Below are 72,089 nucleotides of genomic sequence, written 5' to 3' on the forward strand. Positions count from 1 at the left end.
GTATACCTATGAGAACAAAGATTTAAACATGTTTTTATATATATGGATTAACCTAAGATAAAGACTCTTATGTTTTTTCGGATTTTTTTTTTTTTCATTTATGTGATTTACTCCATTTTTAGCCATTTTTTGAAATTGTTTTTATGATTGTGAAAGCAAAACAAAGCAAAAATTTATTTGATTGTTGTGCCATAAAAGGAATATAAATACTTTTGAAATACCAAAGAGATATTAAGCATTGAACATGACGTGATGATTTATTTGATTGCGTTAAATGTTTAATGAAAGATTCTGCTTTATTTTGTATTCGTAAAAAAATTAAATTCTAGAAAACATAAGTTTTTATTTTAGTTTAATCCATATACATTAAAACATGTTTAAATCTTTATTCCTATAGGTATACATGGTTTAAAATGAAAAGTATAAAGAAAAAAAATATCAAAAAGAATACAAAGTTTAATCTAAATATCAAAGCATTAATACAAAATTAGTAGGAATCCTTATGTGATACCTATTAGGAAAATGATTTTTCTACATCTCATTACCCTACATTAATCCTACACCAAGACACATAGGGTGTGAGACCCATGCATGTGGGTCCCATATATGTTTTTATGCTTGTGAAAGCAAAACAAGGCAAAAATTTATTTGATTGTTGTGCATAAAAAGAATATAAATACTTTTGAAACACCGAAGAGATATTAAGCATTGAAATGATGTGAGAATTTATTTGATTGCGTTAAATGTTTAATGAAAGATTTTGTTTTATTTGTATTCGTAAAAAAATATTTTGTTTAATTTGTTCAGTATTTTTTTAAATGTTTATAATTAATTGGGTTTTATTTGTATTTAAATATAATAAGTATCACACTAACAATATCATAGATTCCTATTAATTTTTTATTAATACTTTGGTAATTAGATTAAACCATGTTTTCTTCTTTCTATTTTTTTTTTCTTTATACTTCTTTTTCATTATAAACTATTCATATGGGCACAAAGATTTTAACATGTTTTAATTTATATGGATTAAACTAAAATTAAGTGTCTTATTTTTTTAGTTCATTTGAATGTTTTAAGGAATATTTTTGTTTTCGTTTGTATGATTTACTCGATTTTCAGCCATTTTATTTAATTTGCTATGTATTTTTTTTAGAATGTTCAGAATTATATGGGTTTTATTTGTATCGAAATGTAATATGTATCACACCAATAATGGTAGTCAACTTGACTACGTGGATTTTAAATTTATATGTTTTACCACTCGCAATAGTACGAATCAATTGTACTATAGTAAGGGTTATCGAACCACAGATATATAAGGTTGTTTTGTGTAACGAGATACTTATAGAGCGTATTTAACTTCACTTTGAAAAAGAAAACAAAAGTAAATGTTGTAGAATTGAAGCTACAACAAGTAAAGTGAATAAATAAAAGCGGAAAATGAAAACAAACTTAAAGGAAACTTAAGGTATTGATCTTATCCAATCATCAACTAATGAAATGCTTAAAGTCTATATAGATCTTCGTAACATGCATGATATGAGCGCGTAATGGGCGTCAACCATTACGACGACCTCGACATGAAATTACTTTAGTTAAGACATAATGTAAAGCACCTAGTTTTACATTAAACAACTCCACGTAAAGATTTAAACTACAATTGAAAAACGTTTACACTACCAAAGGTGTGAAGTGATTAATGCTCCCTAGCTTACTACTCTATAAAACATCCTAATAAGCATAAATAATACGTGAAAACCCTAATTAGGCCACAATAAATATCTAATTTCACACCAATCTATTCCATGTAAAGATTAAACTATAATGGAAAGACGTTTTACACTACAAAAGATATGAAATGACCGGTATTCCCTAGCATACCCTATAAGGTGACTCTAATAGGTAAACACATATCATGTCAAATAGAACCATTACAAAAGACATAGTTCTTGTTTCCAAGAACGTTGGTTTTACTCAAGAATCCAAGAAAACTTATAGACAAGCAAATCTCTTTTTCATAAATAATTAGATTGGAATATTGATAACAAAACCTTTTAGCATGAGTTTTGATATCTTCTAGCCTTACACAATTATCAAACATATCAAGAAAATCCTAAGAACATCAAGAACACTTCATGGTTTTTGGAAAAGATTTTGATCAAACCCTAAGAACTAATTTAGCTAGACATAATTGAATCTAATCTAAGCATGAAATCTATGGAAAACAGTAAATAAACAATAAGAAAATGAATCAAAAACAACTATATTAAAATTATAAAATTTGGGCTCTGAAAATCGATCGATCGCATCTGGATCGATCGAAGTTGAGTCGACTGAAAGTTGATCGATCGAATTATTGGTTGTACAATAATTGTTCGATCAAAATGCCTTGGACGATTTTTCATATTTTCAGGATTAGCCTCGAACTCTGGAAATGACCAAATTACCCTTGATGTATTTTCAGGTCTAATTCAAGTGTTTTTAACAAGATTTCAACTAAGACCTGAAAATAAGACATAACACAAAACTACAACAAAATGTTATATATACAACACAAACTAGGTTTAACAAATGCAAATTAAGGGGTCTTGAATTGAATAATTCAAGACTTATCAAATAATATTAGAGACTCCTGCTAATTTATTATTAATGCTTTAATAATCATAATCTACAGGTTTTCTTCTTGCTTTTTTTTTTTTTTTTTTTTTTTTTTTTCCATTTTAAACTACTGATATGGGAACAAAGATTTTAATATGTTTTAATTTATATGGATTAAAATAAAATTAAAGGGTCTTATTTTTTAATATATTTGAATTTTTTATAGGTCTTTTTTTTTTTTTGGTACAATTTTTTTTTTTGAAGTGTTTTTTCTGCTTTTAAAAGCAAAATAAGGCAAAAAATTATTTGATTAAGCATTGAATGTAATGTGAGAGGATTTATTTGATTCATTAAATGTTGAGAAAAAAATTTTGTTTTATTTTGTAGGATTTGGCTTAGGTGCTGTAAAAAAAAAAAATTACAACACCATTTTGACCATTGAAAAAACTACAGCACCTTGTAATATTTGGAATTTAGATTTTCTTTTTACTATTTTTTTTTATACTTCTTTTTGTTATAAACTACACCTATGTGAATAAATATTTTAAAAAGTTTTGCTTTTTTTGGGTTAAAATAAAATTAAGGGTCTTATCCTTTATTGTCTTTTTATTGAAAGATGTGTAATAATAATTTTTTTTTTTTACAAGCATTTTTTAACCTATAATAAAAAAACTAAATGTGTTTAAATTCTAAAACTAAATGAGCTAGTTATGATGATTGGGCTCATATTAAGATTTTTCTCAAGTTTCTCAAACTTTTTTATGAAGTCACAATGCGACTTTCGGGATCTTTGTGTGTGATATGTAATTTGCATATTGAAAAAGTTTCTGCCATTCAACTGCATTTATAAGAATATTGTGACAGTGATGATTATATATTAAGTTCTATGACGGGGAAAATGATGTCGAAGTATAATAAGTATTGGAGAATCTTGATAAGGTAAATGTGTTGTTGTTTGTTGCTGTTATACTTGATCCACAAACCAAGTTGGGGTCATTGGAATATTAGTTCAATGATGTTCTTTGTGTTGAGCAATGCAATGATATGATGATAAAATTGAAGAACTACCTTAAGAAATTATATGATCATTTCAACACTGGAGAGAGTTCATCTCAAGGTGAACATAGTGGTGCATTTTCTTAAGGTTCCTCAATGGCAGAAGAAACTAAGAAACGTCCATATCACTCGATGAATAGGTACTTAAAGTACCTATCTTCTAAAAGTGATGTTCAACACAAATCGAAGTTAGATCGGTATTTGATGGAGGATGTTGAAAAATCGAATATGAACTTCGATATTTTAAATTGGTGGAAGGTGAACTCAACCAAATTCCCAGTACTTGCTCAAATAGCACGTATTGTGTTGGCCATTCCCCTTACTACAGTTGCTTCAGAGTCGGCATTTAGCACTGGAGGGCGTGTGTTGAATCATTTTCGAAGTTCATTGGCCCCAACAACAGTTGAAGCATTGGTGTATGCACAAAACTGGTTAAGATCAAAACCCATAAATGGTTATGACACAGAGATGGTTGATGATCCTGAAAGTTATAAGCTCGAGTTAGGTAAGCTTTTAGCTTTCTATTATTCACTTCTTAATTTATTTTGCTATTTAAATATCTAATTATTGGTTCCAATATTTGTAGAAATAACTTTGAAGAACATCAATATTTTGCTTGAGGAGGATTAGTGAAGTGAACTGAAGATTGATGTTGCAACTGACAAGCCTAGATGGGTGACATGGGTTATTGACTCATTGGGTTGCTGGATTTTTTCATTGGGTAGTGAAATCTGTTGCTAGGATTTGTGGCTAATCTTAATTTCAATTTATTTCAAAATTTTGATTGAAACTTGGGTGCTTGATGCTTATGGTGACCGATTGGGAGGTGTTAAGTTGTTAGCACCTTTGTAAGAGAATCAAAGGAAAATTGTTGTTTGTTATGTGTCCATAGTATTTGTAAGGGCATTTATGGCCCTGCTATCTTCAGTATACGATGGTGGTAGATTAAAGTTTGTTGGATCAGATTTCACATTTAATGATTTTGCATCATTTAAAGCATTTGTATGTACAGGGGAAAGAGGCGTGAAATCAGGGGAGGAAATAGTTAAGGCCAGTAGGCCACAAGAGTAGGGGTACAAACTCGAGGGGGTCATTCTAGGCTTCCAACTGCTGCATTCTTCTCCATACCCGCGGATCCTCGCTCCGTGCATCCCCGCCACATCCCCAATCGCCCCGCATGGATGCAGGCGATTTTAGAGGGGTGCGGGGCCAAAAAAGGGGCATCCCTGGCCCCTTCCCCCCTTTTTGCCTCATGCTCAGCCTTAGTCTTGAGCGACCGATCTGTCTCAATCGTACGGGGTTAATTGTACTAATAGTATAACACTCCAAATCTCAAATAAAAAGGTTTTAATTTTAAGATTAAAGACCAAATTATAATATTTTATGGTCAAAATAATAATTTTAGAGGAATTTAAGAAAATACATGGATATTTATGGAATTTAGTTTATAGGCATAGATTTTATTTTCAAGGAATTTATTTCAAGTTTTAATTTTGTCACAAAGAGATTTAAAATTATTAGGAGATTTTATTTGGACTAAGAGAGATTTTCGAGAGTTTGTTTGAGATTTTATAATTGAGAGATAGAAATAATAAATGATGAATAATAAGTAATAAAAAGAAAATAAATAAAATGGTCAAGGGTAAGAGCACTAGCAGCAGATTCCCAACCATTTTCCCTATTTTAGGGAAAATTTAAGGAACCAAACCACTTTTTTTTTCCCTATACAAAAACACCCCACAACAGTTTCCCTTTATCTTACCCTATATATTAAAATATTATTATTCTTTTTTTCTTTTCCTTTTTTTTTTCTTTTTTTTTTCTTAACATCTCAGTCTCATCTCTGACACTCTCGTCTCCATCTCTCTCTCAGCTTTTCGTCTTCTTTCTCACTCCCATTTCCATTTTCACTTTCTGGGTTATCGATTTTTGGCTTGTAGTGGCGGCGTCGCTGGAGATCGGAGCCGTGGTTTCGCGTTCGACGGAGTTCTCGGCGACGGAGAGGCGTTCGACGGGGTTCTCAAAGTTCTGGCCACAGATCGAACTGAAACGCCGCCGTTTCACATGCCGACAGAAATACGAGCCGGCCGTTCTGGATCTCCGAGCCCTCCTCCGTCTCCGAGCGCCGCTCCAGCCTCCTCCGCCAGATGGGCCTCAGCAACAACCCCCTTTATCTCGAACCAGTGCGTGAAGGAGAGATGGAGATATTTGTTTTTGTTGTTTTGTGAGAAGGGAAAAATATATATTAGCCCTTCAAACTACCACTCATTCTCCGGATGGCCCCCCAAACTACCAATACTTAGATTCTGGCCCCCCAAACTACCATATTCTGATTTTTTGGCCCCATCCGTCTATTTATGCCGTTAATTCTAACAGAAATTGACCAAAAACCCGAAAATACCCCTCCCTTAACCGTAAGAATTTCAAAGTGTAGGAGGGGTATTTTCAAAATTCTGTTCAGAATTAATGGCATAAATGGACGGATGGGGCCAACAAATCAAAAAGTGGTAGTTTGGGGGGCCAGAATCTAAGCATTGGTAGTTTGGGAGGCCATCCGGAGAAAGGGTGGTAGTTTAGGGGGCTAAAATATATTTTTCCCTTGTGAGAAATTTGAATAAGAATTGGGAATTTGTGTTTGCAACTTTGTTTGGTTCATGAGAAAATGGAAGAGGAGAAGATTGTGCAGAGGTTCTATGGTTTGCGGGAAGTAAGAGAAGGAAAGAAAGATGAAAGGGAAGAGGAGTGAATCGATGTGAAGGAGAGAGAAAGTTTTTTTTTTTATTAAAATAATATGTTGGGAAGCTACAGTGCTTCCCAATGTATTGGGAAGCACTGAAGCTTCCCAAGGGTCATCATCTAAAATAGGGTAACTATTGTGGGTTATTTTTTGTGACTTTTTTCAAATTTTCCCTATTTTAGGGAATAAAACTACTTATAGGGCATCTGCTACTAGTGCTCTAAGTGATCTTGATTGACTGAGTGTTAGCCCTCGATCGACCGAGCTATGATGAACCACGAATTTGACCTGAATTTAATGCGAAAATCATCATTTTAGTCGACCGAGTAGGATGACTTAGGATTTCAAAAATATCTAGGATGTTTTGATTGACCGAGCTCTACTCTATGTTACATATTAGTATAAAAATGTAACATATCAATACACATGACATATATATTGGCGACCACAATCATTTTATTTATTTATTACTATTTTTATGATATTTGTTAGAGTATATCAGGAGATCAAAAATCCAAGCTACAGTACCTATCCACAGTTGAAGACTGTGACCTAACTATAGTGTAAGCCTATCTCCTAGTTACAGTTAAAGACTATGACATAGCTACAATTGAAGTCTACCACTTGGTCACAATTACTGAGTTGTAGTTGAAGTCTATTTGTATTATCTAATTCTCCTATAAGAGCACTAGTAGCAGATGCTCTATAAGTAGTTCTATTCCTTAAAATAAGGAAAATTTGAAAAAAAATGTGCAAAATAGGAGCCACAGCAGTTTCCTTATTTTAGATGAGGTTCTTTGGGAAGCACTGTAGCTTCCTAATCCAATATTTTATTGGCACAAAAGGTTTTATCTCTCCTCCCACACGCCTTCTCTCTTTGTCTCCTCCTTCAGGAAAACGCTTCACCTTCCTTCAACCTCTTGAGAAGGTGTTTCAGTAGCAGTGAACGTTAGAGTTTTGGAGGACGAGGGGTCCCGCCGCCGGTGACGAGGGTCCCGCAAGAGGATGTGCCGATGCCGCTGCAACACAACGATAATACATAGGATTAATTCTTCTCGGTGTACACCATGGCACGGGACAACCTTGAACAACGCGCCGCTGCTGGAGGAGGTGGGCGTGAAGAACGGGGAGATTGAGCGGATGGTGACCCAAACCAGCAACCGTAGCCCATCGCCACGACGAAACGAAATCTCCCAGGATTTTGACTCCCCCTGTATGTTGTTTCGGTCTCAACTCATAGGCCGTCCTCAATTGGGAATTTTCCGAGAAAGTCACATTTCCCAGTCAAATCTTTCTCGAGAAAATCCTCTAGTCTTTGATTTTCTTTCTCGATTGTTTCTAATAATTTTGAGGTTCTCTTTTTATTATTGTTTTGATTGCAATTGAAGGTCAAGGAGCTCGAGAAATTCAGAAATGGCACCTTCCGGAAAAAATGTGAAAAAAAAAAAAAAATGAGGTGGAGGTGTACTGGATTTCACCTAGATTGATGTTGGAGGTTTTTGGGGTGGTTTTGATTTGGGTGACCAAGGTTGGTGATGGAGCTGGTGGAGGGGATGGAATGGCGAAGTGGAACTGGTGGAGGGATGAGCGAATGCTTCTGGAATATGAAATGAAGTTAAAAAGGAAAAAAGAAAAAAGGTAAAAAAAAAACATTATTTTAATATATAGGAAAAAATAAAGGGAAGCTGTTGTGAAGGTGTTTTTGTATAGGGAAAAAAAAGTGGTTTAATTCCCTAAATTTTTCCTAAAATAGGGAAAATGGTTGGGAATCTGCTGCTAGTGCTCTAAGAACACTAGTAGCAGTTATCCTATAATGGTTCTTTTCCTTATATTTAGGAAAAATTTCAAAAAAAATTACAAAATAGCTCCTACAGTAGATACCCTAAATATACATTAGGGCCTTGGGTACTACAATGATTCCCTTTGTATTGGGTGGCACTGTAGCTACCCAATGGATTATTACAATCCTAAAAATTCGTTCTCTCTCCTCTCACGCCTCTCAATAGACGCAAATCGCAATCCCTATCTCCCCCTTTTCTTCTTTGTTCAAGCACCTCCCCTCTTCACTGGTTCAAGCACTGTCGCCTCACCTCCTCACACTGATTCTCTTTTTTCACATAGAAATCCCATCCTCTCTTTGTCTCCATCAATCTCTCTCTGGGTTGCCTCTTTCTCGCCTCGGTCTCTCTCCACGTCATTTCTCTCTCGTTCTCTCATCTTACTCTCTGGTGCTCTCAGTGAAATAGGGGATGAGTTTCATTTCTTAACGCTCCCCAAAACGCTCCAACTTGAGAAAGGGTGGATTGCCCAAACATTCTGCCTTGCTTGCATCTATGCAACCTCTCTGGGTTACCTCCTCCGCCAAATCCAACTGTGTTCTCTTATTCTCTAGCGGCTCCATTACATAACAAAACAAGCATTGCTTGGTGATGGATATAGGAGATGAGGAAAAATAAAGTAGGAAAAGAAAAGGAAATCTGAGAGAAAAATGGTGGCTGCTTTTGGAATCAAGAAAAGGAAAAAAAAATAAAAGTAGGAAAGAGAAAAAAAAGAGAGAATAAAATAAGAGTAAAAATGAGTATTTAATTGATATAGGGAAAGTTAATGAAATCTATAATGAGATGTTCTTTTATAGAGAAGCAGAGAATAGTTTTGTTCCCTAAATTTAAGAAAAATGGTTGGGTGTCTGCTGCTAGTACTCTAAATATGAGCTTGTTATATTATAAATATCACTCAAAGAAATAAGAGTTTGGGCTTTATCCTCTGAACGTAGTCTTTGTGTCTATTTAATTTTATATTCCGTATTATATTGTCTTTCAATATTAATCTTACACATCTAAATGCATTTTGAATTTGTGAGACAAATTGTTGTGCTAAGTCGGTATTGTAAAAAAAGATATGTTATTTACACAACAATTGCACAACAATGTTAATGTCTCTAGTAATTTTTAAAAAAATAAAAATGCTGAACACATCAGCATTATTGTGTAATTGTTGTGCAGATAACATATCTTTTGTAAAAATAAAAATGCAAAAAAAATGTATAATATTAATAATTGTCATTTGCATAATAATAGTAAAACAGTATAGGCGTAACCGAGTAACATTGAGGTTTTTTTAAAATTTCAAAAACACGACCGACGATCATAGTTACTGACTAAAAGTTCCTAGTGAGAGAAACTCTGCCTTCTCTCTTGAGTTAGGTTTTCACACATTTCATCCCTCAAACACTGGTTTCACCTCTTTTTAACTTCTTTCACCATCAAACCTTTAAGAAATCATCATTTTCTTTCGCCATTTGATCTCTCATCCTTAATCTCTCATTTTCTCTTTGTTTTCACACTTTTTAGCTAACGATGGAAACTGACCATCATCACCTCCAAGCCCTCATTCAATAGACTGCTGCTCTCAACTGTGATGACCCTTTTCCTCTTGATTCTGTGCCTCTGGAGCTTCCGAATCAGGAATCGTTTTGCTTTCTAGGTCGAATTTTATCACCTAATCCACCCGCTGTTTATTGGGTCCGTGAAATACTTAATCAAGCATGGAAGTTTGCCCTTCCATTTGATGTCGTTACTCTTCCAGAGGAAAAGTTTCTCTTTACAGTTCATGATGCTTCACATGTTACAAAAATAATGGAGAATGGTCCCTTGAATATTAAGGGAGCTTTGCTGATCCTCAAGCCTTGGCCTCCAGAGCTCACTGCTGACGAAGTTGATCTTCTCAATTGCTCGTTTTGGGTACAGGTACATGGCCTTCCCTTTCAAAATTTGACCGCTGTTAATGCCATCTGAATAGGAAAATACATTGGATCTGTGCTTGATGTTGAAAATGGCGACCAACCAGGTATCATCTGTAACAATCACCTTCGTATTCGGGTTTCACTTGATACGACTCGGCCTTTGATTCCTAGGTTTAACCTTCCTTCCCAAGGACGTTCTTCAATATGGATTGGGTTTTTATATGAAAGGTTAGCCAATTATTGCACACTTTGTGGTCTTATTGGTCACAGGAAGTCTTTCTGTCCTGCTCCCCCTCCCCCTGGTCCACAAGATAGGTATGGTCTCTCTTTGCGGGGCTATGTTTTTTCGAGCCCCCGTGCTTTCGCCAATCCCCGGTGTGCCTTTGGTCACAACTACTCCGCCATCCATCTTATGCATTGGAACACGAAGCTCACCTTTATTCATACTGAGGTCTTAGTATACACAAACCCAACCTCCTCTGAGTTTGGTGGTTCGACCTTCTGTGTCTACTGCTCCTCCCATGCAACGGCCGTCGTCGAACTCTCCTTTGTAGCTGAAGCATACATGGGTAGCTACCCACAACAATGAACAATCTTGCTGAGGAAGCTTCTGGTCTGTCTTCGGACGCAACCCCTCAGCAGCCGTACAGCACAACTCTTGGTGTGGGTTTGTCCACGTCGACTGTTTCACCTAGTTTTAACACGTTGGATAAGGGAAAGACTAAATTGTACACTGAAGATGATCTTTTTCATCCACCGGGCTTTGGCCCGATACCAAACTATACTCAAGTGGTTTCTGGCCCTTTGCAGCTAGCCCATCAACTACCGAGCCTCTTAGGTATTTCTCACCCTATAGGTTTAGTTTCGCAGGCCTTGTCTGAGCCTTATGTACATGCTGTTTACTCTGAAACTCTACCAATCCACAATAGCCCTCAATCCCCCATTATCTCCTCTAGCCCAAGCCCACACCATTTAGCCCGTCCTCTCCCACATCTTAACTTTTCTTCCCCCTCCCCCATTCCAAGTTTCTCAGGAGCCCAACCCATTTGATGCTCCCCCTACCTACAGCCATCCTTCTCTGATTTCCCCTCACAGGAAATCTTCTCCATCCTGCCGAGCTCCACCCTGTCATCATCCTTATCCCCCTAAAACACAAATTTCAGAGATCCGTGGCCGTGCTCCATTGCCTCATAAGAGAGTTAAAATAAACAATAATTCAAGGATAAAATCAACACATAATTCAAGAATCAACATCGTATATGTTAGGAAAAATTATACCATTGGTATATGTGGTTCGCCTAAATTACAAAACATTCTTTGTGGTATAAAAAATAATGATAAGGTTCTTGTAGTAAAATTACAAATTATTCCCTAAAGTCATTTTTCATCCCGAAACTTAACAGAGTCCGTTAAGTTGCTACATCAGTCCCAATAATAAATTAAGACGTTTCATTTTTAATATAAAAAAATATATTAATATATTTAAAACCTAAAAACCAAAAACTTAATATATATATATATATATATATATATATATATATATATATATATATATATATATATATAAAGAAAAAGAAAAAAAAAAATGGGTTTGGGACTTTTGGGAGGGGAGGTGGCGAGCCACCTCCCCTTATTCTATCTAGGATGCCTCTCGCGCCACTCCAAATTAAACAGTACTTCATAGGCAACTGGTGGAGTGTGAGCCACCCGAGAGGTGGCGAGGCTTTTCTAGCTCGAATCTTAATTATGAAATTTTACCCTTTGCGAGGGTACAATGATTATAACGGAGTCTGATTTGAATCAGACTTTAATAATACTAGACTGCACTTGCCCAAAAGAATGAAGAACTTTTAAGGGTACCCTATATTCATCATGAAAGGCAGTTTCCAAAAGAGACGGACACCCTTTGGCGTTTCCACGAACTTTATCCCTGCAATGGCCTTCCCCGACTGCTCTGAAAGACCCTTTTTACTACTCATTATTCTGAAGATTAGGCAATGGATCTAAAATCCACGTTGAAAAGCTGATCACGTGACCTGGGATGATAATCAATAAAAAGCAGTCAGAGAGCAGCACGTGATAAGTCCTAAAGGCTGAAGGGGTTTAGGGAGGTTTAAAATTGCGTTAAAGAGTTTAAACTAGAGATTTATGGTGATTCGATCTTTAGAGTCTTACAGATAATGCCCAATAAAACTACATTGTGTTTGTATTTATTTATTTGATTGTAAATATACATTGGATTTTAATTGCATGATCTGATAAGGAAAGAATATACTTTGAATTTTAACATTACCTTTAAGCGATCAAGGCCAGAGTAAGTTTGAATTTGGAAGAAAAATTAAAAATGGTTAGATGGTTCGTAACTAGCTAGAAACGGTTGCATGGTAGCCAGGGACGACAGTGTAGTGGCTCAGGATGGCAACACGATGGTCTGGGATGGCACGGTGAACAGATTTTTTTCTGTTCAGATTTCGATAAAATTAAAATATGAAAGAGTGGAAGTAGATTTTGAGAACAGAAGGAAAAGAAAAAAGAGATTTCAAGTAATTCGTCCTTGGAAGTCTATGTCTACTGTTGATAATGCTCGATAAGGCTGCATTTGTGTTCATATTGTCTTATTTAATATGGATTAGGCTTGGGTGTTGGAAAAAAACTACAGCTCGTATTACACAATAATAATGCTTATTTATAACTTACGTACAAATAAATAAATAATAATAATGCTTATTACTAGCTAGTTCATTTGAATGTATATATAATATAAAGAATGTTTAAACTCTTCCTCAAGTTCCCTTAAATCACCTGATAATGCTCAGATTCTGATATTATGATATGACCAGAATTTGATATCTAATTATATCATATGACAAAGCTGGAACTCTAGGAAGGAGTATCACTTGATTTCTTTTTTCTTTTGTTTTTCTAAGCGAATAATATCAGTTGATTCTAACAACAAGGATAAAGAACAAGAAATGCCTGAAACAAAGAACAAGAAATGCCGTGGAACTTCGAACATATCACTTTCCATTCTTCAATGTTTGCTGCACTGTGTAAACAACCCATGAAACATCGGAAGTTGTTATTACTATTCTACTGGGGTCAAACCATAAGTTAAAATCCCCAAAACGGTAATTATATATATATAAAAGCTCTCCCTACATGTTGACCAGGTCAAAATAGGACAACCATAGGTGATGGCCCATGACAGACAGATCTTACGGAAAACAAAATACGGTCGAAAACGGGAAGCTAGAATGAAGATTAAGAAATGAGATTCTCTCTCTCGACCTCTCTAGTTTTTTGTTGAGAAATGGGATGGTTTTTCAAATTTGAATTTTGGGCGCAAGGAAATCTGTAGATGTTGGGGAACATATATGACAGAAAGTTATAAATTAATTATCATAATTAATAATTGCTATGTATAATACATGCATGTATTATTGTATAGCATGTATTATTTTGGAAGTAGGTAGCCACGTCCTCCTCCTTACGTACTAAGGATATATAATGGGAGACAGCCGGCCATTACAACATTATATGGCTTGTCCTACGACCGACATGACTGAACCTAGTAAGAAGATAAGAGGGTAGACGATATTATAGACAAAGGTTGAAGCATCAATCCATTCAAAGAAACCCCAATTAAGTGAATTACAAACTCTTAGGCATGCATGCATATCGTTGAGTACTTAATCAGTTTTTGTTACTTACATTGAAACTATCCATAAAAACAAGACCAGACCACTGTCAACATCTCCTTCTAGTGGGAGACTGAGCTGAGTGATCTTAACCCAGTTCCAGGCATTTCAAATTCATGGTACCAACCGGTTTGGTAGGATACTAACCAATCATAGTTTCAACTTGCGAAGACGCGCGTTGAACTTGGTGGCATTTTCATGAAGTCCAAGATTCGAATTCTTTTGAATGTAAACAATTTTTTGGACTATACCCGCGACGAGTGAGTATAAACAAATTTAAGGTTCGAATGATTAGACTTCAAAATTTAGGCATAATTTCAAATTTCCAGTAGAATGAAAAGCACTCAATCTTATGAAGAATAAAAGAAGATAGGTGGAGTGCTGGAATAATGTCATCTAAATATTAAATAATTAAATGATTAAATTTATCTCTTTCTATCAGTATAATTTTTGTGATATGTGGTGATTTAACATGATATCATAACAAATGTTATGAGTTCAAACCTTGTATGTGTTTATCATTTTATCCCTCATTTTTAATTTAAATAGGACACGTGTTAATATCTAGTCCCACACGTGAAGAAATCTTAAGCTTTTGAGATATGTGGTGATTTAATAAATAAACTATGGTCCAATATCCCGGTTAGCGTGTTGGGTTCGAGTTGAGTCGACAAACTTTCCAACTCGTTAAGGGTCAACCCTTACACGACTCATTTATATAAGCAAGTAACATAGCACGGCCCATGTGATAAGCAGGTTGTGTGGTGAATAGTGATGGGAGCAAAAGCAGTTGATGAAGAATTGGACTGTGTGTTCTTTGTAGTGGTTGATGAAGAGGAAGCCATTGAGAGAGGATCGTAAAAAAAAAAAAAAAATGACAGTAGTGCCTTTAGAATGGTTCTGATATCATGTAAGAAATGTGAATTCAGAATATTTCTCCCTATCAATTGAGGGATCCATATATTGGTATTTATAATCACTAGACAACCTTACAACTTCTATATAAATAATAAGAGGTTACAATTATTCATCTCCTATCTAATTATATGTATTTTAACAAACGAATTAATGAGAGGTTACAACTATTCATCTCATATCTAACTATATATATTCTAACATATGAATTAATGAGATTTGAGATCTATTCAACTATCTAATCATTATCTTCAACTTTACAAATTTTATGAATGGTTTCTTCATTATCTTCATTGGGATGTTTGTCATTAACACTGTGAGTTGGAACTTTAATAGTCTTCACTATAGAACTCTGCTTTGAATGGAGTTGTGCTTCAACATGGGTTGACCCGATCTGACCTGCATCAGTCATTTAATAAAATGATTTTACAAGCCAAACAGGCTACTCATGCGTTAAGCAGGTTGATCTGAGATTGACCAATTTATTCAACGGATTAATTTGGGGCGACCCAAATTGATCCGAACCCGATTACACCAATCCCTACTACTCTAATTTCATGTTCGATTCGTATATAAGATTGTGAACTCCAAATCATGAATTATAGAGTTGTAATTAGATGGTTTGTGCGCATCATAAGCTCTCTTTTTCTTTTCTTTTTTTCTCCTGAGCCGCATCATATATAGGCTCTCTTTGTGTCGAAGAAGAAGTTGGTTGAATCATGATTCTTAAGAGTCTTTTTTTCCTTTTTCCTTGTTTGTTTTTTTTCCTCCTCTTGCAATTCCCTTTTTAAGAGGATAAAATCATAAAAAAGAATTTTCTTTTTTTCACAAGAGATCGATGTACTTGTTTCATGGTAGCTTTGAATAGACGTTACCACAAAGTTGTATATATGACCATGACAATTCCCTTTCATAATGGCTACGAAATGAAGGCTGGCCAATTATGGATATGGGTTATAGCTGGAGCCTGCTGCTCTATCTATCTAGCTATGTATCTATATTAATAGATGACATAATTGAAACAAATGCAACGATCATATGGACTAATTAACCCTTTCGATGCAGAATGAGAAACAAGCATTACGCATGGGTCAGTTAGTGCCTGCTCAGCAGGGAATAGCTCCATACTTCTTTTCTACATTTTCTTAGGGAATAGGTCCACACTTTTCTTTTTTCTACATTTTTTTCACTTGGAAGCATTCAAAGATACTCAAAAATATCTGACATTTCCTTGCGATTTTATATATTAGTCTAACTTGGCATCATCCTCACTTTAAAGGATGCTCTCTGCCCTGCCCTCCTCTCTTCCTTCATCATGCTCACCTCCCCATAACATGATAGCAGAGAGATGTTTTGACAGTAGATCACATGAAATGGCTACAAACCAACCTTCATGTAATCCCGCGGATGAAGACTATATTGATATGGAAGTGAGCTCTTCTTCCAACTTCTTCTGTTACTCTGTTAGTTCTCCCTCGCAAACCAGAGAGTTTGAGTTCCAAATGACTTCACTCTCACAGGATCAGAGAGTTCCCACAACTTCCCCAGCTGATGAGCTCTTCTACAAGGGGAAACTCCTTCCTCTTCACCTCCCTCCTCGCTTACAAATGGTGAGAAAAATCCTCCAGAGTTCTAACACCCACCAAACAGAACAAGACCATAGCATTCCCTTCACCACTGCCACACCTTCTAATGCCAGCAGCCCACTTGAATCTCGCAACATTTCGCCATCGGAGTCTTGTCGGGTTAGTTGTGAACTAAACCCAGATGAGCATTTCTTTGAATGGTCTATTAATGAAAGGAGTGGATTAATCCACGGCGATCATCCGAAGAAGCCTTGGTCCAAGAAGCTCAAGCATATCAAGCAACTCTTGCTCGGTCAAAAGCTCAAGGCTTCAAGAGCATATCTCAAGTCTTTGTTCAGCAAATCTGGTTGTTCAGACGAATCCTGTGCCAAGGCAGCAACCAATGTAGGAGCAGAAATTTTCTCAAAGGGAGCCAAGCAAAACCCATCTGGCAAAATTGATGATGAGAAATACCAGATATCAAACACTTTCATGAAGAGCATTGGCAGAGAGATGCTTGAGGATGGTGTTAATAGCCACAGGAGGTCTTTCTCCGGGGTGATTCAACGGCATTCTACAACAAAGTCTTCATCTTCATCAACATCTTCATCTGGGTCTTCATCTTTCTCATTTGGTTCAAATGGTTTTAATTATGATTTACAGTCGCTCAAGAGGAGTTGCAGCGCGAGTTCAGAGATTGAGACTTCAATAGAGGGGGCTATCGCTCATTGCAAACAGTCTCAGCAGCTGTTTAATTCAACGATTGTTAGTAAAGTTGGTGTTTCTTCGCTGTCTGTTTCAAGGGCTGCAGTTTCTGAGGATCAAGAAAGAAGAGGATTTTGCAGCATTTGATGGTAATTAACTGGGGTCCAGGGAAATGAATTCCACGAGAGAGACGTGGAGAAATACATTTCCTGTTCAACTTTTTGAAAGTGGGCTTGACTCAATGTATTATGTTGTTCAGATATATCATGGTTTGCATGTACTATTAGAATAGTTCGTCTTGTCGAAGTTCCTTAACTATTAATTTGGAAAAGAACGTTTAATGGGAAGATCTTCATGAACTGAAGGAATTTCTGTTCAATTCAACAGTCTAGCCTAGTTCTCTAATCTATTGGCCATTGCCCATTGGGCTTTCTTTTCTACTTTTTTCTTTATAGTAATTAGATAAAATTACAATATAACAGTAAGGGAATAAAAATACACACAATGGATGGGGGCTCCAACAATCACCCTTAATACAGTAGGGGTGAAGCCAGCCTTTCAACTTTGGGGCCAGGATTAAAAAAAAAAAAATTGGGGGTAAAATTTTAATTTTTTTTTCCTTGAAAAAACCTTGGGCCTTGGTGGGGGGCGCAGCCCACAAAGCTCTATGTGGCTCCACCACTGAATACAATGTCAAATAAAAATATAAAAAGTTGAAAATGGGTCGAAGAATTGGCTCGGACCAATAGTTTCATGGCCCACACGCCAAGAAGAAGGCCACTGGAAGTGGTAGTTTTTGAAGTAGTTTAAACATTGGCCTGCTCGGAAGAACACCTAAGGCGGCAACAAAGGAACTTGGTTGCGCCACAACGGGGAGGATCACATTGGAATTAATTGGACCGGAGCCACTAAAGAAGAACTCCGCTTCAATATCCGGTACGAGAGATGCCTGGTCAGTGGCATGTAACATACATTAATTGGTTCTTGCACTCCATAGGCAAAAGGGAAGAATCTGCCATGGATAGGTATGAAAGAATGAACAAACAAGTATCTACATTTGAGATGTGCACAGACATTCAAATTTGGTGTGGGATGCCGAGTTGTGTTATATGCACGCACACATCTTGTACACACTACACACACTCACAATGGATGTGTGTACAAGGTATGTGTGTACAATTGTACAAATATCATTTTTCGTGGGATACCACATGCATGGTCCACACCAAGTGTGAATGTGTAAAATGTGTATATAACAATACCAATCTTGTATGTACACACAATGTTTTTTAATTTCTCTGTTTTTAATGTCAAATAAAAGATCAAGATACCAATTTTGTGCAAACAACAATAACACAATCTGGCTTTGGAGGCCTGATTGGCAGGGGACGGTTTACCGTCCCTTGCCCCCCTCTTTTTGATAAAAATTTTTTTTTTTAATTAAAACAGCCGGTTGGGGGACGTTTTAGTTGGGGGACGGTAAAACGTCCCCCAATAATCATTTCCCTTGGCTTTGATACCATTGTTACAATTTATGGCACATGTACAAAAACACTAGTAACAAAGAAGAAGAAAATAAAGAACAAAATTGGTTATGTCCACAAGTGGTTTAAGCACAAAATTTCTTCTTAACTTTTATCAAGAAAAATTATAATAATTTTTCAACCTCTCTCTATTTATGAAATTAAACTTCAAATTAATTTGAGATATTCCTATAAAAAGTAAGATTCTTGGGAGTTTAATTGTTGAAGTTCGACAAGGATTCAAATCTTTAAAGTTCGCCTCTAAGAGCATCTTCAACAGGATAGGCAAATAATTTTAACTATTATGAGTCATTTTTCATCTCTAACAGAATAGGCAAAATAGCCTATTTACTATTCACATTACAAAGAGTTTTTTTTTTATTATTTTCTCTCTCATGTTCCTTCTTTCTCTCTCTCTCTCTCTCTCTCTCTCTCTCTCTCTCCTTATTTCTTTCACATTTTTTCCCACATAAAATAATATTCAAATGCAAGTAGAGACTAGAGAGTAGAATAAAAAATCTGTTGAAAACAATATAGAAAAAACAGTAGCTAAAATAAAGAGTTGTACTTTTTCAATGAGTACTTTGACTATTATTGTTAGAGATGCTTTGATGATACTACTTTGCTCTCTTTATTTTTTGAGAAATACTATAAACTCAACTAATATTTAATTACTGTACAACTTGGTGACGTGACACTCTATTAAAAGAAAAAAAAGATAATTTTATTTTCGAAATTAAATTTACAATGGTGCCACATCACCCAAATTCGTAGACGTGAAAAAACCTTTTCAAAAAAGGTTTAGAAAGCTTTTGTAGTTCAAGGTTGAGTAATGATTCACTACTACCTAAATATATAAATTTTCACCACCTTATCTATGTGGCAATGTAGTCTCTCACCTTAATTTATTTTTAAAATATAAAAAAAAAAATTCAAAAAGTAATGAAAAATTACCTTACTAAATAGACAAGATAATAAAAAATTGTATATTTAAGTGACATTAAATCATTATTCTCCAATGTTTTTGTCGACATTTGGTGTTTTTAAGATTCTCAATGAGTGGTTTCAGGCTTTATCCACTGTATATGGTCAACAAGAAATGATGGGAGATCAATCTTTTTATCTTTTTCCTTCGGTAAATAAAAAGTAGAAAGTCATTTAGATGAACTTCAACAAATACCGAGGAAAAGTACCTATCAAATCTCAATTCAAAAATAAAATTTCACAAGAAAATTGTTTGAATTAACGATTAAATTTACTGTTTTTTTTTTAGTTTCACCAGAATAAATATAGTATATTCTAATATTGTAATTTTAGGAAGTTTGCTAATAAATAACAAGTAACTTGAGTATAACAAGTAATTTTTATATTATTATTATTATTATTATTATTATTATTATTATGAGGAATACTTGTCATTTTATTATTGGTGTACTAGCATACTAACAATTTTTGTCAAAATTTCAAGTAGAAGTCGAAAGCGATGAGTTATTTGCCCATTTTGCTTACCACCAAAAATTTAAGTCAATTTTTATACCTCAATAAGCTATATGCAAATCAATAAGACCCATAAATTAATTTTGCATTTTTTAAAATTATAGGGCTTGTTTAGTACCGCTTTTTAGGGTAATTTTTTTTAGCCAAAAAAAAATAGCATTAACAAACAAATGAAAACACAATACCCATAAAACACTCATATCACAATCAAAAAGCAAAAAACACAATCTACAAAGTTTTGCCAAACCAACTCATTTTCTTTTCTTTTCTTTTTTTCTAAGCAAAAAGGATAGACGGGAGCAACTAAATATGGCTTGTCTGTTTAGGCGAGACCATAATCGTATATACTCCCTGGGACCTTAACAGGAAGGGCCTAAACTATCTGCAAAGCAGGGAATCGCATGTACTCTCTCAAATCAAAAGTGAGTCATAGCTGACTCAACCATGCTAAAACATAAAATAAAAAAAAAATAAAAACCCAAATCGATTTACACTAATCAGACATAAAAGATCAATAATGTTTACCAAACCAACACCAATAATGGCAACCAGCTCACACTCTTTAGTACTAACAAAGTTTGACATTCAACTTTAGATAATCCTTATCTTCAAAATAGGCGGCCACGTCCAAGAAAATACTCCAACACCCCGATCTATCCAAATAGGTACCGATGAAAACTTGGTAATTAGGACAACGATCATATGTAGGACTTTCAAAAGCAGACAAATAACTTTTAAGCTCTTTTTTCTTCTTCTTCCTTTTTCCTTTTTCCTTTTGACATCGACTCAACATCGATCTACGCTAACATGTCCCTTAGATATTTGACAGGTTACAGACCAGTAGCAGCAGGCTGGTGAGGGCTGGTTGTGACGTTCCACATCGCCTGGAAATGAGGATATGCTTATATGTATAAATGCACCATTTATGACACAACGCGTTTTAAAGCCGTGATGGCAATGAACCTATCAGAACTCCGCAGTTAAGCGAGCCGTTGCGAGAGCAATCTCAGGATGGGTGACCTCCTGGGAAGTCTGATATGGGGAGCCAAAAGCGGACAGTATTGTGTCATTGGGGATGGGTCGTTACACTGGCTGTCTGGGGACAGGTTTACCCAAATTTGCTGGCCTTGCTGGTGCCAGAATCGGATAGGGGCTCATCAACCGAGCGGGCTTTTACACACATAAAAAAGTAAGGGTGAATGTCGGTTTAGTAAGCGGTTAAGTTAATTCAATTAAATTGGTAAAATTAGTTCAGTTAAATCGGTTAAGTCAACTTTGTTAGTAGAGTCGATAGGCGGTCGATGTTGATTCGGTTAAGGTTCGATAAGCGGTAGTCTGATAATTTGCCCACAAAACGTTCGGTAGACGGTTAAGTCGATTAAGTCAACTTTGTCGGTAGAGTCGATGTCAGTTCAGTTGCGGTTCGGTAAGAGGTCGGTAGACAGTAGTCGAATAATTTGCCCACCCCTACCAAAAAAAAAAAAAAAAAGTAGCGATTTAATATAATATTAGAGTTAAAAGGTCACGAATTCAAATTTTATATCTAACAATTCATCTTTCATTTCAGTTAAATATTTCACGTGTAGAGTTGGGAGATAATTAAAATATTCTATTAGTATCTATAATCTCAAGTTCAAAATTTCACATAGCCTATACTTTCTCGGAATTAAGTACACGAAATTTATGCTAATTAATGTGAAATATTGCCATGTTGTTTCTATTTGAAAGTAAATATGCTAGTCAAAAGTTTTGTTGACAAATTCCATAGACAAAAACACATCTAATATCGTGTCTAAGTCTATGTCATGTGAGTCATGTCACTTGATCATTGAAGATGTATTGCATGCATTCATACAGAGGTTGACCAATGGCCATCGCAAATTGATTTTATAATCAGGTTAGATTGGACCATTTTTTAAGTAGGATGTACAGAATTATCGTGAAATTATACCAGACACAATAAAATTAGTCAACAAAAAATAATATTTACATTAACAACAAATTTATAATTGAAAAAGAAAAAAGAAAAAGAAAAAAAAAAAACCTTCTGCCTTATGGAGTGGATAGAACCTATATGAAATAGGCATGTGGTTGTACGAGGGTTGGCAATAAAATAAATGCAGCCCGTTTGGGGATTTCAAGGAGTAGCGATGGGTAATGTATAGTAAGCCCACATACAGGCACGCAGTTTGTCGGCCTGTATTACCACCATCGGCCCATTTAATAGTTTACCTTAATATTTATTACAGTTTTCTTTACTCTTTACGGCTAGGGATGTAAATAAATTAGTCTGTTTGACAATCCACTCGATACCCACTCGGTTTAGTCCGATCTGAATTCGAGATCGATACTGTAAAAACTCTTTCGTTACTGTAGAAACCTACTCGATTAATAAGTGATATATATCCGACTCGCTCGACAAAACTTGATAGGAGCTCGCAAGCTCAGCTTATTTAAAGCTCGACTAGATCGCTCGCCCGGCTCGTTAGTCCGACTCTCGTTTATATCTCTTATATATTACTAAAAATAAGTTATATAAATTTAAGCATGTATATTAGTAATTAAATAATATATGCTATATATATTACTTAATATTTATGTGTGTGTATTAGTTAACATACTAACTAGTTAGTTCATAAACTAACATATTATCTAGTTTATTAACATATACTAAGTAAATGTAATTAACTATATGTTACTCAATATTTTTTTGTATATTATATACATATGTGTGTGTATTAGTTAACCTACTAACTAGTTAGTTCATAAACTAACACATTATCTAGTTTATTAACATATACTAAGTAAATGTAATTAACTATATGTTACTCGATATTTTTTTGTATATATATAAAACTACTATATTATATACTAAATAAGCATATAGTATACTAGCTAAATAAAAATTGTATTACATATTAATTATAATACTTTGATAATAGTATTTAGTATGTTAAACTAACATATTAAGTTATTAATAGTTAGTATGGAGGTTGTTCACAAACTCGGGCTTGAACTCCGCTTTGATCACACATTTAAAAATTTAATAGCTTACATCGATCTCTAGTTGAGCCAAGCTTGTCGAATAACCCGGCTCAACTCAAATGTCATTCTCAACGAGCTCAAGCTTGAACTTGAGCTCGCCCGAGTTTTAAAAGAGTCGAGCTTGAACACGTATTTAATAACTCGGTTCGAATTCGAACTCGACTATTTAAGTTCGACTCATAAACGAGCAAATCTTGAAATCCTAAAACTGGACTCCGTTCGATTACATCTCTATTTACAGTGATTAGGATCCTGAATTTCTTAATTGTAGAGGCTTATGATTTGTTTGGTTGTACGAAATTTTTTTTTTTGTATTATATTCAAAATTACAAATATCGAGAGAACTTTTTTGAAATTATATTTGGATAGTTTAGAAAATCTAAAACAAAATTAGAAAAAATTGGATAAAATCTTAGTAGAATTTGAATTCTAAAAAACAATCCAAACATATTTTTGAAAAATAATGAAATATAATAAAAAAAAAAAAACAATTGTTACCCAAATATGCCCTTATAATACTTAAAATTGCGACCATTCATTTAAAATGGACCGTCACAATTTTGCCACGTTATTTGTCTTGATGCAAAAATATTTGCAAGAATATGCTTCTTTATCCAACCATCTAAAGAAGGTGGCCAAATCACCCCTAGATTTTTAAGGTGGTCTAGCTACCCATCAACAAGGGTGGAGTTAACATTTAGAATTTGGAGGGATAAAATTGAAAAAAATAAAATAAAATAAAAATTAAGGGGTAAAATTTTAATTTTAATTTTTTTAAAATTTTTTTAGGGAAAACATGGTGGCTTGGGGGCCTCTGTCATTGCTCATCAAGGCTCTCAATGTGCTTGGGAGTAGCCAGACTACTCTTAAAACTCTTAAAGAGGTGGCTGACAACTTCCCACAAACCAAGTGGAGGGTGATCGGCCACCGCTCTAGAGTTTTGTGATGGTACAGTCACGTTGAAAATCCTTTGGGCGTGGTTGGTCACCTTTCAAAACTTTTGAGGTGGTTCGGCAACCTATCAAGGCTTCTCGAGAATTGTTGGACTATCTCTAAAACTCGAGTGGGTGATTGACCAACCCCTACAAGCTCTAAGGAGTTCAATCATTATTTAAAAGTTTTAGGAGTGATCTAATCACTTTCGAGAAGCCTTTGAGGATTGCCAACCACCTTCAAAAACTCTTGAGAGGGTGGCCAACCACCCCTTAAAAGCCTTGAAAGGTGACCAACCACTCACAAAAGCCTTGAGGGGGTTCTCTGCCCACCCTCTTTGGGTTGTTAGTTGAAGATTACGTGGCAACAGCCAAAACAAACCTTTTTGAGTTTGTTGGAGTCGGTTTTTACCCGATTCATTTTACTTTGCAGCCCATCGTCCAATATATATTTAGACACGGATAGTAACATATTAACAAACGTTGTTATTTATTTGTTTATTTTTTCTATCCTATAAATATTTGGTAATTTTATCTAGATTCTGGGTTTTACAAAAAGCTCTTGTAAACTTAACTAGAACTACATTAATTGCTTTAAAAGAAAAGATACATGATCTGATAGATCATTCAAAAAAATATGCACAAAATCATAAACCATCCTTGTGGAAGCATCCATTCCATTTGCTATAGCAGAAGGATGAAATTAACAAGGGATCTATACATACAAGGAGGGAAGGAAAGATTCATGTTTTGTGAGATCCAAAACAATGGGGGCATACCAGACCCAGATCTGATCAAATCGCATAGACTGTCTTAAACTCATTTTCTAGGATCTCGGAATCCGAGATTACCGCCGACATAGAATATGATCTTGACCTACTGCTCATCGATGACCTCCTAAGGCTCCGCATTTTAGAAGCCTCAATTCGGTGCAAAATCACCCAGTAACACATCGTTCCCAACGTTGTTGCCATTATTAATGTCCCTACGGCCGTTACTCCGACCGCCAACCACCTGTCGTTCTTCCCCACAACAACATACGACAGTGCAAGAAATGCCACCGAGATCAGCACACAAGCCAACCACATTAGCTTGTTTATAACCGCCATCATTTTCTTTTTCGCCTTCCTCTCTATCACCACAATTGAAGTTTGAACGACCACGACAGCCAATGATATGAAGAGGGCAGTAGAGTCAAAGATGAAGAATATAATAAACTCGAGTTTGGGGGCGATCTTTGCTTCCCCAAGCTTATATTCGGGAGTCAGTTTCGTTTTGTCATCGGCATATTGGCCGGGGACATTGAAGATGGCGGCAAAGGCGACGGTAGCAATGAGAACAGCAACAACTGTGGTGGAGTTTATTGCGTTGTTAAGCCCCTCCGTGTGCATTTTGTTGAGCCGTTTTGCAATGCCTTGCACTCGCTGTCGCGTTTGCCGTGTGTGCTCTATTTGATTATGCACGCCGTGTTTTATGTCGCTCACGGTTTGTTTCAGCTCTCGGGCCGGGTTTGTAGCCGCCGGTTTGATGGAGTTGGCACTTTGAACGCCGTGCTCTCGTAGAACGGCGGCAACCTCAGAGTACCCCGCTCCGTCGGCAATGTCAAGTGCAGTTTGTCCGGATTTGCTGATGGCCATTGCATCCATTCCCTTGTTAGCTACTAGATTACGAACAATCTGTAATGAAAGCATGTATTCTGTCAAACAACTTACATATGCAATCATTTTCTATCGGCTTAATTTTTTGAGATAAATGGTGATTTAATAGGATATGGAAAACAGAGACCGTGGAGTACAATTCACCTCTTATTTTAAATACCTTGTCTCCCTCGTTCATCTCCATTTCAATTTTATATTCTAACTAGACAAACAATACTTTAGAAGGTCCTGAAACTCAAAGTTGTTCAATGCAAGTAAAAGATAACTTCTTTGCAGAATTGGAAACCAGGAACAGAGTTTTCTGACCTGCAAGCGACCCTTCCGTGTTGCTATATGCAATGCTGTGCAGCCTTTGTTATCAATGATGTTTATCAAAGAAGGATCTGACTTCACCAGTTCATCCACGAGCTCGACATTCTGTCCCTTCACTGCCATGTGGAGAGCTGTCTGCCCCTTCTTGTCAGTTCTTGTTGCGAGGCCAGGTTCTTTGCTCAAAAGGGCGCTGACAACCTCCAAATATCCGTGCCTTGCAGCTGAATGGAGGGCAGTTTTCCCGTTGCTTTTGGCTATGGTGGCCAAGCTGCTACCTTTCTCCAAGAGAAAAGAGACCACTTCTATATGGCCTTGAGCTGCCGCAGTATGTAATGCAGTGGTGTTGGATAGATCAACGGTCATTGAAAGTTCAGGATCAATGGCATCCATTAGGACCTTCAATATTTCTGCAACACATTACCAAAATGTCTTAGTATAGTTCAATTCCATGCAGAATATATTGTGAAAAGTTCAGAGAACCTATCAGAATGCTCTAGAACATTTATTTTATGCTATTTAGTAAACAATCATACGACTACCATGCCATACAATTGAAAATCAAGCATTCAAAGTTTCTCAAGAAAAAAATATCACGCACCCAAGTCGCCTTGCTTGGCAGCAATGTGGAAAGCATCATAGCCATTCTTAGCTTTGGTAGCAGCCATACCAATATCATAGAACTTTATCATCTCCTTCACCAAATCAACAAAACCATTTTCAGCAGCAACATAGAGAGTAGTTTCACCCGAGTGGTTCTGCTTGGACAACAATTGCTTCAACTCTGCCTCCCCACTGTTGGAGAAGATCTCCATAGCCAATTCTAAATCTCCCGCTCTCGCCGCCCTATGCAAAGGCGTGTCGTCCCGTTTTCCAGTCAACTGCTTTGTCATTGTCTTCCGGCGCAAACTTTGCTGCCTCTCTGGAGCTTCCATTGACACCAATTCCAGTGAACCTTTACCTCCCTAAACAAAGCCGACCGTTGTGGGGAGATCGGGAATTTACGAATCCAGGAAACCCATAGCATATTACTCTGTCATCATCTACACCAGAAATTAAATTCCACTGTAAGATAATAACCCACATGTGTTTCTTCACCATTCATCATTAACATCAATCATCAATATAAGAGGTAGGACCGTGAAATTAGAAAAAACTGCTACCAAGAAGAAATTGGCACTTGGGTTATACCGACAATAAGAGCAGAAATTCAAAAGGATACCTTCCACAAATAAATAAACAAATAGATAAAAGACTAATTATACTCCATAAGAAGAAAAAAATAATATTAATCACCTTCGGTGTGGAAAAATAGAGCTTCTCTCTCTGCCTCCAATCTAGAGACTGAAGAAATTCTCCGCGAAAGTAAATGAAAATGATCAGGTGGGGAAGACAGAACGGGAAGCAAGAAAAGTAAAAGAAGCAGGAAGCGTGCGGTGTGAAAAGGGGAAGCTGGCCACAACGTCAAATGATTCACACAGCCACAGCCCAAAGCTCAGTGGAGCTCGGGAAAGAAAGAATCTTGCGGAAAGGTGATGCTGACGGGTAACAATATATAATAGCAAACGTAGAAGAAGAAGAAGTGGAGGAGGAGGAAGGAAGGAGAGATCGTGAAAAATAGCAAAGGCATGAAGTTATTGGCAACGAGGCTGCCTTCTTGACTTCTTGTTATCCACTGAAGTCAATGCGTGTTCCGTACAAGATGTAGTGGCCATCATCGTCGGGATTTATACATCATGGACCATGTTCGGAAGCCTACTAACCTACTCCTGCAATAATTCACCAGGGACGCGGGATCTTTCCAAAAAAACAAAGAAAAAGAAAAAGAAAATACATATGCCTACATATGTTTATCACGGTAGCCCTTTTTAAAATTCTGTTTTTTTTTTTTTTTTGGCCGTTATTGAAAATGGAGATTGACTTGTATTATATTATTGTAGGCAACTAGCACCATGCAAAAAAGTAATAATTAATTAATTTTTAATTTATTTAAATCTCATAAAACTAGTTATGTTCAAGGATTTTTATTTTTTTATTTTTTTTTTATAAATTAGTTTGTATGAAAATTTCATACAACTCACATATAAGATTGACATATGTCCATTAACATGTGAGAATATTTTTTTTAATAGCATTAATAAAAAAAAACATGTGTTTCTCACATGTTTAATAGACACGTGTCACTCTTATAATTTTCTTCAAACCGGTTTGTAAGAAATTTACGTCCTTTGTGTTAAATACCGTCTCAATTTTTAGTTATAAACTATGAAATCATGGCTACTTTCATTGTTTTAATACTTATCAATTCTTTCATAGACTATGGGATCATGGACCTCATGGTCATTTTATTTATTTTTATTTTTTTTACTTTCAGAGCGAAATTATGGTTAGTTTTATCTTATTTTCAGTGCATTTCTTTGATTCACTATAAGACTCAATATAATTTCATAATTATCCTATGTGTGTAAAAAGATCAGAGATTTATGCATTTTTTGTTGGGCTTTCCAAAAAGTGTTTAAATGCTTGCAATACTTTTCACACATAGTTATCCAACAAGTTTGCAAGACAACAAAATATATATATATATATATATATATATATTGGTATGTTATGGAAAATAATTTTTTAAAACATGGAGAAAAAAAAAAATTAGACCTACAAGTGGTGGCCACCAATCCTTGTCTATAAGAACAAAGATTCTCTCCATTTCAAATGATGTAATGGTTATGATTTAAAGTTTGTGCATCTAAAAGCGTGCATTTTTTATATTATCTAAATTTTTTAAAAGAAGTGTCAATATTAACTTCATATGCATACACTAACTTTAAATCATAACCATGGAATTAATACTATCAATTTCATTTCAAATGAAAAATATCTTATTTCCATGTATAAAGACTGGGAGTTGCCACTCTTTCAATGGACGAGGGAAGGTTAGTCCCCTACTTCCGTCAATGTGTCTATTATTGCAAAGAAAGGAAGAAAAAGCACCCATCACTCACTTTTTTGTAAGGGCCGCGGAGCGGGTAGGGGGGACCCACCACAAGGGCGGAGAGTTCCACCCCATTTTTCATCTCCCCCTTATCCACCCTTTGTTAGGGTAGAGGGAGGGGATCTCCATTGCAAAGGGTGATATTTTTTCTATGTTGTCTTTTTCAAGTGGGGCAATCTCTATTTGTTTATGTTCATGAAAGATTGAGCCATGGTTTTTACTTAAAAGGTGCTTTTTACTTGTTTTTTAAAAACCGAGCATATATTTTCAAAACATTTTTATACGAAGGTGGGGGAAAAAAAATAAAAAATTTGAAGTGTTTTGTATTTTATTTTCTAAAAAATATTTTATGATTTATATTTTAAAAAATGTTTAGGAAAACAAAAATTGGAAAGAATCGATTCAGAGGTGTTTGATAACTCTTTTTAAGATTAGGTTTTTGTGTGCTGTGACCATAAAAGGGGTTTTGAATTTTTTTATTTTTTTTAAAAGAAAATTATTTGTTAATATTTTAACTTTTTTAAATTGTAAAAAAAAAAAAAAAAAAAAAAAAAAAAAAAAAAAAAAAAGGAACGAAAAGGAAGGATTACAAAATAGCAACCAGATTCAAAGGATGTTGGGTTACATCAGCATAGCATGACTGGCCAACACTCTACATGAAAAGTGTGACCAACTCTACCGAATCTAAAAAGTGCGGGCCATACTTTCAACAGCTGACTTAGCTAATGCCCCGTGATTAGATCTATTAATACTATACGGATTTAGTTTAGATATTATAAAAAACAAATTACCGAGAATTCTTTTTTAAAATTTTTTTAATGAACTAGATTTAATTTTAAATCTTTTAAGGAAAAGAAAGAAAAACAAATTAAATCTGAATTGTTAAAAAAAAAAAAACTAGGAAAAACTTCACTTATCATTCATTATCTTGTACCACTTTTGCAATCATACTCCTAAATTTTAAAAATTATCAATTTAGTGTGTTCATCTTTTAATTTTTTTTTTTTAAAATTTCACCTATCCGTTATGATTTTCCGTTAAAGCCTATCAAAATTTTCAAAATATCATTATTTTTATTTTTATTTTTTTAAAAAAAGAATTCAAAGATTCAGGCATTGGTATTTTTGAGAATTCCGTTAAATCTTGACCAACGCCTAAATATTTGCAATTTTTTTTTTCTTTTTTTTACTATTAAAAAAAATATTTTTAGAAATTTTGACACATCCGTAAGGATTTAACAGAAAATTCTAACTGAGAATTCAAATTGAAAAATAAATAAATAAATAAATTGCAGTTAAAATAAAATAAAATCTCTATGGTTGGCATAAATTAAAAATCACTTCTTGTGGTATAAAAAATAATTGTAAGGTCCGTGTGGTAGGCGAAAATTACAAATTACTCTCTGAAGTAGTTTTTCGTCCACAAACTTAACAGAAATTATTAGGTTGTCACGTCAATCTAATAAAAACACGATACGCGTCACTTTTAATTAAAATTTTTTTTTATTAATTTATTAAAAATTAAAAACTTTAAATTTATTTTATTTAAAAAAATGAAAAATGAAAATTTGAAAGTGGCTTGAGGGAGGGCGGTGGCCTGTTAACCACCCCCAAAGGTGGCCGACGCCACCTCTGGGGTGGCTCACGCACCACCCTTGACTAATGAAAGGCCATCCTCATAGGCTGAAGGTGGCTTGCGGGCCACCCCTAACCTGCTTTGAGGTGGCCTGCAGGTCAGGGCCGGGATTGGCCCGCATGCCACCCCGTCCCAAAGGGGACCATGCAAATCCCTCCTTTTTCAATTTTTTTTAAGCACTTGGGGTCCAATACATTAGGTAAGACTACGTAATCAAATGAAATGAATGGTTTATGGGATTATCATATTATGAAAGGCGTAAAGGAGCAGATATCATGTTATTATCACATTAATTGAAATCTCAAGGAGTGAATATGATGACAATTTTAGGATGGGTGGATCGTTGATAATAAGGAAAAGGGGGCCAATTAATTAGACATTGAATGAAGTTAGAAGAGAATTAATGCGGGCATGCTTGGAGGCTTTGTTTGGATTTGATAAAATTTAAGAAGATAATTATAAAAAATCACTTATATAATTCACTTGATCAAATAAAAATTAGACCATCTAACTATTTATTTGATTTTGTAAATTTCATAAATAAGGTGTCTCAATCATGTGTCTGAATTTATCAACCAAAGCCACAAGTTTGGTCGTGACTCGTGGCCGGCCTCATCTGACGATGGCTTTGGCCTTTTTGAGAACACGTTGACGCGCATTTTGTTTACAAAGTCGGACGTAGAAGTCATGCAACGAGACAAAACGATTGCCTGATATTTTAAAACTACTTTTTCACATTTTGCCGTGTGGGGTCGAATCCCATGCCCAGCGGCCCGCGTCTGCTGCCCGGGTTCTAACCGACCTACCGCGATGCATGTTTCACGCCCAACTTGCGACTCATGGTTTAGAGTAATACGTCTTCCACAGTTTGTGTACTATACATTTTGTACACAAAGTGTGTGTCCTGCAAAATTTCTTTTTAAAAAAAAAAAAAATATTTTACACACTTTGTGATCGGAGAAGTGTATTTATGTTTGGTTATTTATAAAAAACTTTACTTTTTTTCAAAAGGTACTTTAAGGGAAAAGGTTTAATTGCTCAATGTTTATAAAGTTCACAATCTAATCATATCTTGACAATGTGAGACTCTTAACACGCCCCCTCGCGTGTGGTACTATTGTCCAAACACGTGTATTGCATCAGAGCTGCAGCAGGAGAGAAGGCTCAATCCTCTCTCTAAGACGTCTTAAGAAATGAGGACACTTAACACGCCTCCCCTCACGCGTGGTATCTTTTGTCTAAACACATATTCAACAACAGGAGGAAAATGCCCAACATCGCAAGAAACATGTGGCTCTGATACTATGTAAAAAGTCTATGGACCCATTGACACTCTCAAAAGACGCATTGAAAGAGGATGTGATACCATGGCTTATAAAGTGCCTAGGTGAAGAAAATCTTAGCGATGTATGACATTTTAACATTCTCCCTCACGTGTGGCAACTAATGGCCAAACACGTAGACAACAACAGAAGAGAAAGGTCCATCATCACAAGAAATTTGTGAATTCGATACCATATTAAATTAATTTATAAACCTTACTTACTTTCAAAAGACACTTTAAAAGAAAATATGTATTCATAGCTTATAAAGTATTCCTAGCCATGTAAGACACTTTTAACCGTGACCATGACAAGTTATTTAGGAAAGCGAAAGAAAATGGTGTTCCACATGATTTGTGCTTAATTTAATTATATATATGTGTGGCGGTAGTAAAACCCAATTACGTGTAACGTTTGTCATGAGACATTATTTTCATCGGTGTTTCAGACGCGCACCCTACTAAGCACAACCCTTTGTGAGAGGCGGATGGAGTGATGTATAAAATTACACTATGTTAAAGGTGGCTGTCATCTAGCCTATAGGTATGCATGTGGCACCTACGGTTTGGTTTCTTTCCACAAAAATATCTTTTTAAAAAATATACTTTTTTTTTCTTTTTTTAGTCGTTTGAAAATCTTTAATAAAATATTTTTGATTAATCTGAAAAACTTTCTTTAATTTACATAAAATGATTTATTCTTTTTAAAACTGTAAAATAATTTTTGAATTTGAACTTATCCTTCTTAAATTATTGAAATTCGCTTGATTATTGTCGGAAGCTGCGGAATCTCTATTATTAGAGGTTAATGGAAGTCGTATGCTGTTTTTTTGTCAAAATGAAGAAAAAATATTTTTAAATAAATATTTCTTTTAAAAAAATAAAAAATAAAAATTGAAGGGGAAATGAAAACAATTTTTTATTTGCAAAGATAAGGTGAACTGGCCGGCGAAGGATATTCACCCAAACGAAAGATGGGGAAGGCAACGGTTGACCGATGAGATAGGTCGTTCTTGATAGTTGATTCGGCAAAAATAAAATAATTTTAAAAAAATAAATAAAAATTGAAAAGTCCCTTTCATCTGTCCAATTTGGAGTACCTACCATTACCATCTTCACAAAAACAGCGACAGAAAACCAAATAAATAAAACAAAAATAAATCCTCTCTGAGAATTAATGCGATGCACCCGAGGTGGGCGACAGCAGTTGGTGGGTCTAAAAAGGCTGTCTCCAGAAGACCATAAATACTCACTTTCTTTCTTTTTTTCTTTTTTTTCTTTTTTCTCTCCTCTCTTATGCCATCTCTCTCGCACGATGATGTTCTTATTTTATGAACATGAAGATTTCTTTGTCCCTGACATAAATTTTGTGGTTCTTTCATTTATCTTTTATTTATTTTTTTTCTTGAATTTGGTTGAAAAGCAAATGAAAACTTCTGTGAATTTATTAGCAATGATCTAATCTCAAGATGAAGGTGTATGATAGCTTGTTGTATAAAAAAATTAAATAGAGAAAGAATAAAGAAATCTGAAAAAATATTATTTAAATGGAATAATAATAGTGAATAGTTAAAATGGTGAAACTGCTGAGAGAATTTTTAAAAAGTGGCTCACCAGAATAGAGAAAAGTAATTTTTAACTACTTTGATGAGTAAAATTTGATGACGCTACTACGAATGTTCTAATGATGAAATTCATATAAGTAGGACATATCACATATATTATACTCTATGTGTTTTGTGTTGTGTATGTGTTGTGCAACCTTGTTATGCACAAATCACAACTCTATGTATAAACCAAGCGGATAAGATCGAATTCATTACAAATTTTTTTTAGAAAAAAAATTAAATGTTTAAAATTTTAAATTATATAAATTAAGGTTGAGTTTTTTTTTTTTCATCCAATGGTTTGAAAATATTACCTATTAAAAAGGTGATTGAATAAAAACATACTCAATTTTTATTGATAACATGTTATCTTTTTAATATGTCAAATTTTTCACTTTCGTATAATGCCAAAAACGAACTTAATTTACATAATTTGATAATTTATAATTTCTTTAAAATTGAAAGGATCTTTGTACAAAGCGATTCAAATAATCCCTGATTATGCTCTAATTAGGTTCCTTATGATATTCCCCAATAGAGTAAAGGCAAGACGCGTGTAAATGATCAAATGACAGAAGCTAGTAAGATCCATTAGGACCGGTGTGATTAACGTAGTAATGTGATATATTATATATACATATAAAATATGGTTGAAGTCTCCGCTCCAAACTCATCACTGTATAAAGACAGTACTTAAGAATAAGTGAAAGATTTTAAGAAAGCGTTTGACACTGATTTTAAAGATTAAAAGTACAATTTTAAATTAAAATTTGTTTTTTTTAACATTTTCAAATCGTAACCAAAGTGGGGCATTTTAAAAGACACGATTTTAAAAAGTAAAATACAATTTTAAAAGTTAAACTGTAATTTTATCAAACGCTTAACTACGTATTTAAAAATTATATTTTCAAATTATTATTTTTAAATCACAAACTCAAAACCCATCCTAAAAATATAAATTACCAACAATAGTGGCATATACGTCTCTTTTGTTATTATCTTCAATAGTTTGGCACGTGATATTTGAGAGTGCCATAGGCATATACCTCTCTTTTGTTATTTTCTTCAATAATTTGGCATGAGATACTTAAGAGTGCCATAAGAGCCGTTGTTGGGGAGAGGAATAGTCCGAAAGCACATTGGGAAAGTGAGAAGGAAGACACGTGGAAAAAGTTTGGCAAAGCGTGGAGGCAAGTGAGAGATATGATGAGTTTAAAGATCAACGATATGGAAATATAATATTTTACGACCTTTATACAACTTTAGAACAATTCCAACAATTTTTTTTTTTTTTTCTTTGAACCTTTATAACTTTTACCATCAAAATACAATTTTGGATCAACATTTGATAACCTGTGCACTTTTGAGGATCATCCATAAGAATTCATTGACTTAATCTATTTACAATCCATTTTCGAGCTTCAAATCTAATGCTAATCGAACATTTACATCTGCATAACGTATGCAACTTCAGATGTGGAATATTCACTTTTGCAAGCCAAAAAAATAAATAAAAATTGGATCTATGAAAAACCAAAGGCTGTGTTATATCAATTGGGATACCATAATGCAGATCATCAAGTATATCATACAATAACCACATCATATTCTCAATTATTGCCTCTAAAGATTCAGGAATACTGACTAGTTTCGCTCCAAACAAAGATTCCTCTGCTTCCAAGAAAGCCATCCATATGCGATATTCTTATCCTGAGATCTTGTCTGAGGCACCAGAAGCCGCACCAGAAGCCACTTTAAAGCCATCATGAAAATCAACCTTTTGGGATAGTCAAACCAGGCTTAATATCAAATGGCATAAATTGGGTTTACTTCCGTATCAGACTCAGAGCAATGCCATGAGTTCGTTCCACACCTCGAAGAGTCTCTCTTCCTCACTCTACGAGTCTGTTTGGACCTAACCACGTAATATGTCATGGTTCCAAGCACTCCAGCCATGGTGACTCCCCCTATAACAGTAATAAGAATTGCAGCCCAACGGCTACGTCGACCAACCACTATATAAGATGAAGAGATAAACGCAACTGTGGTGCAAACAGAGGCCAACCACATCAGCTTATTGATCACCTCCACAACCTGCCTCTCGGTCTTCATCTCCCCTCTGACAAGTGTGATTTGTACCACCACGACGGCCAATGACGTGAAGAGTGCGATGGCATTAAAGATGAAGAAGATCTTGAATGATGCACTGTTCGCCGCCACAGCCGTCCCACTATCCGCATCACCACCAGGAACTGTAAAAATTGCCGCAAATGCAACAGTGGCAAAGAGCACAGCAACCACCGTGACTGAGTTGGTAGCATTGTTGATTCCCTCTCTGTGAAGCTTACGAAGCTCCTTGGCAATTCCATTCATGTTCTTGTTGGTTTTGCGGGTTTGTTCAAGCTGTATATGTACATCTTTTTTTATTTCTGTGACAGTTTTCCTAAGCTCATCTCGTGGCTGGTTAAGTTCATTTGCTCTAACAGCACCATAATTAGCCAAGCACTCTTTTATTTCTGAGGATTCTTCTGAGAAGGGGAGTCCTTCAGCTATGTCAAAGGCTGTTTTATGGTCTCTTGTTAAGGCATTCACATTAGTGTCAGGAAGCAGTAATAGCTCATTCACTATCTGCAAGAAATAATGTGTCATAATTGCTGAAGTTCAGTTGACTAAAACATTATGATTATGGGTTCTAAACTCCAGGTATGCTAAGTATTTCGCATCCACACATGACAATTCATGGGGTATATACATCTAAATTTATAAAATGAAAAAATCAAAGTTATAGCAAGATGCTTGATGGAAATCAAATGTCAGAAAACTGGAGCCCAATAGAGCCACATGAATACCATGGCTTGTTATGAATGCATGATCCATCGTGTACCACCAGTCATGTTATATGAGACAAATAAATCCAAATCTATATCATGACCTCTCAGCTGAAAACACTCCTTTTGGCCTTGGAGTGAAGGCTTGAGGATTGAGGGTTTTGGAGCTGGTGTGTAGTTTATTTCTGAACCAATTCTCAGTGGAGTACGTTAAAGGCACCTTTGTATAATTTTTGAAGTGTATTTGATCCATCTTCTCTCTCTCTCTCTCTCTCTCTCTCTCTCTCGTAATTCTTGCAATTGGCTATAGCAGCAAACTAGATTACTTAGTGACCGTTTATCCTACAAAAAATCATACAAAAGACAGCATTTTGCATTTGGTAATTTCCTGGAACCTGTAAGCATGTAATGCTATTCCTTGAAGCAATTCCCAACCAATTTCTACATATCCACTCAACAAAAAAGAAAAAAGTTCAGAGATTAGAGAAGTTTCTCTAACCAGAAAGATCATAAATTTAACAAAATTCATTGAAAGAAAGAAAAGAACCATATGTAAGAAACTTGGGTAAAAATGTGGATAGTCAGTACAACTAAATATGGCTGAAATACTCCAACCTTCTGAATATATTGTCGCATAATTGGGAGTTCAAGTCACCAGGCTGAGCCCATTGGTACTCAGCTCAATAGCTCATCACATAATTGTGATGAGCTGCCTATGAGCTAAGTTTGGGCCAGCCTGACTCAACATGTCACTTAGAGATTGCATCTGTAAGAAATGTGTTACATCGACATATGATGACTTAACCAAAGGCCATGTACTTGTGGTTGTACTTATCCACCTCTCAAAAAAGGTGTAGGTCTATACTTCATCTCGGTACGGATAAGGGACTTAAAGAGTTAGGGATAGTCATTTGTCAGGAAGAAAAAAAGAAGATATATTGTGGCCTAACCTCAAGTAACTAAAGTAATATCTCATGTTCTAGTATCATTATGTTTCAGGTCCAGCTAAGTTTAAGAGTAAAGAAGCAAAAGTCAAACTTAATTTCTCAATTCTTTGACTAAGCATTGCTCAAACCAGCCCCAAAAAAAGCTTGAAGCATTTAATTCTGGGAAGAACAAGAAGGTAGTAGACCATCTCAGCCTGATTTGCACCCTTCTCACAAGGCTGAAAAGCATCAAGTTAAGGTGATAATCATAACTGTGGTCAGGAAACAACAATATCCAAACAGAAGAACTTAGCAATAACAATGAGTACCTCTGCACGCTTTTTCCTGGTGGCTACATGTAATGCCGTATTGCCAAACTTGTCTGGGAGCATGACAATAGCTGCATCTGCCTCAAGAAGCAACTTCACCACATCACAGCTAACCCCTTTTACAGCCATATGCAAAGCAGTCTGCCCTTTCTTATCTGTCCTTCGAGCTAATTGTGGATCCTTGTCAAGCAATGCATTTACAACATCTACATGCCCCTGTCGGGCAGCTAAATGTAATGCATTCTTCCCATTAGATCTAGATATCTCCAGCAAGCTAGAATCTGTTGACAGCAATTCATTAACTACCGCTGTATGCCCCCGTGTGGCAGCAGATATAAGAGGGGTTGCATTTGAATGTCCAAATGTTTTGCTTAGCCCGGGGTCATGGTCTAATAGCACCTGGACAATGGCTGCATAAAGATAGTAAATGAGTTGCGGATAGCCCAGAAAACATGCAAGTTGCAATAGACATTTAATGGTTGCACATATTGAAATATAAAGTGGGACAAACATTTCAGAAGAGAAGGCACGTCTATTGCAGGAGAAACCACGCTGGACACAGCATAAGTCCAAAATTCATTTTAGAAAGAATGTAAACCTATTTTTTTTAGAAGATTTAATTTTAATAAATGCTTTAAGAAAACTGGGATATTAATCTTAGGATTAGATAATGATCTTAACCAGAATGGGCTTTTCTCTCCGGATCAAAACCTCATTGTTTATTGCTCTTTCTTAACCGTATTATGAAACACAAAAAAAATAATTGGCTGATCAAATTATCTTTGGAGCTATGAAAGAATTCAACAAAAGATTTTCGTCTAAGAATATGTCAGTAACAGTAATATCCTTCGGTTTCTACATTATATACTCTCTCACACATTACATTAGAGGCATGTCATCATCATCAATTTCAATTATCACACAAGTTGATTCATGCCTCACCAAAGTTCTATTACATGCAATCCCCTCAATCCAACTTCTTTTTAAAATGGTACACATCAAGGTATTCTTTGACAATTGTAGTTTCTAACCCATCCCGTCGAATAATTAATGTAGAAGACTCATTTACTACACCTTGGTGCAACTAGTCAACTAAGTCAAATTTCACATTCCTATACAAGATTTAGAATCATTGCCAACACATCTGTAATCTTTTATTTTACAAACAATAAACATTCAAATCTAGTCACTAAACACTCCCAAACTTTCTAAACAGTGCCTAATCAAACAAACCATCTGCGAGACAAAAGATTACATATTTACATCTACACCACAAAATCAAATTGAAAGGATTACCTTGGTGACCTTGACTTGCAGCAATGTGCAGCGGATCAAACCCAGAACGATTCTTCAACAAAATGCCATCCTTAGTTGTATATTGCAACAGCTCCTTCAACACATCAAGATGGCCCTTCTCAGCTGCAGTAAACAGCGTCGTTTCACCCAACTCATTCACCTCATTCACGATCGCAGACCTTATATTCAGCACCTCGGCATCAAACTCCGTGCCGCTCAGAGTCCCCACCATCTGTGCATCGATTTCCCCAAGAATCTGCTTCACGGCAGCCAAATCGCCTCGTTGCGCAGCCAAGTGGAGCTCCGTGTCATTGTGGCGACCAGTCACCTTCTTCACGAACTTCTTCTTATCGATCTGCTTGCTGGAATTCGATACAACAAGGGACTTACTTGAATTTGAAACCAGCAGAGCCTTGTCGGAACCAGATAGAACCAAAGTTGGCGTCTTCGGAGTTGGCGGTTCGGAGAGAGTGCTGGCATTCAGGCCCAGGCCCATGCCCTTATCCAGATCCGTCTCGTCTCCTTCACAACCAACCATTTTCATAAGAATAAACTCATAAGTATAAATTTTGAATCAAATTGATCAGGAAATAGCGAGCATATAAGATCTTAACTTGTAATAATACCCCAATTTTTACTCCATAAGAGCTAAGGTCATTTTAGGAATAAAGTACAGAGATGGCAAATTGTAAGAAATCATTTTCTAAATTATGAAATTTTTGGGTAAAGTTTTATTAATAATTTTTGGCTAAATAAGTTAGACTTGTGAATAGGATTTAAATTATCAAGGAGGATTCTAAAAGTATTATTGAGGTTTAAGAAGAAGAAAAAAATGGGGGAAAAGAAAATGATGTCATGTTAGTTGGAGATAAGAATTCATGTGTTTTTTTTTTATCAGCCACCTGTCCGTTAAACTTTACATAAGAAGCATGATGAGCTTCTTAACACAAGCAGCGTTATATAACATTCAAGTTAATTTGATTTCTGCCATACTAGATGAAAAATAAAGAATAAAATTTTTCTGTGAAGTGTAAAAGAAACAAGAAAAGAAGTGATGTATGGTCTAAAGTTAACCATTCCTTGATAATTCATAGTGAAGTTTAAAGCCAAAATTTTAAAGTAAATGTTTATAGTAAATTCTAAAGGCAAGCTTACTTTTTTAAAAAGATACAAGCATAGACTCACATGCACACACGGTTTAAACTTACTTACTTTCTAAGTCGTAGACTTACCCATTTTCTACCTGTAAATGCAATATGTATTTACAAAGGAAAGTAAATGTTCAAAGAATGATCAAAGGGTTCATATGGTATGGCAAATAAGAAAAAGTAAAGGGCCGGAGACTTGAGCTTTTTTTTTTTTTTGGATGAATGTAATATAACTTTTACAATTCTCCACTATAAAGCATGTAATAGTGGTTTATAGCATCTGATATTGTAAAGGTCAAAAAAAAAAAATTCTGCTACAATCTCTTTAAAAGAACGCAGTGCGTCACATAACCTCAGTTTGGTTTCCGAGAAAACAGCGAAAAAGAAATGACAAAAAGGAGGTGCTACATTTTCCAAAAATTCTGTGGTTTTAATTCTGAAAAACCACAGTTTAAATTCCGAGAAAACGTAATAAAGGAGATGCTACATTTTCCAAAAATGTTGTGGTTTTAATCCTAAGAAACCAAAATTGTTCAACTTAGCTCGGAAATGGACGAACAATACCAGAGAACCAAAACAAAACGTAAAATAAAACGTACTATTTCGTTCCCTTTTCTTTTCCTGCGCTTTCTGAGCAACCAAACAGGGCATTATTTCATCACAAATTAAACGACAGAGTGGAGAGAAAGAGAATTACCTTCTAATCCGTGGCGGAGCAACGTGGGGGCGGGCAGGGGCGCCCGCCCCTACAAAAATTTTGAAGAGAAAATTTCTACTCCTCCTCCTCCTCCTTCTTCCTGTCTTCCTCTTCTTCTTGGCTCGCCCGTCTTTCTGTCTTCTCACGCCTCTTTTTCAAGTGTTTGAAGTGTTGCCGGTTTGTTGGGAATTGCGGACCGAGAATTGGGAGGCGCAGTGAATTGCTGTCTCCATGTCTTCCTCTTCTTCTTAGACCGAAAATTGCTGGTTTGAAGTGTTCAGCATGGAGGGCCATAGAAGAGTCTAGATGAGCGAGAATTCGGGAATTGCCAAAATCTGTGGAGTCGCTGAATAGGTGGAAATATATATATATATATACACTTTCGAGATTGTACGATGCTATTATATTTTCAAAAGGATAATTGTATCGCTAATGCTTTAAGTCGGTAAAAATTACGAATCACTTAATATAGTACAAAAAGTTTATGAAAGGTACTTGTGATAAACTATAATTATAAATCACTTTTTAAACTCGTTTTTCGTTCACAAAGTTAACAGAGTCTGTTAATGGATTACAATACACATGATATTTAGAGGTTGTCTCAATATTTATATGATGTGGTAAATTAATGAATTCTGTTAACTTGATGGATGAAAAACGAGTTTAGGGAGTGATTCGTAATTATAGTTTACTATAAGGACTCTCCAATCATTTTTGTATCACATCGAGTTAATCGTAATTTATGCCAATTTTATGGACCATTGGTGCAATTATCCTTTTTCAAAATTCAATATGAAAAGTAAATTTTGGCAAATTATTATATATATAGAGAAGTGATTGGTGCACAACACAAGACACATTGGGTGGAACATGCAGCTTCATCTAGAGAAATGAGTGTGATTTGTAGTGTATTTTTCTTTCAAATAGAAAGATGAAAAAGTAACGGTATATCTAAAGGTGTAACAGTTAAAAAGGCGATGAGCTTGTTTGTTTACCTGGTTTTGGAAAAAGCAAAACATGTTTTGGTACGAGCTCTATGCATTTGGTTAGTTGTTTTTAAAACAAAAATAAGCAAAACAAAAACACCAAAAAAAACAAAATTAAAAAACAACTCTAAGAGCACTCTCAATAGATTATCTATTTGCAACTTTAAGCTAGAATAGATAATAAAAGTTTTAAAAAGATACTCCATCGGCTTATGTATTCCAACTTTATAATAGATTTTTTTTAATTCCATAAATTATACAATTCTACAAGTAGAGTTATACTATTTACTTATCTATTTTTTTTATTATTATTATTCTTTATCTCCACATTTTCCGCTTTATTTTTTCCTTTTCCCTCCACGATTCCTCGTTCTTCCTTTTTTTTCTTCTTTTATAGTGGAGATCTAAGGGAAAGTGTGTAAAGTAGTGAAGTTATCAAGTGGGACCCACATGAAAAAAAAATACTATAATGAAAAATAATTAAAAATAATAATATAGAGTTAAGAATAGATAATCGGATGTATGGTGCATTTTAAAACTCATTAGCTAAACTAGATAAAATGAATTTTGATTAGCTATTCTAGATTGAGATATACATAAACCATTAGGAGTACTCTAACATGTTTTCACAAAAACTGTTCTCATTTTTCACAAAAGGCACGCGGAACAACTTAAGAAAACCATTCTTAAGTTTAAGTACACAGTGCCAAGGTTACTGTTCGAATCACCAGGGTGTCACATTTTCGTCATGAATTTTTTCAGTTTTAGTTTTCTCCATCTTCATTCTTCACGCGTCTTTGTTGATCTTCACGCTTGCCAGCAACTCTCCATCTTTCACACCTGCCTTTACTCTCCATCTTCACGCCTGCCTTCACTGCACCTTTCTCTTCACATCACTCTTTCACCAACCTCTTCAATTCCTACATCTGCCCCACAACCCGGCCATCGCATCATCTTCAATTTTGGCTTTGAATTTGTGTTTCCTTCCATCCCAACTGTTGGGGATAAATTCCACTCAACCCGATCCAAGGAGGAGATAGACAATTAGCAACTACTTCAGGGAAATCAGGTATCAGTTATCTCAGTAAATTGGGATAGGACTCTAATTAGCCAAAGTATAGTTTGATCAGTAGTCCTATCCCTGGTAGAATTGGGATAGGACTTATAGTCCAATCAGATAAGAAGAATGATCAGATCAGAAGTCTAAGAAGATATCAGATTAGAAGTTTAATAAAGGATCAGAGTCCAATTAGAACTCTGACATCAATTCTAGATCTCGATTAGAACTCTGACAACAGTTATAGATCGACAAGGAGCATGAATTTTAATCCAGCTTTGACTCCACTTCTTTGCCTATAAATAGGCCAATACCCCAGGTATAAACTAAGACTAAATTTTTATGCACAGAGCATTATTTTCTTACAGAAGCTAATTTAGGCATCGGAGAGGACCCCCGGAAGGGTCCCTTAGTTTTGTTCGTTTTGCAGAATTATTGAGAAGCGTGAAAAACATCAAAGGAACGTGCAGATTCACACCATACCGGAAACTGTACCAACAGTTTGGCGTCGTCTGTGGGAAACGATTATTCTTTCCTCATAAAAGAAAAAGAAGATCAGCATGGTGATGAACACACGTTCCGGAAGCCAGACCAACCGAGAGCCCAAAGTCCCACTGGAACCGGTTATTCAGAATAATCCACAACCTCCACCGCCCGATGCAGACCAGGATCGCATAGCAGCGTTGGAAGCCCAGATTGAATCCTTAACACAGCGGAATGCCGAGTTGCTGCGAAGGAGGCCGGAACAGCCCAATCCCGAGATGAACAGGGATGAGTGTGAGGAAGACGATCACAACAGCAACATTAATCCTCGGAAGGAGGATGATCGCCAAGGAGATCTGAGCAGAGTTATTGCCGAGCTGGAGAGAAGGTGCACGTATATGGAGATAAAAAGAAAGGACAAAAGCAGATCCGTAGTGGTGGACAAGCTCCTAATGGGTACAGACTCACCATTCACTAGACGGGTGGCAGACTATCGGCTTCCCGAGAAGTTTAAGGTACCCCAAATTCTAAGTTATGCAGGAGACGGAGATCCCTTGGATCACCTAGAAAATTTTCGAGCTCATCTAGACCTTCACGGGACACCCGATGAAGTAGCATGTCGGGACTTCCCTCTTACTCTTTCGGGGAATTCCCGAGACTGGTTCAGGAAGCTGCCCCCGAATTCCGTTGATCAGTTCAAGGAGTTGTCCAAAATATTCCTAACCGAATTTCTAGCTTTCCGAACAAGGAAGAAGCCTTCGAGATATTTGCTATCATTGCACCAGCAAAGCAACGAAAGTCTTAAGGAGTTCATGGCTCGGTTTAACCGAGAGAAGGTAACGGTCGAAGATCCAACCGAGGATATGGTCTTTACTGCCATTTATCAAGGAATTTCACCCGAGGAGCCTTTGATGAAGAAGTTGGTCCAGAAGCAACCGAGTACATTGCAGGGCCTCATGGATAAGATAGAAGAATTCATCAATCAGGAAGAAACGCTGAAGTCTATGGCCAGTTCTAGGCCACCATGAGAGACAACCCCAGAAAAGAAAATGAAAGAATTCAGGAAAGCTGATGGGGAAAAGCAGAGGCAGGTAAAGAAGTTCAAAAATTACAATTTTACACCTCTCAATGCTGAGATATCAGAAGTCCTTATGGAGATAAAAAGAGATCCGGCGTTTTGGGAACCACAAAGATACCAGGTAATCCTCCTTACAGGAATGCAGGCAAATATTGTGATTTTCATAAACAAGCAGATCATTACACCGAGGGGTGCATAACCCTAAGGTTGTTAATAGAAGAATTCATAAAGAATGGCAAGCTGGCTCCGTTCTTGGGAGAAAAACGGAACCAGCAAGGAAATAACAGGCCTCGGAATCATCAGGACTATCAGCCCCGAGATCAGCAGCCACAGGATTACTATCCCCGAGACCGTCCTCAGCTAGACGAGAGGCATCAAGAGAATGATCCCCGAGATGACATAGAAAGATAAGAAGACCGAGGAAGCAGAAGCCCACGGCATAGAGATCCGAGGCAACAACAGTATCTGCCCGTGATCCCATAAAAAGGACTCTCGGGAATTTCAGGCTAGACTTTTATTTTTAGCATTTATGTTTGCAAAGAACTAGACTTTTATTTTTAACTCAGACTAGTTATAATAAAAGACATAAAATTCCCCAGATTTTGGGAATAAGTATTTTCAGAATAAAAAAATAGAGCTGACTTAAGCATCGGAGTGTTCCCGGTCTAGGGACCGGGAACCCGTTGATATCACTTCTTTTGCAGGCAAAAACTCTCGGATCAGTTCTAGCCGAGAGCAAGAAGAAATCTCTCAGATCAGTCCTAGCCGAGAGCAAGAAGAAAACTCTCGGATCAGTCCTAGCCGAGAGTCTCGGATCAGTCCTAGCCGAGTACAAGAAGAAAACTCTCGGATCAGTCCTAGCCGAGTGCAAGAAGAAAACTCTCGGATCAGTCCTAGCCGAGTCCAAGAAGAAAACTCTCGGATCAATCCTAGCCGAGAGTCTCGGATCAGTCCTAGCTGAGTGCAAGAAGAAACTCTCGGATCAGTCCTAGCCGAGAGTCTCAGATCAGTCATAGCCGAGTGCAAGAAGAAACTCTCGGATCAGTCCTAGCCGAGAGCAAGAAGAAAGCCTTCTCGGATCAATCCTTGTCGAGAGAGAGAAATAAAGAGAGCCAGGGGGGTCGGATTTAACCCTCGGGTTTTGCAGGTTTTTCAAGAGACAGGGAGAAAACCCTAAGGAAAAACAAGAAGGTAATGGGGGGTAAGATTTAATCCTCAGGTTTTGCAGGTTAGCAGGTTTTCAGAAGGAGACAAAGCTCAGGTTTCCTTAGACATGAAATTCCCATTATTCAAGCAAGCTTTGGATAAGGGAATTGGAGGGTAACTGTTGGGGATAAATTTCACTCAACCCGATCCAAGGAGGAGATAGACATTTAGCAACTACTTCAGAAAAATCAGGTATCAGTTATCTCAGTAAATTGGGATAGGACTCTAATTAGCCAAAGTATAGTTTGATCAGTAGTCCTATCCCTGGTAGAATTGGGATAGGACTTATAGTCCAATCAGATAAGAAGAATGATCAGATCAGAAGTCTAAGAAGATATAAGATTAGAAGTCTAATAAAGGATCAGAGTCCAATTAGAACTCTGACATCAATTCTAGATCTCGATTAGAACTCTGACAACAGTTATAGATCGACAAGGAGCAGGAATTCTAATCCAGCTTTGACTCCACCTCTTTGCCTATAAATAGGCACATACCCCAGGTATAAACTAAGACTAAATTTTTATGCACAGATCATTATTTTCTTACAGAAGCTAATTTAGGCATCGGAGAGGACCCCCGGAAGGGTCCCTTAGTTTTGTTCGTTTTGCAGAATTATTGAGAAGCGTGAAGAACATCAGAAGTAACGTGCAGATTCACACCATACCGAAAACTGTACTAACACCAATTAACCCTACCAACATTTGTTCTTCATAATTTCCTTCATAAATTTTGTGTCGTAAAAAGGCCTTAATGTGTTGGATAAGAAGATTTGATTACAGAAGACATATCTGCACCTCATCTGTCAAAACGGCTTCGACCACAATATCATGTTTATGCAATTTATGTAATGAGAACGACACTACCCAACATTATTAGTACTAAATTTGGAGACTATGGAAACGACACTGTTGTAAATTCACCAATATTTCATTGTTTTAGATTAATCGCTTCTAAGAATGTCTCTCCTTTCCTCTTTTTATCCCATGGGTGGGACATTGAATGCAGATATAAATACATTACTTGCATACCGTACAATGTTAATACAGAGATGCCATTTGGTATTACTTGCAGGTATGATGGTCATGTTATTTACACGTAGTTGATATGATGGTCATGGAGATCTGAAATGAATTATTTTGGAAATGGGAATTTTGTGTGAATTGTAATGCTGGTTTGATTATTATAAGTAGAGAAGATGATGGCTTGCTATTGATCCAATTTTGTGTGAATTGATCGAAATGCTGGTTCTTTGCCTCTCCTCGGGACTTTATCAACACAATTCTGTTTGGAAATTACACAATAAATGAAAATATATATATGTATATATATATATATAGAAATGCCAAACAGTTTTCTGTTTTATTCTTGAGTGAAAACTGTTTTGAAAACAATTGTCCAGTACTACTTTCTATTTTTAAAAACTGTTTTCAAAAAAATTTTGCCAAACACATTTTTAATGAAAAAAATAAACAACAAATCAATTTTTTAGTTTTGTTCTCGAAAACAATTCTCAAATACAAAAACAGAAACCGATCTGTGCCCAATGAGCTTATTCCCTCTCGAAGAGACCAACGAATAGGAGGGCTCCGATGGAACAACATTTTTACATGTTCGAAGCAACGAATAATAAACACCTTAAAACTCTGGGAAAAAAACGTCGGTGGTTATCTCTGTTACACACAGAGAGAGAGAGAGAGATTTCAGTTCCAACCTAATCAATCTAAAAAAAACGTGTTGCAATAAATGGGGAACGCTCACGGCCACCGCAAACATCGAGAAGGCAGAAACGAGCCGGCTCCACCAGCCTTTAAATATGGTACGTCCGATCACGCTGCTGCACATATGCCCAGCTCAAGCAAGCCCAAGACCCAAAACAACATGGTGTGCTTGCCTTACGCTCACGTCGACTCCAGCCTGCGCGCCCTCGCCGGCCAGGCCGAGGGGTTCGGCCGGCTCGCTATCGGGGGGCTCCACGGTCCCCTTTACCACGTCACCACCTTAGGAGGTCAGCTTAATTCCTCTATTATGCATATGAAATTCAAATTCTGGCTTTGGGGTTGTGTTTGTTGGTTCCAAAAGCTGAATTCATATTAATTATTAGAATTTTTCTGGGGGGTGGGGTTTTATTAGTATGTTTTTCCTGCTGGTTATTTATTATGGAAATATTACGTTTGTGATAATGCCAGTTGGATGAAGATCTAAATCAGTGCCGTTATTTGAACTGTTTAGGTAGATCATGGGGGTTCGGAGTACTTGCTCTAGTTGGGATTTTGCTCATGGAAATAATGAAATAGTTCTGATTAGCTTGTCGGTTTATGTCGTGTTTTTAGCAAATGTCGAAGTTTGGCAAGTGAATTGAGGTATAATTTTACTAGGCTTTTTGTAAACATTAGAATACTTTAGTTGTGATAGAACATATGAAATGTCTCAGCTTTTCAAGTATATTTTATTGGTTAAAGAGTCTTTCAGCATGGTAATGGTTGCAAATGTAATTCAATTGGTCTTTCCCTGCCATAAATATGCGTTGGTGTAGCCAGTCATTGACTTGTCAAAATCTTCTGTATGGAAGGCCTTTTTTTTTAGGAGGTTTTTTCGTAGTCTGTTTATGATTGTGTTCTGATATGCTTAACATTATGTTTGATTCATCTTGTAGATGATGGACCGGGATCACTTCGCGCAGGATGTCGTAGTAAGGAACCACTGTGGATTGTCTTTGAAGTTTCGGGCACCATTCATCTCTCTTCTCACCTGTCTGTGTCGTCTTATAAGACCATTGATGGTCGGGGCCAAAGGATTAAACTCACAGGGAAGGGTTTGAGGCTTAAGGAATGTGAACATGTAATTATATGCAATCTGGAGTTTGAAGGTGGTAGAGGTCCTGATGTGGATGCTATTCAAATCAAACCTAATTCAAAAAATATATGGATAGATCGATGCAGCCTCCAAGACTATGATGATGGAATGATAGATATCACCCGAGAAAGCACAGATATTACTGTTTCTAGGTGAGATCAGTTCTATTATCCAAAAAAATTCCCTTATTGTAGAATTAAATAAATAAAGTTCATGTTTTCAAACATTGGCTTCAGGTGTCACTTTTCAAAGCATGACAAGACGATGCTCATTGGAGCAGACCCTTCTCATATTGGTGATAGATGCATCCGGGTGACCATTCACCATTGTTTTTTTGATGGGACCAGACAGCGGCATCCTCGAGTTAGATATGGGAAAGTACATCTGTACAATAATTATACCAGAAACTGGGGCATTTATGCGGTTTGTGCTAGTGTTGAATCACAGGTGCTAATTTTTTTTATCAAATTCTGTTATTTGGTGGTTTGAACATTTTGAAGATTTTAACACTTTTCCTACTCTAGGTGATTAAACATCTTCTGATCTATATTTTGATATCAGATATACTCCCAATGCAATATATATGAAGCAGGACAGAAGAAGGTGGCATTCAAATATCTCACAGAGAAGGTATTTCCACTTTTGTTTTTAACTGAGTACATTTATCAAGTTTGCATAATCATTTATAATTTTTTGGTGTTAATTGTATGAGGGCTTAATTGAAGTTTGTATAAATAGTTTTGTACTCTGACACTCATATATTAGGCAACTTTGGTTGTGAATGCAGCTCTTTGAGCGTATTTTACTTGAAAAGGAAAAAGAAAAAGATATGCCAGTATGGCTTTTCTTTTTCTTTTTCAATTTATGCTGTCTCTGCCTTGTTTTTATCTATTATATCCTTCAGCTTTTATTCTTCTGCTCCCTTCTGAATGTGCTGTAGAGGCACACAGCTTTTAATTATATAAATTAAGAAACTTTGGCTTCATCCCTACATAAATGACTTGGGTTTTGTCTACGGAATATGCCAACACAACATATGGTCACATATGGACCCAACACTATCATATTGTACCATTATTTTCCTATGGTATATACACCCAGAAGATCGATTTGCCTTACCCTGATTCCCAGTTGCAAGGGAGAGATGGTTGGGGATCACACTACTGATTCCCATTTCCATTGGAAAACGAATGTCCTTTAAAAGTTTATTTATCTTTCCACTTCTCAATCATTGAGATTAGAAGACTAGGTATCTAGAAGCTGTATAGCACCTTAACCTTAGAACAAGAAAATAATAGAGATCAAAGCAATAGATCCTCAATGACGAGGCCCCTGATGCCTGTCAAACTGAAAAATAGAGAAAAATATTTGATAGAAAAGGCCACCTTACAGCAAGGGAATAGAGGATAACTGGACTCCTGCAAACGATGTGCACTTGAGTAGAATTGCGATGTGCTTTCTCACTCATAAAAATGTGGGACTTGCTGTACTCTTCTACAAGCATTATCAAAGAGACTCTTGAATCCTGGCCTGTAGTACCCTTTGACAAGCATTAGTAAAGAGACTCTTACAGACTTACAGTTCATGACCTTTGGAATTGAAGTCAAGTGTTAAGCATTCAAGAATTTTGGTTCTCCAACACCCTCCTATAAGAAAAGAAAACAGAATCATCTAGTCGATTTCATGACCATGTAAATCATTCATGAGAAGAAGTGAAATAGATTGTGAGGCAAATACTTGAGAATAATTGGAAATGGAGATCTTAATCAGGACATCATAGTGTTAAATCACCACTTGTCCTAAAAGCTTAAGCTGATAGGAAGAGGTAAATTTAATCACTTAATCAATTCTTTAACACTCTTATTCACGTGTGGGCTCAGACTTTCTTTTAATAGGTGAGGTCCAACATGTGGAATATTTAATTGAAATGGGACGTAAATGATGAAGTCAAGGTTCGAGTTCAGGATTTTTGGCTCTGATACCATGTTAAATCACCACTTGTCCTAAAAGCTTAAGCTGATAGGAAGAGGTAAATTTAATTATTTAATCAATACTTTAATACATAGGAGACTACTTACAGATGTTAATATTTATGATGGTCTTAAAAGTCAGCTTTCAAGAAATGCAAGGATAGATGGAATGGTCCATCAGCTGACAAATAAAAGATGTGTATGCGTGGGTCCACATGCGTGTGTGATTGGTGATGCCCTATAAAAACAACTAAAATGTTGGCTGGTCATTTTTTTTTTCTTTTTTGTGTGTGCCTGTGCCCCCACGTATCCTGTCTTCCTCCTCCGAACATTTGTCATTATGAATACCTGTGTGGAGACGACAAAATACTTGCTTGCTGTCCGTATCATAGATACTTAGGGAAGCATCACTTCATCTTATACTCTTTATGTTGAAATTTTCAAACTGTTGAAAATCATTGTTTGACCATGTTTGCCATATTAAAAGTTCTTGCTAATTATGCTGCACAGCTAGATACCATGAAAAGTACTGAATCGATAATTTTTGAGTGGTGGAACCGCTGAATATGATTGATTCTTTGCAGAGTATCAGGTCCACTGAGTTGTGAATGCTTGACAACTTCTTGGGCCCTCAGCCATTCATTCATTTGAAACTGTTTATTTCACTTGGAAGTACATGAATTTGTCCATAACCAATATATTGTTTCAACATCAGTTAAATAACCATTTATTTCAAAAGCTTAAGCTAATAGAAATGAATGAATTTGATCATTTAATTTATATTCTAACAATATCTGACTGTTGAGATTGTATTTGTGACAACTCTAGGCAGCTGACAAAGAGAAGGCAGCTACTGGCTGCATAAGGTCTGAAGGGGATTTATTCGTAAGTGGATCTCAGGCGGGATTGATGACCGAGAGTGCTGAATATGGCATGTTTCACCCTAGAGAATACTACCCGAAATGGACGGTGGAACCTCCAACTGATGATCTTAAGCAGGTTCTCCAACACTGTACAGGATGGCAGCGTGTTCTACGACCAGCAGAGCATAAGGCGGTTGCATAGATGCATGAAGATGAAGGGATGGGCTACTAGTTTAATAGTAGCCTCCAGTAATTTTACATATATCTCTAATTTTGACCTTCATGTTTGTATTAGTGAATGCCTTCCCGTGTGAGAAAAATGGACAGTGATTTCTATCATCAATATATAAACATCTTTTAATTGTCTCATTTGTCTTAACAGCGATCCATACTTCCATACCCACTTGCTTCATATGGGGATTTCTTAGAATTTTTGTGTCCAAATTTTACTGAATTCGGGCAGGAAATGAGGGGTCGGGTGTCTCGGACAGTTTAAGGTGCGGGGTTCTGATGGGTACTTTATGAGAAAATGGATAAACAATACAGAAATGTAAAAATGAAAGGAAAAGTGTATTGATAATGAACTCTAATTAGGGATGGAGACAAACCACTAGTTAATCTAGGTTGGAAACAATCCACAAGATAAAAGTCTATATCAATTCTCAATAATCCTTAATAACAGCCAAATGGCAAATAGAAATATAAGTAGATAAAGCCTAAAGTGGTAACACCTAAAGTTTTAATATTCATATTCAAATAAACTTTAATCTTAATATTAACTAATATAACCCTAATCAAACCCATACCAGGCTCACTTAACCGAGGCACATGTGCTTCTCCGACCCCTACTATTATTCTCCGCCTGAATTTCATAAAATTCGAAGAGAAAAATCGACGATCCCACTCCATTTACTTCCCAATTATTGACATTAACAGGGGTTGGAATTCGTTGTTCCTCTTTTGCATTTATTTCTGTAATTTTCATTGAAACTTATGGTAGGAAGCAACAAACAGGCCAGCCAGGCAAGAACTTAAAAGTAGAGAATTTGTAATTGTTGAAAATGGCAATTCCCCATCAAAAGTCTGGTGCAAAAGAAGTGTCGTTTGTGACCCGGCGTTAAGAAACTGAGTGTCGTCAAAGATTAGGTCATATAATGTTGGAATTCTTTTAAAGCCTCCGAATGATTCACAACCATATATTAACGGTTTGAAATGTATACGTATGACAACTTTGAAAATAATATATAATTAATAATTATAATTTATATTGACGTGACCGTTTCAATTACGAATTATGATGATCAATTATTACCCATACAACTACAAGCAGTTTTTATTTGACCTGCCGTTTTATCTGAAGCATTGCCGTTCGTTTGCTCTAACTTCAAACTTTTTCAAACCACGGCATACGTGCCCTTTTCAGACACACAAAATCTATTGAAAAAGAGAGGTGGTGACTCACTGATACGTGGCATTCTTGGGTTTCTGGTTGTTTACCTTTCAATTGAAGATTTATTTATTTATTTGCTTTTCAGTTAAATAAAATTTTGGTTAGAGGTCCTTATTGTCCAATGAGCACTGCTTAATTAGATAAAAGACATGAAATATCTTTTTTAATCAATTTAAAGGTTTTTTTTTTTTTTTTTTTTTGGTGGACCTTCCTTCTGTCCATTACTATTAACAAAATACATGGTACTACGTGATTTGAAATTTAAAATATATCATTAGATCTATGCGTTGGAAATTTCATATATGTTCCAAATAGCATATCAATAAATATAACTTATTCCAACTATATCTTATCAGGAGATCATGAGAATCTATTTCCTGATAGTGTGTGATAGTATGTTGATTTTCTCTTTGATAGGGAGGAGAAAATCAGCTATCAATCTTCATTTTTTTTAATGAAGGGGTTCCCTGCAAGAGGTGATGACGTACAAAATGACAGTCGATCTCAATATGTTTAGTGCGTTCGTGAAATATATCGTTATGCGCAATCTGAATAGCACTCCAACTGTCACAGAACATAGAAGAACTGGATGTCTAAGTGGTATCCATATCCTGTAGGAGCCAACGGAGCTAGAGGAGGTGTCAGCAAGAGCACGACACTCAGCCTCAGTACTGGAGCCGGCAACAACAGATTGTTTCTTGCTACGCTAAGAGATGAGAGAATCACCAAGTAGAAAATAATAACCTGTGGTGAAACGATGGTTAGTGGGATCACTTGCCCAATCAACATCTGAATACACATATAAGTGTAATGATGAGTGAAAAAAAAAATGCAAACCATGAAATAAGGTGCCCTTCACATAGCGAAGGATGCGAAGAACAGCAGCATAGTGAATTGAGCGTGGTGCGGTCATAAATTGACTGATACGATGAACCGCATAGGCAAGATCCAGTGGTGTGACAGTAAGATAGATAGATGAGGCTTCCAACTAACTATCTATAGAGAGTGGCATTGGGCAGTAACTCACCATTAGTGGCGCGAAGCTTGGCATTCGTCTCTAAAGGGTTATCAATAATTTTATAATCAATAATTCCAGCTTGAGAGAGGAGATCAGAAGCATCCTATAAATAAACAGTTTGTGTACTCAATCAGTACAGCATTCAGTAGGCATAGATCATAAAAACCTCTCTAAAATTCTTTTTTATAATCTCTGATTTTTTTTGCTAATAATGTTTCATCAGATTCGTTTGAGCAAAGCATGGTTGGAGATATTCATATATTCAAATCTTTCCGTTTATTATTTAGTTATTAAATTAACATTTGATTTATATTATGCTAACACTATGAATTTAGACAATAAAATGGATCTTCTCCACTTCACTTGAAATGTTGAGAATCCTGATCCGTCTTCCAAATGATGAGAATAGTAATACCATAGGCAGTAATGACTAATTTTTAATGAGGAAAAGCACACATATCCTTCTCAAATTACCATTCAATAATCTATGTCCCTCCAAAGTCCAAACTACTAATTGTGTCAATATCTTCTGAAACCAACAAAATGACAAATAAGTATAACATTTGTTCAAGAGGACAAAAATGCTCTTATAAATTTGAAAAAAATAATAATAAAAAAAAAATGAAGATTTTTTTTTAAAAAAAAAATGAAAAAGAAAAGCTGAAAATTATAAAAAAAATTTAAAAACAAATTTAAAAAAAAAAACTGTTGTTTAGATGTTTTTTCTTCAAAAAAAAAAAAAAATAGTTTTGTGGTTTTTTTTTTTTATATATAATTTGATGAATGATATTTTTGTCATTGGGAAACATTGACAGTTTTTGTTAGTTTAAGAGGGACGTTGACACAATTAATAATTATGAAAAAAAAACATTAATAATTAAATGATAATTTGAGGTTACATATACTTTTCCTTTTTAATATGAAACTTGAAAGTCATAGACATGAACAACTTGAATTTGATAATCCAGATTCTAGCCGTAAATACAGCTGGAAATTTTGCAAGTGACTATTAATATTTTAGCTAGTAAAATATAAGCCATCCACACCATTTTCTCTTTTTTGTCTGCTCGATTATGAAAGAACCATTTGCAATAAATAAATGGGGCACCTATAATAATAATAATAACAATAATATTAAAAAAAAAAAAAAAAAAAAAAAAGACCTAATAGAATAGAGAGGAGACCGGCCTGCTGGAGTCAGAATACAACCCCCATTACCCAGGATTTGAGCCGCACGGTTGGCCTGCTAAAACCAATATGAGCTACGCGTCCGCTGCTGTCATGTTCACAAATACGTGGTTCAAACCATTCAAAATACTTGCAATGTGAACATTTGCCGTAATGAGTGCATCTAAAGTACCGTCGTCCCAAATTTTTCTTCGTCCATGAAGTTCTTAGATATGTTCTCATACTAGAATAACATTCTCACGACTCTTCACTGCCATTTCTCGAGGATGGCATCTAAATCAACAGACAAATGATTTCAAATTAACAAATAAAGAATGTGATTCCCGTAGTATGTATATATGTCTAAATAACCCAAAATTAACGATTTACATTTTATATGATGAAACAAAAAGCTGATGTTATACTTACACATGAGTCCGTAGAATAAAAAATGCATGAGAAATTAAATTATCAAGAACATTCATGAAAAGTAAAAACAAATACATGAGTAAATCTCAACCAATTTCCTTTGTTTGAGAGGACTACACTACGTGAAAGTTATTGATTGACATTGCCTTCGTTTATGCATGCTTACATTGTTTCCTTTTCCATGGGCGATTCGGAATAGATTCCTTAGAGTCATCCTCTTCCCACGTCACTTTTCCCCTTTCCACAATTCTACCGTCACAACCATTCTCTCACCCATTCATTAAAGTCACAATTCACGTCACCACACCCATCTTCCTGGTGATTGATGAGTGTCGGCTCCCGAATTTAAATAAGATAGAAGAAATGAATACAAAATTATATAAGTTAAATATATTAAATTTTTTAATCTTAATTTACTAATTTCGTGTTAAATTTATCAGTCGTATAACAAATTATCAGTCTAAAATGTCGTATGTTGTTTTAAATAGTATCAAAGTATAAATATAAAACTATAAGTCAAACATAATTAAACTGACCCATCTCATATATGGAATATTAGAAATTGACATAAAAGATGCATACAAAAACGAATCCTGAACTTAAAAGTACTTTTGAAATACTATTATGTTTGGGTTACATCACTTTTAGTGATGCAATAAATTTTTTTTATGTCACTTTAAAAATAATGTAGCTTTTAAAATTACAATTTAATTTGTGATAGATCACTATTAGATTTTGAATCAATAATAATTTTTAAATATTCACATAATTTTTAAAGAAACATAAAGAAGACTTATAGTGTTCAACAAATTTGTTGAGCACTAGCATTGGAACTTAACAATGCATTAACGAAAAACTTAATAAAAAAAATCATATAATTAGCTTTCTTTCTTAAGAACCGGTAAGCAAATAATTAAAATAAAGAGTTGGACGTAGGTATTTTAAAAAATTGAATAGTTTTTTTTTAACGGAAACTGTATTCTATCATTGATATGGCGGAAAACACAAGATTTACAACTTGAAAATAAAGGATAAGACCCCCCATTCTCTAAACCAGAAGGATCTGGCTTAATAAAACAGCTGTCTAAGTAAAAATACAAATTTTATAAGAATGATATTTGAACCTCTCTTACAATAATGCTCACTTTCTAAGGAAAAGAGACCAGGTCTAGCAATTAGCCAACAAATATTCCCATAAAATTTGAACTAAACACAAGCAAACTGTGACCTAAGAAAAGAGAGAAAAAACACACGACACATAAGCAAAAACCACCCAAAACAAGCTGCTGGTAGTGGAGGAAAGGGGCCAAGATGCCGGACGGAGGCGCGTGAAGGACACGCGCCGACACCGGTGCCACCTAGACGAAGGTCCGACGCCGTAAGACCGGATGCCGCCGAGAAACAGCCAGAATAAGCGGCGTGTGGCCCACACGCGCACCAAACAGCATAAAACCCCTAGGCGCGTGGGCAATACGCGCGGATCTCCGACGACCGACAGGATCGGATCTTGCGGCGGCAGGGGCAGAAGACGACGAAGAACGCGGTTGGGAGGCGTGTGTCAGTTAGAAGTCAGCGAGGAAGTGTAGATCTGGCTTCCAAAATCAGAAGAGGAAAGTGAAAGAACAGGCCAAAAATCACCCCGTCGATGACATGAAGGCTTGGCCACTCCCCCATAGAAGACAACTTGAGATGAACAATCCTACCAAACAAAAGAAAAAAAAAAAAAGAAAAAAAAAAAAAAAAACAAAGAAAGACACATAAAAAACCACCATAGCCCAAAAAGGGTAGGGGAAGACTAGCCTATACCGAATCTAGCCGAAGAAACAAAAGCTCCACAACCCTAGAGGTTAGGAGAAAAACTAACCCCACTGAACCAACTCAAAGAAAATAAAAAAACACTCTGACTCACGAGGAGTCAGGGGGAAATCACAACCTGGAGGGGGAGGCGAGAAAACCACCCCCTCCCGGCGAAAACCATGCTCACAGGTAGTCTTAAAAAAAAAATTGAATAGTTAAAATAATAATAATTAAAATATATATGATTTTTTTTTTAAAAAAAAAAAAAGAATTACTGCCACGAAGGCAAGTATGAAAGGAATGATCTATACAAAAATGTATGCATAGGCAAATAGGGTAAAAACAAAGGCTTTGTTTGGCAATGAATATGCCATGCCACGGTAGTGGACAGCCATTTTTTTTATCTTTTTCTTTTTTCTTTTTTTACATTTTTCAAAAATAATCAATATCAAAATATTCCCCTTTCAAACAAAAAAAAAAATATAAAAATATTCTTATCTTTTTTTTACTTTTTATATCATATCAATAACTTTTTTATTCTTATTCGAATAAAAAATTTACTAACAATTTTTTTTTTTCCTACATAAAACCTTTTACATGATATTACACCCATCATTTTTTACTAACTCCAAAAAATAACAACTCACTATCCTACAAATCACAAATCACTTGCCAAACATACTCAAAGTACCGAACCACGATCGATAAAAAGTCGCTGTCACATCTACAGATTGAAAATCACTGGTGTATATTTTTTGGGAAATGATAGAGAGGGGACATTCATCCATCCCCTCTATCCCTTTTATTATTAAAAAAATTAATTTTCAATAGAAAAAAAATTAAAAACAAAAGAAAAGTGTATTTTTACTTTTGAAATTGGTTTTTTTAATAATATAAGGGAGAGAGGGACGGATGAATGTCCTCTCCGGCTCTCCCTATCATTTCCCATATTTTTGACTTTTTCAATTGCACGAAATAACTTTAGCTAAGGGGACCAGCATTCCCCTTAGCTAATGTCTCCTCCAACTGTTGTTCAAGATATAAGAATCATAGAGTGAGTCCACGTGGAGTTCATGCGGTGGAACCGCGATGTGAGCCTCTACCTATACGACGGAGACTTCCCTAATTAATGACATATACATCTCCAAATCATCGGGAGAAAAATGGCGGAAAAACAAAAAAATCGCCATGTAAATTTCTACGCTCTGACCCGCAAACGCCGCCGATGAGTCGAGGAGGACGAAGAGGAAGGGCTACTTACCGAGTCCGTCGTCCCAAAGAACAAATCCGATAGGTGATTCCCCACATCTTCAGGGGCAAATCTGACATATAACCCCACGTTCCTCTCTCCTCCAACGGTAAGCCTATGCTTCTCGTAAAATTCCCTGTAAACCGTCACAACCTTTCTCGCTATGGACACCTTGATTTCGTCTCGGAGTTTCGGGTCCGATACGATGACTGAACTCTGCTTCCGACACGCTTCCGCGAAGCTCAAATTGAATTTTCTGAATATCTCCTTCGCTTCCGCAGGCGAAATCACGGCAGATGGATTCTGCGGCAGTGACGCCACCACCTTGCCCCACGCCAACCTCTCGTAATTCGTGGCGAACTGTCTCGCTTTCGCTTCGTGCCTCGTGATCCATTCCTCTCCAAGAAGGTACTGAAGGTTCGACTTACGGACCTTGGAGACCACGTGTTGAAGATTGTTGGTTAGGAATATGTATGAGAGCGATACGTCTTTGTAATGCTTGGCGTTGCGGTCAAGCTTACACAGAAGCACGAGGATTAGCCAAGCCATGCGCATGGAAATCGCCGGTGCCTGAGAGTCATCGGACTGTGGAATATCGAAGTAAGATTCTGGCAGCGACGATCTCTGCGGCGGAGGGCACTCGGCGAAAATATCTTCGAGGACGTTGCTGTAATCGGCGAGCATCGAGAGGTAGTTCATCGCGTCAAGCGTCAGTGGGTGGACCCCGCCGCCGAGGACGAGCGACTTGGAGTACGAGTTCTTCTGGATCGTTGACTCGAAGTCCGATACCATTGCGCGCACTGACTCGGTGATCCCGATCAGCGATGTGAGGGCTTGGGATCGGACTGTGGCGGTGGATTCGAGCGCGAAGATGGACTCGATCTCGGGCCAGTTCTCGGAAATGGCGGTGTACATGTCGAGCACGCGGAAGATTTTCTCGGGAGATTTCGGAGATTTGCTTTTGGCAACGACTTCGGGGAATCCGAACAGAAGAGTAGCGCCTTCTTTGGAGATCTCGGCAAAGCAAGACTCTCTGATAGAGTCGGAGGCAGCGAAGACGTGGTCGCAGAGAATTCTCTCCCCATGTAAGAGCGTTTTCAAGGAGATCTTCACTGCGCTCAGCCAGCTCCAGATCTTCAGGTCCAGAACTTCCCAGTCCATCTTGTTAATATGAGAGGAACTCAGTTTCTCCACGCCTAGTCGGTAAATGCCTTCGTCGACTATAGATTTTCTGTTGATGTTGTATGTACTCGAGCACTCTTTGGCGTAGCCGGAGGAGATCATGCATTCGGCTATGGACCTCAAGTCCGCCATGGCAATGGAAGATGCCTCCTCGACCTCGTCGATGGCATCACCGGCGGTCCGCACATCTTCGTCGTCCTCATAATCGGACGTGCATGATCTCGTGGAGGCGCGTGAGGATCTGGCAGCGACGGACTCGGGGTCCAGGTGGGCCCGGTTCATGGAGAGGATTTGGTAGAACTCCTTCTGGAGCCTCTTCATGGCGATCTGCATGAGGTTCTGGGCGCGGACGAGCTTCTCGGACGTGGAGTTCTCTGAGACCAAGGAGTGCATGGCCTTCTGGAGGGCGTTCACGCAATTGATGAACTCCATGGCCTCTTGTTTGCTCTCGTAGAAGAGGGACGTGACTTTGGCGTACGTGGAGCTCTCCGGGTCCCATTTCGTGACCAAGGCCGCGGCGGCCTCGATACTCTGGTCGATCATGAAGTCCGGGAAGATGGGCCAAGGGGTTGAGACGGAGGGTCCTGCAGGTGAGGAGTGGCGAGAGACGGAAAACGACGGCGTTCTGGAGTGAAAGCATATCCTCCTCATTCCCTTTCTCGGCAATGGGAAGCTTTTAGAAGAAGCTCGAGCTGTTTGATTTTGGGCTTGTTGCTTTTGATGGGTGGTGATAAATACACGCAAAGCTCCGTTTGTTTCCAGGAAAAGATTTGGCTGGATGGGTGAAATGGGAAACAGAGCTAAGCGTTTCAGTTTCACATGGCGATATTCTTCGGCCCGATTGTTTGGCACTCTTAAATGGATATGAGCTACGCGTCCGCTTACTGTTTCAACTTTTAGCACTCTTAAATGCATCAGGACCACAACTTAACATCACTGGTTAACTTGGCAGAACCTATCATGCCGATTGGAAGCCTTCCCCTTATGCTCTTTTAAAGTTAATTTTGATGCAGTCATTCGTCGTACTTTTGCACTTACTGCAGCAGTTCTTTGCGATTACTTTGAAAAATTCTTGGCAGGGAATACTTTGCAATCATCGCCTATGAATGCCTTGATGGGAAAGTTCATGCTACACTTTTGGCCTCTAGACTAGATAGCGGTCTCTTTCGGCTACTCATCACCACCTATCATTGAAGGAGATTCTTTTTTTCTATTCTGGCTCTAAATGATCCTTTCTTTTTCTCGCATTGAATTTCTGCACCAATTATTTTTAACTTTCTAGTTGAATTGCATTTCATAAAAGTTTAGGGTGTTCTTAAAATTTTTAAATGTGCTAATATTGATGCACACATTGTTGCTGAATGGGTCCCTCTCACCCTGTGTTCAAAAGTATTCTCACTTTTTTCACCTTTCTATCTCCTCTATCATGTTAAGGAACAGTAGTGATCCTCCTTTGTAATTTTTTCCTTTTCCCTTTTTTTTTTTTCATGTTTGAATAATAATAATAATAAAAAATATATATACCCATGCATTAGAACTCTAAACTAACTAATATGATACACATACACTGCAGCACAAAGGAATTTGTTGTAAATCTCAAAATAAATCCACACTTAATCCAATAGTTCTTCACTCCACAAATATTTTTATGAAATTTCAATGATTTGATTTAATAACAGCTAATTATATTTTTAATAATGAACGATAAAATTATTATAAAAATTTAAAACATCTTGATTCGTCAAGCAATAAATTCCGATTTAGCTCAAAAATCAAGTTGTTGAAAAGAAAGATGGTTTTTTAATTCTTTAATCTATTTAGTGTCATCCATTAAATGTCACTAAGTGAGGGGAAAAAAAGGGGTAAATCAATATTCATAAAAAAAAAATAAAATAAAGGAGGGGGTGGGGATAAATCAACTTTTGTCGATGTGTTTTGAAGTTTTAACAAATAGCTCACTGAATTTTAAAAATTTATTAATTACTCTCCAGGGTAAGCAAAAAAGAACAAATTAATTCCTATCATTAAAAAAGTTGACATAATCTGTTAATGTATAAAGTTAGCACGAATCAGGCCGGCCAAAATAAGTGGCCAAACTACCCCATGGTCATTGGGGTGGATTGGCCATTTTTCTTTTTTCTTTTTTTTGGTCATTTGAGGGTGACCGAATCATCTCCATAACTATTAACTAATAGGGGTGGTTCGACTACCCCCATCTACGCTTAGAGAGGTGGTCAAACCACCTTCAAGGCCATGAAGATGGTTCAACCACCCTCATTTAACACATTAACAGATTATGTCAACTTTCTTAATGATATGAACTAATTTGCTTATCTCAAAAATTGATTAATAACTTTGTAAAATCTATGGAGTTATTTGTTAAAATCCCAAACCACAAAGACCAAAAATACATTTATCCAAAAAAGTGAAAATATGAACTAATGTATGAAAGTTAATACTTCCATCCCTCAAACCCCACCACGTGAGACGACGAGAGTATTTTCACTGATACAGGAGTGATGCAAAAAGTTATTTTTATGTCACTTTAAAAATAATGTAGCTTTTAAAATTACAATTTGATTTGTAATAGATCATTATTAGATTTTGACCCAATAATAATTTTTAAAAGTCATATAATTTTGGAGAGATTAAAAAAAGACTTATATTGTTCAACAAAATTGTTGAGCATGGTAACATTGCAACTTAACAATCCATTAAAGAAAAACTTCATAAAAAAAAATCATATAATTAGCCTTCTTCCTTGAGAACTGTGAAGCAAATAATTAAAATAAAGAGTTGGACGTAGATATTTTAAAAAATTGAATAGTTAAAATAATAATAATAAAAATATATATGATTTTTTTTTAAAAAAAAAAAAAAAAAAAAAAATTACTGCCACGAAGGCGAGTATAAAAGGAATGATCTATACGAAAATGTGCGTATTAGCAAATAAAGTAAAGATAAATATGGGCCGCAAGAATTTTCACAGCATTCATGCGGTAGTTTTTACTACTGCATGGAAGTCGGATCCCTTTTGGTATGTTTGGCAGGGGTCGTAGAATAGTGGGTTGTTATTTTTTAAAGTTAGTAAAAAGTAATAGATGTGGTATAAAGTAAAAAAATTTGTATAGAAAAGTAAAATAAAATTTGTGTTTTAATAAATTTTTTATTTGAATAATAATAAAAAGTTATTGATGTGATATAAAAAATGAAAAAATAAAAATATTTTAATGTTCATTGTTATTGAAAAATGTGAAAAAATTTTAAGAAGAAAAAAGAAGAAGATAAAAAATGGTTGCCCAGTACGATGGCATGGCATGTTCATTGCCAAACACAGCCTTTATGGTTGGTTTGGCAACAGAGTGGAATAATTATTCAACTCGGGTTTTTTCTAAAACCCACCCACCCGCCTAAAAATCCGGATTTTGATCCGAATTTTGAGTCCACTCAAGGCTGTCTTTCAGATTAATGGTAGGACCCACACGCAGGAAAAGTTGACTCAAAAAAACGCGTGGATCCCACATTTAAATAATAAAATATTAATAATTTAAATAAAAAAAAAAGAAATTAAAAAAAAAAAAAACAGAGGTAGCCGGCAGCCACCCCCGACCCTTGGGGGAGGCCGCGCGGCCTCCCCCGACTACTGGGGGTGGCGGCGCGGCCACCCCTGACCCTTGGGGGTGGCCGCGCGACCTCCCCCGAGTACTGGGGGTGGCCACGTGGCCTCCCTCGACCATTGGAGGTGGCCGCGCGGCCACCCCCGACCTCCTCTAGGGGTGGCGCGCGGCCACCCCCATTGCTTGGGGGTGGCCCAAAGGGGTGGCTGTCAATCGGCAGCCACCCCTTGCTTCATTTTTTATTTTTATTTTTATTTTTAATTTTGATTTCAATTATTTTTTTTTAAAAAAATTATTTATTTATTTTAATTAAATAATCAATATATAATAAATTATTATTATTTCACACAACTTTTCAAAATACCAATCATTATACACAACTTTTTAAACTTCCAATCATTTCTTACCATTAAAATATAATATTTTTCAATCTCAAAATTCAACACCCAAACACAATTTTTTACCTCGATATTTGTAAATAGAATTAGAATTCAATTCTATTTCTCAAAATTCAATACCCAAACACACCATTAACCATGTGTCCTACAACATGTTCACTTCCCCAGGTCTCTCACCGCAGTCCGCCTACAATTTAAAAGCTTTACTCTTGTAGTTAATTAGCATTTGTTTCCCAAGAAGTCCCTACAACACAAAGAAGGTACGTAAATAATACTAGAAAATATTAAACGACAATTTGTTTCTTATTTAGTCACTCAATAATATCTTTATGCTTCTTCATGAAACTCGCATATAGGGGTGAAAATAAGCTGATCTACTCGCGAGTTTATTTGAAATTGGCTCAAATAAATTCGATTTATGCTCGAATTGATTATTAAATGAGTTATTCATGAATACAAAATTAGGCTTGATGATTAAACAATACAAATTCGTATAAATTCAATTCGATTAAAGCTCGTGAACCCACTCGTATAAGAATCAACTCATTTATTAGGCTTGACTCGTATGTATGTGTGTGTGTGTGTGTGTGTCTATATATATATATATATATATATATATATATATATATATATATATATATATTAATTTATTAGTATATAACATTTTTATAATATAGTATATATATTAATAAAAAAAATATACTATATGTAAGCATAAATTAAGTAACAAATAATAATGGTTATTGGTCAGTATATATTAATTGGTTATATATGTATATAAAATAGTAAAAGTGAATAATATCAATATACTTAATTGTTAGTCATATGATATAATGACAATCCAGATACTTAATCATATTATTCATATAATATACTATGATTATATGACTAGCTATATAATCATATAATAATATAACATTGTGGCATATGACATGTAATCACTTTATTATATGTTATAAGTATTATCATAGGATATTTAATAATCATTACATCATTTTTTATTTTTATTTTTTTGTAAGTTATATAGCTTCTTTAACATACAATATAAATATATATTGTTTATATGTTATATAATGTAATATTAATTTTTAAATGAGTTCATCCCTCCTTTTTGTATATTAAATAAATTATATAACTTACAACAAATTCGGCCGAGCTGAACTTCATTTTTAAAACTCAGCTTGAGCTCATTTAGCCGACTTGAGCATAATTTTTAAAACTCGTCATGAGCTTGAATAGTACGAGCTCAAGCTCGGCTTGGGCTCGTGATAAATGAGCTTAAGCTCAGCTTGAGTTCATAATAAATTTAAATGAACCAAGCTTACACATATACTACTCAATCTCGATTTATTTACAACTCTACTCGCATGGATGGCAGGGGTGGGGATTACAATACTTTGACAGCCAAATAAGCAATAAACGATTTGGCTTACATGTTGTAGTTTAAATAACAGCAAATCTGCAGTAGTTTAAACCAACAGCCAAGATTGAAAGTCTCTTTAAAACCTAAAAAAGTTACCACTCTTGCCGGTCACCCTTCTTTTCTACTGGCTCAAGCCGCTCAACGTCCTCTCTCTTCATTTTTTCTCCTCTAAACTGCTTTCTCTCTCTCTCTCTCTCTCTCTCTCTCCACTGGAAGAGAAAGACTGAAAGAGAAACACAATATCCCAGATACTAACACATCCAAATTTAGAGTTTGTTTGTTTTGGCCCTCTTGAAAATTCTCAACATCATCAAAGACCACAGATTGTGCTTTAACGGGGAGCTCCTCTCCTCAATTCTCTACAGATTTTTTTTTTTCCTTTCTAAAATTTGCCCAAAGGTCTTTACCACCATGAATCGGCTGCTCAATCTACGATTTTACAAGATTGGATGCTTCTCTCCTTCGCCTACACTTCCATGGCTGTTTTGTCCATTTAAATTCTTCTTTGTCTCTATCTACCGAGTTGTAGTTTGCAATTTAGAGTTCATACTCCCTTATGGGAAATGGGTGCCTTTTGTTGTAAAGAGGGAGAGGCAAACAATCTTCACAACAGAAGACTCCACCAAAAAAAACGGAGAGTAAAATGAAGATTGAAGAGGGAGGAAATGGAGCCAAAAGGAAATGGTGACCGGCAAAATCTTTAAAATTTGGAAAGTAAACAACTTTTACTACATTTAAAATAGACTTTTAATCTTGGCCGTCGGTTTAAAGTACAGCAGATATGCTGTTATTTAAACGACAGCATGAACCATCCCAAAGTAGCGAAAGACTATCGATAAAAAGTCGCTGTCACATCTACAAATTCAAAATCACTGGCGTATATTTTTTACTTTTTCAATTACACGAAACAACTTTACCTACCTATACAACGAAGACTTCCCTAATGACATATACATCTCCAAATCATCGGGAGAAAAATGGCGGAAAAACAAAAAAATCGCCATGTAAGTTTCTACGCTTTGAACCGCAAACGCCGCCGATGAGTCGAGGACGACGAAGAGGAAGGGCTACTTACTGAGTCCGTCGTCCCAAAGAACAAATCCGATAGGTGATTCCCCACATCTTCAGGGGCAAATCTGACATATAACCCCACGTTCCTCTCTCCTCCAACGGTAGGCCTATGCTTCTCGTAAAATTCCCTGTAAACCGTCACAACCTTTCTCGCTATGGACACCTTGATTTCGTCTCGGAGTTTTGGGTCCGATACGATGACTGAACTCTGCTTCCGACACGCTTCCTCGAAACTCAAATTAAATTTTCTGAATATCTCCTTCGCTTCCGCCGGCGAAATCACGGCCGACGGATTCTGCGGCAGTGACGCCACTACCTTGCCCCACGCCAACCTCTCGTAATTCGTGGCGAACTGTCTCGCTTTCGCTTCGTGCCTCGTGATCCATTCCTCTCCGAGAAGGTACTGAAGGTTCGACGTACGGACCTTGGAGACCACGTGTTGAAGATTGTTGGTTAGGAATATGTATGAGAGCGATACGTCTTTGTAATGCTCGGCGTTGCGGTCAAGCTTACACAGAAGCACGAGGATTAGCCAAGCCATGCGCATGGAAATCGCCGGTGCCTGAGAGTCATCGGACTGTGGAATATCGAAGTAAGATTCCGGCAGCGACGATCTCTGCGGCGGAGGGCACTCGGCGAAAATATCTTCGAGGACGTTGCTGTAATCGGCGAGCATCGAGAGGTAGTTCATCGCGTCGAGCGTCAGTGGGTGAACCCCGCCGCCGCGGGCGAGCGACTTGGAGTACGAGTTCTTCTGGATCGTTGACTCGAAGTCAGATACCATTGCGCGCACTGACTCGGTGATCCCGATCAGCGATGTGAGGGCTTGGGATCGGACTGTGCGAACACGAATTTGAGACTGTACACCCGTGTAACACATCTGTATATTTTCAGCACCGATTTGGTGTTACCAGATTCCGATCTAAGATTCCAAACTTGATTTGATCACGCAGTCACCCTTGTGGATTTTTTTTTCGCAAGAACGATTTGTCATTCCCACAAACGGCGCCAAACTGTTGGTACAGTTTCTGGTACGGTGACGTGTTGCCTTGTGATTCGTTGCCTTCCTTGATGTTCGCTCCCCTCGTAATCTGCAAAATAATAAACGGCTCGTCGGACTATGAGGGTGCCGACCGGACCCCCACTCCGATGCCTAAGTCAGTTCAAACTAATTTTCTGGAAGAATATATGTAATCTCAAAAGCTCAGAGAATCTGCTTGTTTCTTAAATACCTGACGCCGTAGTCTTATTTATAGACTCACAGTTCACAGTTATAAAACCGCTAGAGTGCTTGGAGCATAATCTAATTAGGAGTCTGAGTCCTAGATCACATAGTCTTGAGTCTTATCTTCATAGAATTCAAATTGGGTAGTAGAGTCCAAACTGGATAGGACACTACCCCTTTAGCTAATGTCATTCTATTAGGTACCTTATCCCATATTTGATGGGATAGAAGCCTATTTGATATATTCTGAATATCCGTCTTTTTGGAGATAACGAATGGTCTTGTACTTGGGTCTGATCTGGCCGGGCCAACCTGATGGGCTTGGCCCCCGATACTACCTTAGGCCCACGTGTCTTTGGAGCTGATTATTTCTCCAACAACAAATACTTAGTTCAAACTATTTAAAATACTTGCAATGTGGGCTTTTGCCGTATTGAGCTCATCCAAAGTACCGTCGTCTCGGATTTTTCTCTGTCCATGAAGTCCTTAGATATGTTTTCATACCAGAATAGCATTCTCGCGACTCTTCACTGTCATTTCTCGAGGATGACCAATTCGACGACATCTAAATCAACAGACAAATGATTTCAAATTAACAAATAAAGAATGTGATTCCCGTAGAATGTATATATGTCTAAATAACCCAAAATTAACGGTTCGCATTTCATATGATGAAACAATAAGCTGATGTTATACTACACACGAGCCGGTAGAATCGAAAATGCATGAGAAATTAAATTATCAAGAACATTCATGAAAAGTAAAAACAAATACATGAGTAAATCTCAACCAATTTCCTTTGTTTGAGAGGACTACACTACGTGAAAGTTATTGATTGACGTTGCCTTCGTTTATGCATGCTTACAATATTGTTTCCTTTTCCATGGGCGATTCGGAATAGATTCCTTAGAATCATCCTCTTCCCACGTCACTTTTTCCCTTCCCACAATTCTACCGTCACAACCATTCTCTCACCCATTCATTAAAGTCACAATACACGTCTCCACACCCATCTTCTTGGTGATTTTGTGAGTGTCGGCTTCCGAATTTAAATCAGATGAAGATATGAATATAAAATTATATAAGTTAATTTAACCTGGTTCATTAATTTGTTTAAATGTATTAAATTTTTTAATCTTAATTTGTTAATTTTGTATTATATTTGTTGGTCGTATAACAAATTATCAGTCCAAAATGTCTTCTATTGTTTTAAGTGGTGTCAAAGCATAAGTATAAAACTATAAGTCAAACATAATTAAACTGACCCATCTCATATAAGATGCATACAAAAACGAAACCTGAACTTAAAAGTATTTCAAATACTTTTGAAATGCTATTATGTTTGGGTTACATCATTTCTAGTGATGCAAGAAGTTCTTTTTATGTCACTTTAAAAATATTGTAGCTTTTAAAATCACAATTTAATTTGTGATAGATAACTATTAGATTTTGAATCAATAATAATTTTTAAAAATTCTCATAATTTTGTAAGAGACACAAAAAAGCCTTATAGTGTTCAACAAATTTGTTGAGCACCCTAGCATTGTAACTTAACAATGCATTAAAGAAAAACTTAATAAAAAAAAAATCATATAATTAGCTTTCTTTCTTAAGAACCGTGAAGCAAATAATTAAAATAAAGAGTTGGATGTAGGTATTTAAAAATTTGAATAGTTAAAATAATAATAATTAAAATATATATGATATTTAAAAATAAAAAATAAAAAATTACTGCCACGAAGGCAAGTATGAAAGGAATGATCTATACACAAATGCACGTATAACGGTATAAGCAAATAGAGTAAAGACGTTTGGCTGTGTTTGGCAATGAATATGCCATGCCAAGGTAGTAGACAGCCATTTTTTATCTCTTTTTTATTTTTTTATTTATTTTTTATTTTTTACTTTTTACATTTTTAAAAAACAATCAATAACAATATATATATATATATATATATATATATATATATATATATATATATATATATATATTTACATTTTATATTATATCAATAAATTTTTTATTATTATTTGAATAAAAATTTTACTAAAATATAATTTTTTTTTTTACTTTTCTATACAAAACTTTTTATATTATATCACATTTATCACTTTTTATTGACTCAAAAAAATAATAACCCACTATCCCTTTTTATTGACTCTAAAATATACACTACCCGGCAAATCACTTGCCAAACTTACTCATAAGTACTGAACCACGATCGATAAAAAGTCGATGTCACATCTACAAATTCAAAATCACTGGCGTATATTTTTTACTTTGGGAAATGCTGGTGTTCCCATCAGCATCCCACCCCCATCCGACTACACCCTAAATGATTTTTTTTTTGGGAAATGCTTGTGTTCCCACTAGCATCCCACCCCATCCCACCACCCCTAAGTGCAAAAATCTGAAAATGAATTTATTAAATAAAAAAAAAAACCAATTACTTAGGATTGATGGGACGGGGGTGAGATGCCGGTGAAAACACTAATATTTTCCTTTTTTTTTTTTTTATTTAATAATTTCATTTTCAGTTTTTTCACTTAGGGTGTGGGGATGCTGGTGGGAACACCCGTATTTCCCTTTTAACTTTTTCAATTACATGAAACAACATTAGCTAATGCCTCCTGCACAACGGTTGCTCAAGAAATAAGAAACATAGAGTGAGTCCACACGTGGAGTTCATGCGGTGGAACCCACGATGTGAGCCTCAACCACGTCTCTTGTCTCAACAGCTTTACCTACCTATACAACGGAGTCTTCCCTAATGACATATACATCTCCAAATCATCGGGAGAAAAATGGCGGAAAAACAAAAAAATCGCCATGTAAGTTTCTACGCTTTGAACCGCAAACGCCGCCGATGAGTCGAGGACGACGAAGAGGAAGGGCTACTTACTGAGTCCGTCGTCCCAAAGAACAAATCCGATAGGTGATTCCCCACATCTTCAGGGGCAAATCTGACATATAACCCCACGTTCCTCTCTCCTCCAACGGTAGGCCTATGCTTCTCGTAAAATTCCCTGTAAACCGTCACAACCTTTCTCGCTATGGACACCTTGATTTCGTCTCGGAGTTTTGGGTCCGATACGATGACTGAACTCTGCTTCCGACACGCTTCCTCGAAACTCAAATTAAATTTTCTGAATATCTCCTTCGCTTCCGCCGGCGAAATCACGGCCGACGGATTCTGCGGCAGTGACGCCACTACCTTGCCCCACGCCAACCTCTCGTAATTCGTGGCGAACTGTCTCGCTTTCGCTTCGTGCCTCGTGATCCATTCCTCTCCGAGAAGGTACTGAAGGTTCGACGTACGGACCTTGGAGACCACGTGTTGAAGATTGTTGGTTAGGAATATGTATGAGAGCGATACGTCTTTGTAATGCTCGGCGTTGCGGTCAAGCTTACACAGAAGCACGAGGATTAGCCAAGCCATGCGCATGGAAATCGCCGGTGCCTGAGAGTCATCGGACTGTGGAATATCGAAGTAAGATTCCGGCAGCGACGATCTCTGCGGCGGAGGGCACTCGGCGAAAATATCTTCGAGGACGTTGCTGTAATCGGCGAGCATCGAGAGGTAGTTCATCGCGTCGAGCGTCAGTGGGTGAACCCCGCCGCCGCGGGCGAGCGACTTGGAGTACGAGTTCTTCTGGATCGTTGACTCGAAGTCAGATACCATTGCGCGCACTGACTCGGTGATCCCGATCAGCGATGTGAGGGCTTGGGATCGGACTGTGGCGGTGGATTCGAGCGCGAAGATGGACTCGATCTCGAGCCAGTTCTCGGAAATGGCGGTGTACATGTCGAGCACGCGAAAGATTTTTTCGGGAGATTTCGGAGATTTGCTTTTGGCAACGACTTCGGGGAATCCGAACAGAAGAGTAGCGCCTTCTTTGGAGATCTCGGCAAAGCAAGACTCTCTGATAGAGTCGGAGGCAGCAAAGACGTGGTCGCAGAGAATTCTCTCCCCATGTAAGAGCGTTTTCAAGGAGATCTTCACTGCGCTCAACCAGCTCCTGATCTTCAGGTCCAGAACTTCCCAGTCCATCTTGTTAATATGAGAGGAACTCAGTTTCTCCACGCCTAGTCGGTAAATGCCTTCGTCGACTATAGATTTTCTGATGATTTTGTATATACTCAAGCACTCTTTGGCGTAGCCGGAGGAGATCATGCATTCGGCTATGGACCTCAAGTCCGCCATGGCAATGGAAGATGCCTCCTCGACCTCGTCGATGGCATCACCGGCGGTCCGCACATCTTCGTCGTCCTCATAATCGGACGTGCTTGATCTGGTGGAGGCGCGTGAGGATCGGGCAGAGACGGACTCGGGGTCCAGGTGGGCCCGGTTCATGGAGAGGATTTGGTAGAACTCCTTCTGGAGCCTCTTCATGGCGATCTGCATGAGGTTCTGGGCGCGGACGAGCTTCTCGGACGTGGAGTTCTCTGAGACCAAGGCGTGCATGGCCTTCTGGAGGGCGTTCACGCAGTTGATGAACTCCATGGCCTCTTGTTTGCTCTCGTAGAAGAGGGACGTGACTTTGGCGTACGTGGAGCTCTCCGGGTCCCATTTCGTGACCAAGGCCGCGGCGGCCTCGATACTCTGGTCGATCATGAAGTCCGGGAAGATGCGCCGAGGGGTTGAGACGGAGGGTCCTGCAGGTGAGGAGTGGGGAGAGACGGAAAACGACGGCGTTCTGGAGTGAAAGAATATGCTCCTCATTCCTTTCCTCGGCATTTTGAAGCTTTTAGAAGAAGCTCTGTTTGATTTTGGGCTCGTTGCTTTTGCTGGGTGGTGATAAAT

The 72,089-nt window shown here is 36.6% G+C and overlaps 7 protein-coding genes across 7 annotated transcripts in view; 2 read left to right on the top strand and 5 right to left on the bottom strand.

Annotated features, from left to right (window-relative positions):
• The first annotated feature begins 9,557 nt into the window (after window positions 1–9,557).
• LOC133873775 (probable membrane-associated kinase regulator 4) lies at window positions 9,558–17,310 on the top strand. Its single transcript, XM_062311529.1, has 2 exons — window positions 9,558–10,140; window positions 16,029–17,310. Exon 2 carries the CDS (start codon window positions 16,030–16,032, stop codon window positions 17,164–17,166), a length of 1,137 nt encoding a protein of 378 aa, XP_062167513.1. The 5' UTR covers window positions 9,558–10,140; window position 16,029; the 3' UTR covers window positions 17,167–17,310.
• Window positions 17,311–24,576: 7,266 nt separating this feature from the next.
• LOC133872963 (ankyrin repeat-containing protein At5g02620-like) lies at window positions 24,577–27,712 on the bottom strand. The gene is made up of 4 exons (XM_062310659.1): window positions 27,280–27,712; window positions 26,585–27,026; window positions 25,981–26,393; window positions 24,577–25,692 (listed from the first exon to the last, which is right to left on the bottom strand). Exons 2-4 carry the CDS (start codon window positions 26,916–26,918, stop codon window positions 24,811–24,813), a joined length of 1,629 nt encoding a protein of 542 aa, XP_062166643.1. The 5' UTR covers window positions 26,919–27,026; window positions 27,280–27,712; the 3' UTR covers window positions 24,577–24,810.
• Window positions 27,713–35,062: 7,350 nt separating this feature from the next.
• Window positions 35,063–41,092, bottom strand: LOC133874077 (ankyrin repeat-containing protein ITN1). The gene is made up of 4 exons (XM_062311908.1): window positions 40,763–41,092; window positions 38,918–39,439; window positions 37,622–38,031; window positions 35,063–36,166 (listed from the first exon to the last, which is right to left on the bottom strand). Exons 2-4 carry the CDS (start codon window positions 39,411–39,413, stop codon window positions 35,345–35,347), a joined length of 1,728 nt encoding a protein of 575 aa, XP_062167892.1. The 5' UTR covers window positions 39,414–39,439; window positions 40,763–41,092; the 3' UTR covers window positions 35,063–35,344.
• Window positions 41,093–47,212: 6,120 nt separating this feature from the next.
• Window positions 47,213–51,624, top strand: LOC133874397 (probable pectate lyase 4). Its single transcript, XM_062312300.1, has 5 exons — window positions 47,213–47,577; window positions 48,226–48,577; window positions 48,662–48,872; window positions 48,987–49,055; window positions 51,224–51,624. Exons 1-5 carry the CDS (start codon window positions 47,316–47,318, stop codon window positions 51,458–51,460), a joined length of 1,131 nt encoding a protein of 376 aa, XP_062168284.1. The 5' UTR covers window positions 47,213–47,315; the 3' UTR covers window positions 51,461–51,624.
• A 6,546-nt stretch (window positions 51,625–58,170) lies between these two features.
• Window positions 58,171–60,465, bottom strand: LOC133873338 (exocyst complex component EXO70H1-like). The gene has a single exon (XM_062311057.1). The coding sequence runs from the start codon at window positions 60,463–60,465 to the stop codon at window positions 58,318–58,320; it is 2,148 nt and encodes a 715-aa protein (XP_062167041.1). The 3' UTR covers window positions 58,171–58,317.
• A 5,377-nt stretch (window positions 60,466–65,842) lies between these two features.
• Window positions 65,843–66,939, bottom strand: LOC133873340 (exocyst complex component EXO70H1-like). The gene has a single exon (XM_062311058.1). The coding sequence runs from the start codon at window positions 66,937–66,939 to the stop codon at window positions 66,001–66,003; it is 939 nt and encodes a 312-aa protein (XP_062167042.1). The 3' UTR covers window positions 65,843–66,000.
• A 2,569-nt stretch (window positions 66,940–69,508) lies between these two features.
• LOC133874354 (exocyst complex component EXO70H1-like) overlaps window positions 69,509–72,089 on the bottom strand; it is a 2,719-nt gene continuing 138 nt past the window's right edge. The window contains exon 1 of the mRNA XM_062312252.1: window positions 69,509–72,089. This exon is cut by the window's right edge and continues 138 nt beyond it. Coding sequence (XP_062168236.1) covers window positions 70,125–72,023 — 1,899 coding nt within the window. The 5' untranslated portion in view covers window positions 72,024–72,089 and the 3' untranslated portion in view covers window positions 69,509–70,124.

The sequence above is a fragment of the Alnus glutinosa genome, chromosome 7 (assembly GCF_958979055.1).
Source record: "Alnus glutinosa chromosome 7, dhAlnGlut1.1, whole genome shotgun sequence".
In the NCBI taxonomy this organism is placed as follows: Eukaryota; Viridiplantae; Streptophyta; class Magnoliopsida; order Fagales; family Betulaceae; genus Alnus; species Alnus glutinosa.

Coding starts and splice junctions, on each gene's coding strand:
- LOC133874077 (XM_062311908.1), bottom strand. CDS start 39,413: ATGGGCCTGGGCCTGAATGCCAGCACTCTCTCCGAACCGCCAACTCCG. Junction 38,032..38,917: donor TGCAAGTCAAGGTCACCAAG/GTAATCCTTTCA, acceptor ATCTTTATGCAG/CCATTGTCCAGGTGCTATTA. Junction 36,167..37,621: donor CCAGGAAAAAGCGTGCAGAG/GTACTCATTGTT, acceptor TATTTCTTGCAG/ATAGTGAATGAGCTATTACT.
- LOC133873340 (XM_062311058.1), bottom strand. CDS start 66,939: ATGTGTTACACGGGTGTACAGTCTCAAATTCGTGTTCGCACAGTCCGA.
- LOC133873338 (XM_062311057.1), bottom strand. CDS start 60,465: ATGCATTTAAGAGTGCTAAAAGTTGAAACAGTAAGCGGACGCGTAGCT.
- LOC133873775 (XM_062311529.1), top strand. CDS start 16,030: ATGCTCTCTGCCCTGCCCTCCTCTCTTCCTTCATCATGCTCACCTCCC.
- LOC133874397 (XM_062312300.1), top strand. CDS start 47,316: ATGGGGAACGCTCACGGCCACCGCAAACATCGAGAAGGCAGAAACGAG. Junction 48,873..48,986: donor GTGCTAGTGTTGAATCACAG/GTGCTAATTTTT, acceptor TTTTGATATCAG/ATATACTCCCAATGCAATAT. Junction 49,056..51,223: donor TCAAATATCTCACAGAGAAG/GTATTTCCACTT, acceptor TGACAACTCTAG/GCAGCTGACAAAGAGAAGGC.
- LOC133872963 (XM_062310659.1), bottom strand. CDS start 26,918: ATGGAAGCTCCAGAGAGGCAGCAAAGTTTGCGCCGGAAGACAATGACA. Junction 26,394..26,584: donor TGCCAAGCAAGGCGACTTGG/GTGCGTGATATT, acceptor AATGTGTTGCAG/AAATATTGAAGGTCCTAATG. Junction 25,693..25,980: donor CACGGAAGGGTCGCTTGCAG/GTCAGAAAACTC, acceptor CTTTCATTACAG/ATTGTTCGTAATCTAGTAGC.